The sequence below is a fragment of the Rutilus rutilus genome, assembly GCF_951802725.1.
Source record: "Rutilus rutilus genome assembly, chromosome: 2".
NCBI classification, from domain to species: Eukaryota; Metazoa; Chordata; class Actinopteri; order Cypriniformes; family Leuciscidae; genus Rutilus; species Rutilus rutilus.
Window position 1 is genome coordinate 50,192,855 of NC_140210.1, and position 72,089 is coordinate 50,264,943.

At 39.0% G+C, this 72,089-nt stretch overlaps 3 protein-coding genes across 3 annotated transcripts; 2 read left to right on the top strand and 1 right to left on the bottom strand.

Moving 5' to 3' along the window:
* Positions 1-840: 840 nt before the first annotated feature.
* Positions 841-2,343, top strand: LOC311279545 (GTPase IMAP family member 4-like; the record flags this gene model as incomplete). The annotated part of the gene is made up of 2 exons (XM_084391128.1): positions 841-903; positions 1,865-2,343. Exons 1-2 carry the CDS (start codon positions 885-887, stop codon positions 2,341-2,343), a joined length of 498 nt encoding a protein of 165 aa, XP_084247254.1. The 5' UTR covers positions 841-884.
* Positions 2,344-14,514: 12,171 nt separating this feature from the next.
* On the bottom strand, positions 14,515-16,295 carry LOC311279551 (uncharacterized protein; the record flags this gene model as incomplete). The annotated part of the gene is made up of 2 exons (XM_084391139.1): positions 15,694-16,295; positions 14,515-15,257 (listed from the first exon to the last, which is right to left on the bottom strand). Coding segments are annotated over exons 1-2 (951 nt in total), but the record flags the coding sequence as incomplete, so codon positions are not given.
* Positions 16,296-25,522: 9,227 nt separating this feature from the next.
* On the top strand, positions 25,523-50,554 carry LOC311279561 (uncharacterized protein; the record flags this gene model as incomplete). The annotated part of the gene is made up of 8 exons (XM_084391150.1): positions 25,523-25,631; positions 28,364-28,600; positions 36,287-36,408; positions 46,118-46,127; positions 47,307-47,543; positions 48,420-48,541; positions 50,177-50,280; positions 50,419-50,554. 8 exons carry the CDS (start codon positions 25,523-25,525, stop codon positions 50,552-50,554), a joined length of 1,077 nt encoding a protein of 358 aa, XP_084247276.1.
* Positions 50,555-72,089: the final 21,535 nt, after the last annotated feature.

The window sequence follows — 72,089 nt, forward strand, 5'->3', positions numbered from 1 at the left end:
TGTAATATAAGTTTTAGGTGTCCCCAGAATGTGTCTGTGAAGTTTTAGCTCAAAACACCCCACAGATCATTCATTATACCATGTTGTAAATGCCCACATTTGAATGGAAGGGAAAACATGCTGTTTTCATGCATGTATCTTTGAATGCAAATGAGCTGCTGTTGCTGCCCAATTTTACATAATAGGTCCCCTTTAATTTAGTTAACTTTAACTAATAAGTGAACGACTAAAATGCATGAAAAGTTTTCCTTTTTTAATTGAAAACGGTGTTGTGTAAACGGCCCCTCATTGACTCCATCATGCTAACCTGAGTAATAGCTTATGTGCACTGACAGCAGGACTTTGTGTATGAAATCCCTCACTAGAGGTCGCTATAGTATTTTGTGTTGTTTTTTATTTGAAGTTTGGCTTCTCTTGTTCTTTGCTCATGGTTCTGATCGTCAAGTGTTTGTTTTTACTATTTCAATGCCAGCAATTACAGAAAATATGTATTTATACAAAAGCAAATAATAAAAAAAAGATCATTACCACTTTTATATTAAGTTTTTATTTTTTTAATTTTTTTAAATGCTGATATAACTTTAATTAAAAAACGTGGGAATGATAAAACACACTGACAGATAATGCTGTCATTTTTACCATAGAAATAAAACAAAGAATAACATGATATAAAGCTCATCTTTATACAGTCTTCTCTCTGTTCAGGGTCCTGCAGGCCAAAACCACACTGCTGCATAATGTCTAATATACAGCCAATGAATGACACTGAGATGATATTCAAAGGGGCAAAGTTCAGTTTAGACACTTCTAGATTCTCTTATTCAGATCGACAGTCAGACAAAAACAGAAAGACTCTGAATGACATAAAAACTGCAAGAGACATAATGGAATCAGAACATGAAGGTCAGTGTAAATTAATTAACATAACATGATACAGCCAGTTTAAATCAATACTCAGAACTGAATTATATGCTGGGATTTTTGTTTGTGGTATTGACAAAACTGAAACGTAAAACAGGGAGTAAAAACTGAATTAAATCTTTACTAGGATAAGTTGGTCATATTACAAAGCTTCTGATTTACAGCTGATTTAAAGCTGTTTCATCATGCATTAGTTTCAACAGAATCGTTGTCTTATGTAAAATTCTATTTGGTTGTTATAAAAATGAGACGTGACGGAGAGCACATCTGCAGACTGACAGTTTTCAGTCTCTTATATCATGATCTGAGACAGGAGTTTGATACGCTGTCACTGCTCCTGCAGATTTTAGTCTCAACTCTGATTAAAACTCATTGTCTGTGATTTTCAAGTAATAATAAAAACTGGTTCAGGTATTTGGAAGGTGGCCTTACAAGGAAGAAGATTATTCCTGTTGATTCACTTTATTGTGTGTCATTCAAACTATCTATTTTAGGCTATATAAGTTAAAGGTTTACTGACAGCTGACTCTTTATGTTAATGGCTCCAAGGTTAATAAGATGCTGGATCAGCACAGATACATTTGTGATGTGACATTCAAAGCTCTAAATCTTGTGCCAATGAATAAATAAACATATTTCAAAATGAAACATTGGGACCTGATTAGTTTTTGTCAAAGTGATTAATGACATCAGAAGCTGAGGAACACAGGCCTGCATCAGTATCTGGTTCAACAGGAGTGAACCCCGGTGTGGTCTATCTTTCATTAAAACACTGAAATGTTTTAATAGGCCAATAATAATGCCAGTACATCCAAACAGCATCTGTTTAAAGTGTTTATGTTAATCTGCCTGTGTTTATGTTAATAATGGGTGAAAAAGAATATCACAAAACAAACATTCACATCAACAATATCTCAAGCTAATGACATGAACTGTTTAACAGGTGGTTTACATGATCTGAGGATTGTGTTACTGGGAGTCTCTGGAGCTGGAAAGAGTTCAACAGGAAATGCAATACTGGGTCGAGAGGCATTTAAAGAGAGCAGAACCAGAGAGAGTGAGATACAGAGAGGAAGAGTAGAAGACAGAAACATCTCCATCATCGACACTCCAGGATTCTTCAACACTCAACTGACTGATGAAGAGATGAAGAAGCAGATGATGAAGAGTCTGGATCTCTCTGATCCTGGTCCTCACATCTTCCTGCTCATCATAAACCTGGAGAACTTTGAAGAGGACAAGAGGAATGTAGTGGAGGAAATTCAGGAGAACTTTGGAGATCAAGTGTTTAAGTTCACTCTGGTTCTGTTTACTGGAAGAGAAAACATGTCAAAGAGAGAATGGATGCTCTTTATACTTGTCAAGAGCTGGTCAGTCACTGCAGAGATAATTATCATGGGATCAACAGTAAAAATGAGATGAATAAAACTCACATCATAAAGCTTTTAGAGAAGATTGATGAATTCATTAAGCAGAATAATCACCAGCATTACAATAGTGGGATTTTCTCAGTGTCTCGAACAAAGAGCATAAGAATATGGGAAAAACAAGAGGAAAAACAGACATCCAAAAGAAAAGAGGAAGAAATGAAACAAAAGCAAACTAAAACAGCATTTCCCAGCCAGCACAGCCATGTGGGGCCCAAATGGGTTTGACCTGGGCTATCTAACTGGGACCCAGCCAGTTTTGTCCTCGGTTTCCATGTAGGCCCCACATGGGTTTGCCCAGATGAAATGAACACTGCACTGTTAAAAATTTATTGTAATTTTACAGGAAATTCCTGGCAACTAATTGCAGTAAATTTACAGCAAGTAATATACAGGATTTTTATTGTTTACTTTTACAATAAAGTACTGTATTTATACAGCAGTTGTACTGTGATTATAGTAGCATTATTACAGTAAAATGCTGTAATTTATTACAATTTACTGTATATTTACTGCAACTCAGTTGCCAGGAATTTCCTGTAATTTCACAGGACAGAATTACAATTTAATATTGTAATTCAATATACTGTATATATCCTGTTATTTGTGAATATTTAGATTAAAAAAATCCAGTATTTTTCCATATTAGCAAATAAAAAAAACACAACAATAGTATCTTTTCTGTTTTTATTAACAAACTGTGCATCAGCACATATTACAAAACTCCAATTTGTTTTTTCAAACACAAACAAATAAAGTTTCACTGAAGCTCACTTCTAGATGTCCAGACAGCCTATCATCAGGGGGAACATAGTGCTATGGAACAAAGGTGTCCAGCCAGACTTGAACTGGGAAAGTTGTTCATGGTACTAGCCCATCAACTCAAAGTCCAGGAGTTTTCTAAGCAAGGTGCAAACAGGTGCGTTAAGCCCGTGCCTCTTCTCTGCTTTGCTGCCCGTCTGTGAGTTGATTCCACAAAAAGCTCTGAAACAGAGAGAGAGGGAAAAAAATTAAAAGTTTTCAAATCTTTTAAATTATGACAAATACTGTGTAAAAAACCCAGTAACCTATTCCTACTTGCTCATAAAAGAAAATAACTCTGTTTTTAATATTCACAACTTTTAGAATTACATTGGCTTTTACATTTATTTTCTTAAATATATATAATGTCATTGTATGCATGCATGTATGTACTGTATATTGTATGTCGCTTTGTACAAAAGCATCCGCTAAATCCCTTAACCATACTTCAAAAAAAATGTAATGAATTAATGGAACATGTAATGTTAAACTGCTGTCCGTCAGACTCTTCTGTTTACACATTACTGTCCTGCAGGGGAATACCAACTCTACACTGTAAAAAATTTGGAGTAGGAATTACTTGAAAAAAGCTTGCTAATTTTTTTCACTCAGAAAATGCTAGTAAATTTACAACGTTTGCCAAGTAAAACCTAAACATATTTATCAGTAGCTTTAATTAGAAATCTTTAAGTTAAATTTACTTGGAATATGTAATTAAGTAAACTTTACTTAACCTAGTTAAGTGAAAGTAACAAAGATAATAAGTCATTTAACTTGGCTAGTAAAAGGTCGATTAACATCAATTCAGTTGAAATTTCCTTTGCATTACATTTCACTCAAACAATAATATTGAATTATACCAATCATTTATAGTATGTGCTTTACTTAGATTATCTAAGTAATTTATACTACATCATGTCAGATGTTAAGTCTCATGTAAATGCAAATACAGTACCTCAATACTTGGTAGACAATACACAATGACGGTAACATTTGATGGATCATTTTTGTGTTTGAATGTGTCATTTTGAGCAGAAAATTTACTTGAAATGTCACAAAATGGCAAATTACTAATCCTGAAAACAAAAGCAATGATAAAACAGTGTAAATACAGCTAGAAAACAGTGAAAAATGAACCTCATTAATTATTCAAGGTCCAGTGCATGATGGGAACCCCAGTATCAGAAAAGTTGAGTAATTTTTACTTAATTTTATTGAGTAGATATGTACGCTTTCATTTCTACTCGCTTGAATTAAGTACTGATATGGAATTTACTTAGTTTTTTTAATTATTGCCTGGACTAACTTTTTCATGTAAATTACATTGGTTTTTTTCAGTAGTATTTACTTAACCAAAAAATCATTTTTTACAGTGTAGGTAGAACAGACACTTAACAGCAATAGCTGGGTCTCCATCCAACTTTTTTAATGCACAGTTTAACCATTTGAAAGAAATTGTATTAACAGAAACTGTTAAAATTCACATAAAATATTCTAATGTGAATAAAAACTTCTGTGTGGTATGAATCAATATTTCATTGATGGGTAATGTTTGTATTCTCATAAATTTGCATTTGTTGCAATTTTATCAGGTGTTTCAAGTTGCCCTGACAACCTTACGTTTTGATCCCACAGCTGTTCACGACTCCTCCCTAGGTGTGTCCATTTCTAATTTGCATAATAGAGTTGATGGAAAAGCTCTCCAATTAGAGGGATTTTAATGCCAAATTTTTACAAATGCATTTAAAGGGATACTCCACTTTTTTTTGGAAATAGGCTCATTTTACAGCTCCCCCAGAATTAAACAGTTGAGTTTTACCGTTTTCGAATCCATTCAGCCGATCTCCGGCTGAATCAATAATCAAGAAACTTTGCTGCCGTACACAGTAAAATCCCCAGTGTTAAATCAACACTGCTCAGAGTACATATGGTCCCACTCTACAGAGTGTTAAAATTAACACTGAAGCAGTGTTGAAGTTAATGAGATAATTAAGTTAACACTGAAGCAGTGTTGAAGTTAATGAGATAATTAAGTGATTAATTAAGTGATTGGCCATTAGTGGTGACACCTGATGTTAATAAGCAGAATCATTGACGGAAAGAGAAAAAACAATAACAGAAAAAAGAGAAACACAAGAACTGCAACTGACTTCGAGTCATTACACATTGTTGCATTTATTATTACCAGTTTGACTTTATTTCTGTCATACATCGACAAAAGTTCTTGAGATTCAACAGAAGTTTAGATGGTAATGTTTTATGGAAGTTTTCTTAACCCTTAAAGACCTAGAACATTTTTGGGGCGCCTGACTCACCTGTACTTTTCTTTGTTTTTCTAACCCATTCTAGCAGCAAGCATCAAGTGCCATATATCATTTTAAACAGGAGAACCTAAAGTTTCCAGCTAGCTCATTTAAAGTCCCAGTTTTACATTTCTTTTGTCAGAGAATTTATGAAATTAACAGGATTTTAAGAAAAACGGCAGCAAAAAATGTGGTGTTTTCAGTGTGAACTCAAACAGAACTTTCTGAAGTTTTGTTTTTTTCTTTTAGAAAGTTAGACTTGGTTGTTTTAGACTTCCAGATGAAATTTTGTCTACATGTAACAATCCCTCAGCAAGTTATAGCCATTTATTATAATATTATTCTAGGCGTTTTTGAGTAAAAACAGGTGTATTACATTTACTGACAATGTAGATGTGTCCAAATAAGTTCAGGAGGTAAAGTAAATAGAAAAGTTGTTATATTACAACAGAACACTGAAGCAAACATTTTTCTTCAGAAAATTATATTATAATTTGAACATGAACAACAAATGCAAACAATATAACAAGTAGTGACAACTGTGCAATATAAATACTAACAATACAATATACAGAGTGTAAATGAAGAAATGGTTCAAATAATCTTCACAAACTAAATACAAAAAGAAATAAACAGTGCAAATGAAGAAATGGTTCATTGAGGGTAATATACTGAGTGCTAATGAACAAATAGTGCAAATAATCTTCACAAACTAAATACAAATAGATAAATAAACAGTGCAAATGATTCAAACAATCTTCTGAATCGGAAGGTTCCACCAGATCTAAAGACTCGTTTAAAAAATCAATTCTAACACATCCTCCGATTTGTACTGCTGTTTTTTTTTTACATACTCATGCTCTTTCGTGTTTTATGCTCTTTCATGTTTTGTGCTCTTTCGTGTTTTGCGCTATGGTCAAAAACTTTGCATCCGTTAGTTTTCATGCGTAGTTTTCAATGCATTGCGTTTGTTAAAAATGTATAAAGAAACGTGATTGGTTGTTAAAATCACCAATCACTATGTTTGTTGGTTGAGTTGATGACCGTTTGGACGAATCTGGGCATGGGGGTGGGACTAAGCATCAACAATCGTTCCTGTTTGGCTCAGAGAAAGAAACCACATGTGTTTCCTTGACGAATCACTGCTGCAGATTTTGATGACGCAATCACCGGCACTACGCAGCCTATGAATGACCAATAGAGACAACCGTGATAACACGGGAAAGCTGTGAATCTCATCTTTACGGTGCATTTTAAAGCATACAGATTGGATTAGCGACTCAAAAGTTATTAAACATTTTAGAACGATAGTTATTTTATGCCGCGGGCGGCCGTATCGGTCTTTAAGGGTTAAGTTACCATTATGGTGGTCAGTGTTTTCTTTAGTTGGGCTCTTGACTCTTTTCATTTTGTTTATATTAGTTTTTCTCTGACTGTTCCAACATTGTGTTTATAAAGCACATTTGTTATTGCAAGAGAAAACATGACCTGCTCACAATATGTTTTGATGATAAGGACATTATCATCATGTAGTGTCCTGATTCACTGATGTCATTCAGAGTCTAAATCTTTGACTATATTCTTGATGTCTCGTTTTAGTATTGGTAATTGTAGCTCTGAGATTCTACAGCAATATGAAAAATTTTGAAAGTACTTTGTGCAAAGAAGTTATTGTGTTTAAACACGTAGACATCAAGAATCAGCATATGAATCTCAACAATGGTGACAATAAACAAACTAGTGACAAACAGATCAACTCTGAACATCACAAAACAAGCTACTAAAGTCAGAACAAAACAATAGCAAAATAAAAGCAAACAATGAAAATTACAGGACAATTCAGCTGCATAATTTATTCATGCTGCAATGCATGATGTGAGCCATTGATGCGTTCTGATTGGTGGCTCCCATCATGCACTGCAACATTAAGCATTTGTTTGATTGTCACCATTGTTGAGATTCATATGTAGATTATTGATGTCTGTGTGTGATTTTAAAAATTTTCAGATCATTAAAACATTGTTGGAAGTAACTACTGTAGTGAAAAAAATTATAAAACGTGGATAATCAGTTTATAATGATGGGTGCCATCATTGAATCAAGTCACTAGTAAATTCATCATCAAATCATAACCAGGGCTGCATTTCCAAAAGCATCTTAAGCCTTACTTGAATTGCAGACCAACTGCAACAAATGGTCTGTACGATCAAATTAGGCTTGCAATGCTTTCAGGAAACACAGCCCAGGTCATAGTTTCTTTTGCCACAACACATATGCTTTATAAACACAGAGTTGGAGCAGCCAGAAAAATACTAATGTTAAAAAGGAAAGGGTCAAGAGCCCAACTAAAGCAAACACTGACCACCATAATGGTGACATGAAACGAAACATTCCATAAAACATTACCATCTAAACTTCTGTTAAATCTAAATAAGACCGTGTGTAGATGTATGACAGAAATAAAGTCAAACTGGTAAAATAATAAGTGCAATAATGGCTCGAAGTCAGTAGTTCTTGTGTTTCTCTTTCCTTCAGTGAGTCTGCTTGTTATCATCAGGTGTCACCACTAATGGCCAATCATCACTTCATTAATCACTTAATTATCTCATTAACTTCAACACTGCTTCAGTGTTAACTTAATTATCTCATTAACTTCAACACTGCTTCAGTGTTAATTTTAACACTCTGTAGAGTGGGACCATATGTACTCTGAGCAGTGTTGATTTAACACTGGGGTTTTTACTGTGTACCATGGGTCCAGCAGGCGTAATGATATGATGCAGCGCCTGATAATAGTCCCCAGCTCGGTAGCCTATTATCAGGCGGCAGGCGCTGCGTCATATCATTACGCCTGCTGCACTCATGGTACGGCAGCAAAGTTTCTTGATTATTACGCAGGAATGAGAGTATAGTTCCTACTAGCCATATCAGCCTAGAAAATCGCAACTTTACATTTTCCGTCGGTCTTAGTACACGCTGTAACTACAGAAGAGTCAAGTTTTAAATAGGAAAAATATCGAAACTCTTTGGTCATTTTTTTGAGAGAGATGCTAATGATCTTGCCCGATTCAATGATCTATGCTAAGCTATGCTAAAAGTGGTACCGCCAGACCCGGAGTTCGGCTGAATGAATTCGAAAACGGTAAAACTCAACTGTTTAATTCTGGGGGAGTTGTAAAATGCGCCTATTCCCCCCCAAAAAAGTGGAGTATCCCTTTAAAAACTATTTTTTTTAATTGGATGGAAACCTGTCTATTGACATCAATGCATAAAATATATCATAGAGCCTAACAATACTGGACAAAAAGGTAATGAGAATGATGGATCTATTTTCTTTATTAGTGTGTAAACAGTTTAAACATACCTTTGTATAAATTCAAGAGTCCCTGAGGCGTCTTTAGGGTACTGCATGTTAAACACGTAGTAAGCAGCGAAGGTTGCAGCCACTCCATTTAAAAGACTGTTGTGGGGCCCCATCACAATAGTTCCTTCCATGGACATCATCCATTTGTCTGCGCTTAGTGTCTCTCCTGAAATACATTAACACAATATGATAACTAAAAGAGCACTGGAAATCACTCTACATAAACACACACACGCACAAGTTGCAGTGTTGGCATGACAGGCGAAATGGTTTCTGATAACTTAGACTAGGTTTTGTATGGATGCAATTGGCTCTTGTTGAATTACAATCTTTCCTTTCATTGACAAATATATCCATGTAACAACTATTGACAGGGCTTAAAGCAAGGAAACTTTCTGTGCCTGAAATGGTGCATTTCAGGGTGCAAAAAAAAAAAAAAAAAAAAATGTACCCCATTTAAATTTGGCAGCTATCCCCTTTGAAATAGACCCCTTGTGCAGTGATACACAGTTCTCAGTGCTCCTGGCTCAACTGGAATGCTCCCTGGAACCTCGCTATTTAAGCCTATCTAGCACCATCTGAGACGTGTTTTGGATCTCCTCTACAGTGTCAAAACGATGACCCAGTTTTCATTTTTGAAATCGTACGCATTTTCTACGTGCTGTGAGCATGTGCATTGTCATGGGAGCACGCTGGATATGCTTAGATACTCTTAAATAACACATGTTCCAGAGAGTGTTTCAACTGAAGCAGAAGCACTGGGAGCTGTGTATCACTGGACAAAGAGACTACTTGAAATGGGATAGTGGCCAAAATGAAATCAGGTATATTTTTGCTTTTTACATTCACAATCTTAATATCTTGATTTCACCACATAATATTTTTTTTTGAATAATTACAACGGACATGCGCCTGATTTCCGGCAGTGCCGGAAAACCTTAAAGGGTTCACCCGTAAATGAAAATTCTGTCAGTAATTACTCACCGTCATGTTGTTCCAGCCCCGTAAGACTTTCGTTCATCTTCGGAACACAAATTAAGATATTTTTGATGAAATCTGAGAGCTGTCTCACTCCTCCATAAGCTTCTTAAGGGATTGAAACTTGCTGGCCCAGAATAGTTATTAAAGACATCGTTAAAATAGTCCAAATGACTACAGTGGCTCAACCATATGTTTATCAAGCGACGAGAATACTTTTTGTGCGCAAAAAACAAACAAAACTAACGACTTTATTCCACTATTCATTATGTTCTCCGTGGGCCTGTGTGTGTTTACTTAGTAAAACTGCGCAGCGCGTCTGTGTTGCACGTCACCACGTCGGCTCACTATTGGCCAACGTTGATCATGTGTGTGATGCGTGTGACGTGCAACACAGACGCGCTGCGCAGTTTTACTAAGTAAACACACACAGGCCCACGGAGAACATAATGAATAGTGGAATAAAGTCGTTAGTTTTGTTTGTTTTTTGCGCACAAAAAGTATTCTCGTCGCTTGATAAACATAAGGTTGAGCCACTGTAGTCATTTGGACTATTTTAACGATGTCTTTAATAACTATTCTGGGCCAGCAAGTTTCGGTCACTTAGAAGCCTATGGAGGAGTGAGACAGCTCTCAGATTTCATCAAAATATCTTTATTTGTGTTCCGAAGATGAACGAAGGTCTTACGGGGCTGGAACAACATGACGGTGAGTAATTACTGACAGAATTTTCATTTTTGGGTGAACTATCCCTTTAAAGGGATACTCCACTTTTTTTGGAAATAGGCTAATTTTACAACTGCCCAGAGTTAAGGCCTCATTATGCTTCTGCGTCAACTCCAAGGCGTAGCTACGCCGTCACTCCTACGGCGTCGTGGCCATTTTATGCATTTCACCGCCAGAACGCTAGGGGGGTGTGTGGTTCGCGAATCTCTTTGCTAGTTTGTTTTGGTTTCCGTGCGCCGGTTCCGCTTTTTCATTTCCGACAATGGCGAGCGAAAGAGAGAGAGTGTTGTTGCAGCTGGAGCTAATCGACGTAAACAACAAATGATTTTATTGCAAATGTTTAAATCGCAGAAGAAAAAGAAGACATCAGCGAAGGTGGTCTGTACAACCAGTGCACGAAGACAGGGAAAGGATTGGCGAATTTGTGGCGGTATAGCGGGAGGGGGAAACCGGAAAAGCTACACTACGGAAATTATGTATAATCTGATCAATCACAGCCCTTGCGGTCTGTGTCGGCTTGACGCGTAGTTACATTTTTTTGGAGGTGCACGTCGAGCTACGGCGGAGGGGTCGGAGAGGTGTTCGCGGCGATGCAGAGGGGTCTGCGGGGGTACGCCGTCGATTCGACGCAGAAGCATAAAACAGGCTTTAAACAGTTTTACCGTTTTCAAATCCATTCAGCCTATCTCCGGGTTTGGCGGTACCACTTTTAGCATAGCTTAGTAGGGCTGCACGATATGAGGAAAAGCTGCGATGTGCGATAACTTTGTTTAATATTGCGATGACGATATGACTTGCGATAAATATTCAAATGTGAATGTTAGCTATACTGTTCCCATGTCTTAGTGCTTTAATAGGTTCTTTGCGTGATAGGTCAAATGTTTATTACCTGCCTGGTTCAGATTACACGATTTTAGCGCGATTTTGGCACGATCCGTTTGACGTAGGGTGTCGTGGAGATTCGTAAACGACAACGGGCGTCAGGACGCAAGATTCGTTCGTTTTATCTCGTATAGTGTGTCATAGTGGGCGACAACCTACGTCGCGTCTGCGATGCTTCACGACATCACGACAGAAAGACTAGCATGTTTCATTTTTTAATGGTCCTCCACGACGGGTTGAATATGTGAGCGAGAGTGAGTGTGCGCGAGTGAGTGAGAGTGCGAGCAACAGTTAGCAAATGTGTGTGTGTGTGTGTGCGCGCGCGAGTGAGTGAGTGAGGGACAGTGAGTGTGTGTGTGTTCGCGAGTGAGCGAGTGTGTGTGTGCGAGTGAGTGAGCGCAAGTGAGTGAGTGAGCGAGGGACAGTGAGTGTGTGTGTGTCTGTGCGCGTGTGAGCGAGTGAGTGAGCGAGGGACAGTGAGTGTGTGTGTGTGTGCGCAAGTGAGTGAATGAGCGCAAGTGAGTGAGTGAGCGAGCGAGCGAGCGAGGGACAGTGTGTGTGTGTGTGAGAGAGAGAGCGAGTGTGTGTGTGTGCGAGTGAATGTTGTGTGCGTGTGAATGTGTGCGTGTGACGGACGGCACGCGATGACTGGTCGGAAAGCAACGTGACATGTTTCTTGTCCATGACACGACAAGATTTTAGGAGTCAAAATCGTGTAATCTGACACCGTGACTATCATAACAGAAACAGACACAAAAATCTTGTAATCTGAACCAGGCGTTATTCATTGTGTCAGGCTGTCTGTTGCGATGTGTTTATCGCGCGAGTTCATATCGCGATGACGATGAAAATTCGATGTATTGTTCAGCCCTATAGCTTAGCATTAGCATCTCTCTCAAAAAAATGACCAAAGAGTTTTGATATTTTTCCTATTTAAAACTTGACTCTTCCGTAGTTACAGCGTGTACTAAGAACGACGGAAAATGTAAAGTTGTGATTTTCTAGGCTGATATGGCTAGGAACTATACTCTCATTCCTGCGTAATAATCAAGAAACTTTGCTGCCGTACCATGAGTGCAGCAGGCGTAATGATATGACGCAGCGCCTGAAAATAGGTCTAATAGGTTAGACAAACTTAGTCCCGGTCACGTTGGAAGTTACTGAGTTGGAGACTATTTTCAGGCGCTGCGTCATATCATTACGCCTGCTGCACTCATGGTACGGCAGCAAAGTTTCTTGATTATTACGCAGGAATGAGAGTATAGTTCCTAGCCATATCAGCCTAGAAAATCGCAACTTCACATTTTCCAGTCGTTCTTAGTACACGTTCTTAGCTGTAATATATACTATGGAAGTCAATGAGACCAGAAACTGTCTGGTTACTGATATTATTCTAAATATCTTCCTTTCTGTTCAGCAGAAGAAAGAAATTCATACAGGTTAGAAACAACATGAGGGTGAGTATATGATGACAGAATTTTCATTTTAAAGTGGAGTAAAATGAACCTGTAATAAACATTAAAAGAGTAGTTCACTTTAAAATGAAAATTACACAATTATTACTCACCCTCAAGCCATCCTAGGTGCAGGTGACATTCTTCTGTCAGACGAATACAATCGGAGTTATATTAATAAACACCCTGATGCTTCTGAGCTTTATAATGGCAGTGGATTGCAATCATCAGTTTCTAGCTCAAAAAATAGTGCATCTATCCATCATAAAAGTGTTCTACACGGCTCTGAGGGGTTAATAAAGGCCTTCTGAGCAAAGCAATTAGTTTGTAAAGTTTTAAATATGAATATTTTTCTTACACAAAGTAAAATAACTAGCTTTCGGCCAAACAAGCATAAGGATTTTACTCTAAATCGCAACTTATGCGAGTAATGCATACATTTACGCTACGCCATGACGCACTACACTACTTCCAATGTCATAGTTGTAAGTTGCACTTTAAATTCAAGTAGACTACATATGGCAACATGGCCAGAAGCTAGAATTTTACTTTGTGTTAATTATTGATTTTTTTTTTTTTTACACAAACTCTTCGCTTCAGAAGGCCTTTATTAACCCCTCAGAGCCGTGTGGAGTTTGTTTATGATGGATAGATGCACTTTTTTGAGCTTCAAACTGATGGTTGCAATTCACTGAAATTATAAAGCTCGGAAGTGTCAGGTTTTTTTTTTTTTTATATAACTCAGATTGTATTCGTCTGAAAGAAGAAAGTCATATACACCTAGGATGGGTTGAAGGCGAGTAAATCATGGGCTAATTTTCCTTTAAAAGTGAAAGCAAAATTAGGGAAAAATATACCTTGCACAATTAAGCAAGGTGTGCTGGGTAGAGTCTCTCTCGGGATGTCAGCAGCTGTGGCAGAGGGCTAGGGAATAAAAGAAATGTAAACATTACAAAATGTATTACCAATTACACAACAAATACCAATTACAAATCTATTATTATTTTAATATTCCATACAGTCTGCAAGCTAGCCCCATATAATTTGAGACAAACAAAATGGTCCACTCAACACAGAAGGAAAAAAAAAATGGCTAATGGTTTGAATATGTATGCTACGCAGTCTAAAACAATAAAACGATGTTAGCCAGTCATCAGATTAACAACTCCCTATAGCGGTTCAGACTGTCTATGGAATAGTTTAATAATTTGGAATATATAGTCTGTGTGGAGACTATATTGCCAACACAATGGTATTGCAGGAGCAATTTACAAAATAACTTTTGGAAGAGAGAACAAGTGTGTGTGTGTGTGTGTGTGTGTGTGTGTGTGTGTGTGTGTGTGTGTGTGTGTGTGTGTGTGTGTGTGTGTGTGTGTGTGTGTGCGCGCGAGAGTTATACTCACATCAGCCTTATGAAAGATGCCATTCTCTTTAAAGTGGGCAAGTAGGCAAAGTAGAATGCAGATGGCCTTGCTGCCATTCTGTTCTTCATATGCATCCAAGACTTCACCCACACCTGTTGTCTTGTGTTGTTTGAAGTACTCAAGCATAGTCTTGCTTCTTTGCTCAATGGCTGCTGGCAGCTTCTCCAGGATGGAAATACCAGTCAGCTCAGTGAAGTGAGAGGACAGGCCCTTCAGGGAAAACAGAAATGGCCAGTCGTCCTTGATTTTGGATATGCTGGGTGAAGGATCAGCATTGAGATCACGGCGCTGGAGAATGTAAGTATTTTCATGCCATCTCTGGAGCCCTCCTCTCTCCGCTCCTGCCATACCAACTTGGGCATACAGCTGCAGCATTTGCTTTTTCATTTCTTGCAAGCTTTCCTCTGTCTCCCCAGCTGGGAGTTCTTCGGGTTGCCACCGCACACAACCATATTGGTCCATGGGACCTCTTTCCTGGCTCCTCACTCCTGGAATAGAGGGCCTTTTCTGCCTGAGCCGTGCCATGGTGTTATTTCTATTTACATGCTCAATTCTAGTTTTGAGTTGCTGTAGTAGAGAAGCTGCAGCTACATTATCATCACCATTCACATCACCAAAACATTGGGGGTACTTCCGAACTATATCATTGGCGACCTGTGCACAGATCCCTCTTTTTGGGTTAGAATTGTGCTCTCTCATTTGATCAACAAGACTTCTGACCATTGATCTTCTCGCTGCTGGATTTGGTCTGGTTGAATTTGCGATAGCTGACTTTACCTCAGAAGGCATGTTCTCCCAGTTAATTTTAAAATTCACAGGCCATGGTGTGTGTGCTGATGGCAGACATCGTCCTCTGGCGTTGGATGTGCTGGGTGTACCTGGGTAACACAGGTTTGAGGAGGTTTGTGGACTTCCCAGAAGAGACCGTGCTGAGGAGGGATCTGGACTTCCTGGGGGAGACGGGGCTGAAGAGGAATCTGGATAAAATATTTTGATCATCAGAACCCTATGATCCAGACACACTAATGTTTTATTTTAACACCCACTATGATCTTTTCTACTTGAATCAAAAATATTTACATTGATTTATTTCAACATTTTCCATGCCGCTAGTCTGAACTTGCAGGAGAAAGTGAAATCTATGGTAGAATGGTAGCTACATTATGCTATTTCTAGCTAGTGACAAAACAAGTGAAAACTATTTTTTAAAGACAATATAAAATATACAAATTTTATGCAATTATTTACAAAGAATGGAGAAAATATCCTCAAAGACTGGCTGAACTTCACTTTGTCAATAAACATGTCCCTCTCCCACAATATTTCATTGAATAGGTAACATAACTTAACCAATTTTTGTTCTTTAAGTGTAACTGAATCTCCTTCTACTGGATATATTAACAGAACCATTACCTTTTGGTGTAAAGGCACAAATGAGCCTTCTGCACTGGATTGGACGGAGGTAGATCAGAAGATCATCTTCCTTCAAATAGTAGAGGTCCTCTCTGCTCTGCACACCAAGGCTCTCCAGGCCTGTCATCAAGGATGCCAAAGTATCTGGGGGGAGCCCTGGAAGAGCAGCCAGGACAGCCTTACTGATCTCCTCTGATGCAGCAATCATTGCATTAGTATGTTTCTGCAAAGGAGTGATGGAGAGAGATTATTGGCATATCACACATCTCATAGGCTGGCAAAGGATAATAATCAAGCAGATCATCATGCCTCACACAAACAAACTGCTCTTGGGCTGTCCCTAATACGCAATAGACACCAATGTCACTCAACTTCACAAACAAATATTTTTCTGAGATGAAAGACACAGAGCCATGGTGAACAATGATCAGCTCTATCTTGCCGACCTCCAATTCTTCTTCAGTTTTCCCCAACAAGATATACATGCCCTTTTTGTATGAAGTGCCCTTCACTGTCACCGCATGAGATGCTACTGTATCTTTAAATTCCAAATTCAAACCAACAACAGCTTCTCTGATATTGTCACTGTAGTCATTTACATAGAATGCTGTGCCCTTTTCAAATAGCACACTCGGCTGGAACATTGCGCCTGCACTCAAATAGGCTTGGAAGAGCTGGTGTCTCTCAGCAACGGTCTTACAGATGTTTTTGAAATTGTGTAACTTTCTAGCACATCTCTTGAAGAAAGAGTGCTTACTCTCAAACCTGAGAGTCCAAAGGCGAATTAGGGGGCCAAACTCGGCAATGAGCTGTGGATAATGAAGCAGATAGTGGTGTTTTGGCTTCAGGGGCTGATCAGGGAAGTGCTGCCTTCGAAAGTATATGTAATCCTCAATAAGTACCTTAAGATAAGCAACCTGATCTGTTGTGATTGCTGGTGCACAAATGAGTTCTACAATTTCTCTTAGCTGCAGCACAAGTTGCCAAACAGCATTGTTACATGGATCCTTAATCCTATCTCCCACCAGGACGGGTAGCAAACGAAGGAAACACCAGTTCTGGGCTGCATGTCCAGTAAGTTTATTGCTACCTGGTGAAACATCAGCTGGTTTGTCGTGGGCATCATTCCCCTGATACTTGAACTGATCTATACACCTGTTGAGATGTAGATAACTGAAATGTTTCTCCTCAACTAAATAACCAATAAACAAAGCAAGGTCACTCGATACAATGCCTTCAAACAGGTCATGTCCAAGACATGGGGGCAGCCCAGGCTGGCAAACATGAAAGAAGGATAGTTGGTTAAAAGGAGAATCTGACTTAATGCCGCACTCTGAATTTCTGCCACTGGTGCCCAATTCCTGCAGATGATACTGATAGGACTGTTCTGTTCGTGTGTTGCCACACGATAGTGGACAGTTCTGAAAAGTAGCTCTTTCTACATCACAGTATCTGCAGAAGTAATGGCTCTTACTGAAGTTCTCAACAAAACCGCCGATACTGTGAGACCCTAAATTGTCACCCGAGATAGCACACAGTCGACCTTTGACAATTTGCCCATCCCCTATCACAATACCAGTCTCCTCGAGAGCTTTCAGGTCTTTTATGAGAGGCTCAAATACCTTGTCTATCCCAAAATATTTAAAGGCCTGCTCGTTGCACAAGAGAACAAGTTGCATTTGATCTGTGGTGGATCTGTTATGAGGCAAAATATCTGTCAGAGTAAGATAAACTGCTACAATCTTATGTTTCTTTCTTGAAGAGCCAAGTGGATTGACAACTTCGAATGCATCCTGATAGAGTATCAGACCAAGCGAGGATGGCTCCATTTTAAGTAAAGGGTTGCACTGAGCTGCCTTCCCATCATTAATGTCCTGGAAAAGACCCTCTGATGATGTTCGGGACCGTGTTGCTGCATACTGTTCTTGAATAGACTTGCTTTTAAAAAGTGTAGCCAATGTTTCTTGAATAGGTACATACTGGGCAAACAATTCCCTACCTTTATCATTGTTACCTAAGAACAGAGGTACAGGCTCAACATAATTAAAATGTTTTTTAAAAGCGGTCTTTCTTTTCTGGTCCGTGCTCAAAGGCCCACTGTTACAGGCAGTGAGGAGGTCTTCTTTTCTGAGTTCCACCATAATGTTATTGATTGTGGCCTCTGGGACTCCAAGTAGAGTTAATTTGTCACTTAAGTTATTAAGCAAATCTGTCAGACTGATATCGTGGACATCTTGATATCCCTCAATAATAGTCTGTATTGTAGTAGCAGGCAACAGTAGTTTAGCCTGAAGTTTCAGATAGAAGAGTGTGATATTTTGCAGAAAGAGGGATTCATCAACAGCAAGTGTCTCTTCTGGCTCATCATCAGAATGATCAGAGGGTGCAGACGGAGTAAAAGATTCTGTGGCAACGCACCTTTCTACATTACAGGGATCTACATGTACAACACTCTCATTTTTGTGTTTCCTAGAAATATGAGATGCAAAACTCGACACAATAGTGAAATTGCTATCACATCCCCTAAATGGACATTGAACTTGTAATCCTTCTTGCAAGTGTGACCTCAAATGACGAACTAAAGATGAAGATTCACACCTTATAGCACAAAAATCACATTGTACAGGAGTATCACATAATGGTAGCTGACTATTCCTCAAAGGCCCGTTTGCTTTGTGGTCTCTGTACATGTGAGCTTTAAGAGCAGTAAGTTTAAAGTATGTTCTTGGGCATTCTGCCACACCACACTGATGTACGTAATTAGCGCTATTTTTATGCAGCTTAATGTGCTGAATAAACTTAAGCACTGTATCAAAAACACTTCCACACGTGCCAAATTTGCAATTAAACATTTTCAGAAAAGAAACCAATAGAGATTAAAGAGAAATGGTGGTCACACCACGTGTTGGTAAGAAAGGGTTATAGAACACCTAAAAATTAAATATGCGCCATGTATGTCAGACAAAAAGAGCAGTCAATGAAATAAACCTGACAGCACTCACTCAAATCGCAAATACATTTTCAGAAAAGACGATGAAAGAGAAGTGAATTCACACGGTTCCTATGTGAAACCTGCTGAGAGCATGGCGGGCTACATATCTGGCTTACAAAGACCACACCACATGTGGTCAGAAAGTGATCATCAAAAATTTATTCATGCATTTACATACGCAGTACAATTGAAAATGACAGCAACCCACCAGGGAAGACGGATGGTTTAGCTTATCCGTTTGCCAACTTAATTTTAATACTAGCCTGCTGATAATTTGCCGCCTTCTCCGAAAACAGAGAGCAGTGAAAGCCTTTCAACAGAACCCAGGCTCCGAAAAAAATATTTTATAACGATGCTGGTTGGTTTAAGTTGCGCACGCGCAGTTTATTTTAGAAACAGACAGCTTACATGACACATATGCTCTGCTCTTCCAACCTGGTTCGCCCAGCACAAAGTAAAGTTATAACATCTAAACATACCAGGTGCTATATTCAGCTTAGCTCACATTTATAGCTAAAGTTACAGAATTAAATGAAGATACCGGGATTGTCGTTTAATTAAAGCACATATTTCAACAGACGTTTGCTTGTGTTTATTCAGTGCCCGTAAAATCTACAAGCTACGTTTATGCTAGTGTGCAAACCACGACTTCAAGACAGCAAAACAAAAGTCGTAACGTTACAACAGCCTCTTCGGTAGCATGTGTAATAAATGCAATAACGTTAATAATCTGAACTAAGGAAGCTTAATTTAACAGGCTAACGTTAATGTTTAGTTTTACAGTCTGGGCTAATTGAGCCATCGTCGCTGTGGTGGTTTTCCATTAACGTTACAAGCTTAGCTCGCCTCGACTCGAGTCTACTCACCATGTCTGCTTTTCCATTGTTAATATATATATATATATATATATTGCCTTGTACCATTTTTTCTATGGATTGCGTAAAAAGACGCCACTTCAACGCGTTCAGTTCAGGTTGTTGTTGTTTTTTACCAGGAGTGAGCGAGTCGAGTCGGGCGAACGTCACTAAAGCTCTGCTAAAGCCAATGTCACTTAAATATACCTAACGAAACAATCAGAACTCACTCATATCACTGCTGGTATTAATATATACATATAAATATAGAAAATGTCATGTTTCTTACCTGAGGTGTGTTCCTTCTTCCAAAAATGTTGATTGATGACTGATGACGTTCTGTACGTTGTACCGTTGGCCGCGCGCAATTTCAAAATTCAAACAGCAGCGATCCCACAATGCTATGCGGTGGCTGTAAAATAATGCTTCTACAGTGTAGTTACAATAAAATTACAGGACTGTCCATAAATTTCCCATCATGCATTTGCATTTACAATAAAAACATGAATACAATATGTTGTTGTAAAATTTATTGTAAAAATTACATCAATTGCTAACAGTGTGCTTAGTGTGCACAGTACAGGCTGTTTAATGTAACACTGAATCAGTGTTGGAGGTAATGAGATAATTAAGTGATTGAATAATGATTGTGTATTATTGACGAACACCTGCTGTTAACAAGCAGAATCACTGAAGGAAAGAGAAACACAAGAACTACTTCCAGCCACAACCTTGGATGAAATCAACTGAAGATAAAATACATTACATCTCTCAAGATCTGATTAAACAACTCCACAAACAGCATTACCAGCTTCACTTATTACTAACCAGACTGACTTTATTTATGTCAGACGTCTACAGAAAATAATTAAGAAGAGGTTTAGATGTTGATTACTTATTTGAAAGTAATAGTTTGATTTGATGTTACCACTGTGGCGATCAGTGTGTGCTTTAGTCAGGCTCTTGACTTTTTAACATTAGTTTTTCTCAGGCAGCTGTGTCTGTTTGTTATGGCGAGAACAGCAAGAGAAAATATAATCAGACGCTGTAAGCTGTTTGATGATAAGAATATAATCATCATATATTGGCTCAACTCATTAATATTATGTGGAAGGTTTATACGGGTAGTATGTTATTAATTCTGGTTTATTGTTGTGATTCTACAGCAAGAAAATAATAGAATTTAATCAGAACATCAAATGATTTTTAACACACCATGTACATATTTTGGGCTCCTGTGAGTTTTACTCGCACACAGACATCAAGAATCAGCATATGAATCTCAACAATGGTGACATGCTTCATGGTGCAATGCATTCTGAGTGCATCATACAAAACTTATCCATGGCTCCCAGAATGCATTGCACCATTGAAGCATGTCACCATTGTTGAGATTCATATGCTGATTCTTGATGTCTGTGTGCGAGTAAAACTCACAGGAGCCCAAAATATGTACATGGTGTATTAAAAATGTTGTGTGCGTTTGGTGTTCTAATTAAATTCTATTATTCCCTTGCTGTAGAATCACAACAATAAAACAGAATTAATAACATACTACCCATATAAACCTCCCACATAATATCAATGAGTTAAGCCAATATATGATGATTATATTCTTATCATCAAACAGCGTCTGATTATATTTTCTCTTGCTGTTCTCGCCATAACAAACAGACACAGCTGCCAGAGAAAAACTAATGTTAAAAAGTCAAGAGCCTGACTAAAGCACACACTGATCGCCACAGTGGTAACATCAAATCAAACTATTACTTTCAAATAAGTAATCAACATCTAAACCTCTTCTTAATTATTTTCTGTAGATGTCTGACATAAATAAAGTCAGTCTGGTTAGTAATAAGTGAAGCTGGTAATGCTGTTTGTGGAGTTGTTTAATCAGATCTTGAGAGATGTAATGTATTTTATCTTCAGTTGATTTCATCCAAGGTTGTGGCTGGAAGTAGTTCTTGTGTTTCTCTTTCCTTCAGTGATTCTGCTTGTTAACAGCAGGTGTTCTTCACTAATACAAAATCATTTTTCAATCACTTAATTATCTCATTACCTCCAACACTGATTAAGTGTTACATTAAACAGCCTGTAGTGTGCACACTAAGCAGTTCATTTCATTTCATCTCATTCAGTTCATTTCATCTGGGCAAATCCATGTGGGGCCTACATGGAAAGTGGGTGCAAAACTGGCTGGGTCCCAGTTAGATATCCCAGGTCAAACCCATTTGGGCCCCACATGGCTCTGCTGGCTGGGCTCTGATGTGTTTATGACTATTATTCTGATAATGAGTGTCTGTGAAACTTCTTTTGAGTTGTAATGCTTTCACTTTTAATAAAATGGTCAATAGCCATTAGTATTATAGTAAACTGTATTTTTGTTTTTATTTCCTATTTCATTCGTGTGTATCTGCTTTATAGCACTATGGCTATATTTGCTCCAGTCCAGCAGGGGCAGCAGAGAGCAGGTTTATCAGACTGAAGTGATCAGAGAGGAACAGAAACATCAGCTTCAGGTAGGGCTGGGCGATTTAAATCGCGATATTGTTATGCGCATCTCGTCAGTAAAGCCGGTTCCTTGATTTAGTAGTAAATCACCATCACCTGCTTTCAGATGGAGCGGCATTTAGGGCTAAGGAGATAATTAAGCGATTAATTTAGTGATGATTGAGCATTATTGAAGACACCTGATGTTAACAAGCAGAATCACTGAAGAAGAAAAGCACAAATTGTAAGTTACCATTAAGGTGATGGGTGTTTGCTTCAGTTGGGCTCTAGACCAGTTTACTGTTATATTTACTGTTGTTTGTCTGCTGTTATTGATTTATAACAGTTAAATGAACAAAGTAAAATGTTATCTTATAGTGTTGGTTATGTTTTGACATAATCATACTGTGATCTGAAAAGTGAAACATATTAAGATAGTTTGGTTTAACTTGTTAGCAGCAGTTTTGTGATTCTTCAGCCTATGATTATCAGGACTTTACTTATAATTCAAAATATTTAATAATCATTGCTCTAATCAAAGAGACGTTCAGACATCAATAATCAGCCTGTGAATCTCAACAATGGTGACAATAACAAAGCATGTTGCAGTGGCTGCCACCAATCACAACTCATTAATGGCTCCCATCATGCATTGCGGTATGAATAAATTATGATCTGAATTGTCTATGTAATTTACTTTTCCTCATTGAATATTCTGCTCCTCACCATTGTTGAGATGCATAGACTGAATCTTGACATCTGTGTGTGCCTAAAAGAATGATTTTTTTTTTAAACAAGTTTTAAGAAATCCTTTATATCAAAAATTCTGGCCATTTATTCAGATTCACAGTTATGCTGTAACCAACAACATAAATTGAAGTTAGAAAGAAGGATCTTAATGAACTCAGTGATCAAGTTCAAATGATGATTGTCATAATATAACCAACAAAGATCACTCTTTTTTCTTTGTTCAACTGGCAGCTTTAACTCAGATACAACCGTCAATAGTGATGTTACGTTCGTGAACGAATCGTTCTTTTTGAACGAATCCTTTAGGTGAACGAATCGTTCTCGTTCACGTAATCAATTGACTCATATTTCTCGTTCACTGAAATCCCTCCCTCCACAGCAGCGCGGCGCTATTAGCAGCGCATGCGCAGCTCAGTGAACCGGTGTTTTCAACCTGTCAAAGAATGAACCTCGAGCCAATAGCCTTCGAGTATGAGATGTGACGGAGCATGTGATTTGTTGGATGTAGTGAACGAATACGCCCTTCACTGACTGACTGACCGAGTTGCTTTTGAGTAGGTCTGAACGAGAGAGAGATCTTATCGTTTGTGTACGAGTTGAACGAACTGGTATGTCGTTCATGAACGAAAATAACCAGTTGTTTGAACGATAATGATGGCGAACCGATAGAGCTAGGCTTGTGTAGTTAGCATGTTTGCATCAAATAAACAAATTTACACTTTACCATTGTAATGAAAACAGGTTAATAACGCAATATATTGGTTAATATAACAAAGACAAATTAACATCATTTTTTACTTGGTTTGAGTTAAGGGGGGCGCACTTGACTGTTTACTTGATTTAAATTTACACTTCTCCTTACCTGCTTTTCTTATATTTTGGTTGTGTGTTTTAGTCTTAGTTTTGTGGTATTTTGCACTTTGAACAATTTAGGCTACTTGACTACTTGTGTTCATTTTGTATTATCAAAATGAATTCATTACGTTTTATTCATGTATGCACTTCTCTAAAAACTAAAACAAACCAAAAAAATATGACAGTATTATAGGTCTCATAACGTCAGCAAATAGCATTTCAGTTCGGGCTGTGAAGGGGCATGTATTTGGTTGGATCTACTGAACGAATTTGCCTATCACTGCTGAGATCGCTCTGTTTTGAGTCTGAAGGAGAGGGAGAGATCTCGTTCGTGAACGAATTGAACTGGTACTTTCGTTCGTGAATGAGAGTACTGGGTAGATCGGTCATTTAGCATGTGATTTAATCTCATTCAAAGCGCAGTTATAGGTGTGCACATATAATTGTTTATATTCATATTCAACATACAGAACATCAACGTTATTTAATATAATCCCAGATTTATGAATGTGTATGTCTGTAATTAAAATGTTAATATTATGCAAGAAAACCTTGGTTTGGTCTTCTGAACCACTTATTTAGACTTATGTAAATAAGGCACACATTTTAACAAAGCCAAATCACTTTTTTTTTTGTAACAAGTAAATACGTTCATTAAAACATAACATAAAATACATTCTTTTTCGCCACCTGCTGCAGTATATATCTAATATGAAGAAATTATCACTGAACGAATCAGTGAACGAGTCTTAACGAATCATTTTGGTGAACGAACTGAAAATGAACGAATCTCTGAAAAGAATCACACTTTCCACCACTAACCGTCAAACATAATCTAATGTACACAGGAAAGGGTCAGAGCCCAACTAAAGCAACTACCCATCACAATAATGGTAACTTACAATTTGCGATTTTCTCCTTCAGCGATTCTACTTGTTAACATCAGGTGTCTTCAATAATGCTCAATCATCACTAAATTAATCACTTAGTTATCTCATTAACTTTAACACTCTTGAGTGTGGACTCATACACTCCCAGGGGTGTTAATTTAACACTGGAGGTTTTGCTGTATACAAAGAGCCGTAGTTAACTGACAAGCTGAGCCATATCGCATTAATTATCGTTGGCGATACGTCCGCGATATTGATGTGATTTGGCTCAGCTTGTCAGTTAACTACGGCTCTTTGTAGTAAATGCCGCTTTATCTGAAAGCAGGTGATGGCGATTTACTACTAATCAAGGAACCGGCTTAACTGACGAGATGCGCATAACAATATCGCGATTTAAATCGCCCAGCCATAGCTTCAGGCACTTTCTGCTGTTTCCTGCATCATCAATACAAAGGTCCAGTTTAGCCTGTTTAAGTGTGTTTGAGTTTATTTGAGTGTTCACAGATTCCTGTTGTTGGCTTTTGAAGCTGATAACATGTGGTTGAATGTACAATACACAAACACAGTAGTATGAGTCTGCAGGGAGTTTTTAGGTTGGACTGCAAGTCTTTATTCTTGTTGAAGGCCGGTGTGATATGAAATCACTTCCTGTTTAGAGTTAGCAGCATAGAACACACACACACACACACACACACACACACACACACAAAACACTACTCATTCTGAAGATCACAGCTCATATGTGTAGACGTACTGTCCGACATACTGTAAGAGCAAATTATGAAATCAAAATATTGAATGCAGAGATATTAAGAATAGAACTGGAGCTTGAACACAGAGTTACTGTCAGGATGAAGGAGAAGATGAAAAGTACAGTAAGCAGAAAAAAGGCCAGTGTGAAATCACTTCCTGTTTAGGGTTAGCACTATTTTAAAAACACTCATCACTCTAAAGACCACAGCTCATCTGTGAAGACGTACTGTCAGACACAGCGAATAATGGATTCAGAGGACATTTATGAAAATGTTGAACGCAGAGATATTGAGGACACATTCGGACCTCGAACACAGAATCACAGCCAGGATGAAGGAAAAGATGGAAAGCGCAGTAAGCAGAAAACTACTTTAAAGCAGAGATGATGTCGCAGATGATGTTGTTAAAGGTGTCACTAAAGTTTCAGGAAATGACTGTTACCTACCATTTCAAATACTTTTCTAAGAACATGTGTTTGTGTTTCTGATTTTATATTTAACATATTATTTTATTAAATTATTTAAATATAAAATGTTTATTTTACTTTTTCAACATTCTTTGGATATTTTATAATTTGGTAATGTTTGTCTTATAAAAGAATATACTGTAAAACCTCTATCTACAGCATTATCTAAAGACAAGGTTATATTATCTAAAAAGGTTGATATTGAAACATATTTTCTAATGCATTTCCGGAGGAACTGCGAAGTGTGCTTGCTCGGGCGCGGTTCACTAACGTGAGCAGGAAGTGGATAAGGGTGCATTGAAGTTTGCTGGATCTGAGAATTTCAACAATAGTACTTTTTTCAAGATTGTGCAAAAAGGTGAAAAGTTATGTGCATTAAGAGACATGTCTGCAATGTAGACTGGTGCCAATGGCATTGTTTATGTGGCTTGGTTGTTGGTTTTGAAATATTTGGTTATACAGCAGAGAGTGGGAGTGTTTTGGGTGATGAAAAAGTATTGAAAAGAAGTTGACAGTCTTTATTTACTGTATCCAATAAGCCAATACAAAACTCCCCCAGCTGTTCTGTGGTTGAGTGTTCCCTTTGATTAGGAACAAATTTACTATCTCAAATTAAGGTCTACCGTAATTAGCGATGCTTTGATTGGTGCTGTCAAGATGGTTGTCATCACCTACACAGAATCGCTGATTTTTATAGCCTACCGTCAGTCCTCATATTGTAATTAAATGAAAAACGCTATCAGTTTCACTATTAGCTTACTCTAGCGATGCAGTCGCAACAACATGGATAACGCTGTTTGGCCTTGCCTAACTTTATATGACATATGCACCATATGCTAGAGTTACACATCCCGCTGCCATTTCAGGGCTTGAATTTCAGTGCGGGAATGTGGGGATTGCGCATAATTTAAACCATTCCCGCAAGGTTAGCTTTTATAGTGTGAGAAATTCCCGCACAAAAATATTCGCTTCATCTCAGAGCAAATGATTAAAAAATAAATTCACAGATGCGAGAAAAAAGATGTCAAACTGTCTTTTATTTTCTAATTTAATTCCTCAATCAGCGCTGGACCGGCATTCTCTGTCTTCCGCTGACCCTGGCCGTAGACAGATCATATGTTTCACGCTGTCAATGCAGTGGTCTGCGTTGCGCTGATCTTATTCACACTATCGAGTGTAGGTGCAGCATTCTAACATTGAGTCATAATGAGCTGTTTGTGAAGAAATGATCCGCTTCCAAATTATGTCATTTTAATCACGAAATTGAAACATTAAAAAACAATTTGCTCTTTATGGTATGCGAGTGATAGAGCGCGGCAGCAACGAACCAACTGATCAGCTTGCAGCGTAACAACATTGAATGTTTGGCCTTACAGCTGATCATAGCCTTTTCATCTCCATAAATATATCTAGTAGTAAAGCTAATGCAAGGGCTAGAAATCTATTAATCTTTTGCTGATATTTCCTTGTCATCATGGTGAGCGCAGTTCATGGTTGCATAGCAACGACAGACGCCACGGGTGCGCTCGCGCTTTCCACTTGTTTTTACACATCTAGAACGACGTTGTTGATTGTTTGAGCATGTGACTGCGCGTTTCTCCTTGTTTTCTATTGTTATGCACAGCATATTTCCCGCGCGCACAAACTCAGCCACAGACAATGAATTGTTCGGTTAGCGAAGAAGAGCATGATCATGATGATGTATTTTGTATAAAGTTTTTTTTTTTTTGTTATTAACTGTCTTGAGAACTGGAAATGCACAATTCATGCATACAAATCTGTAGATATTAATAAATGAAGATGATTAAATTAGACCGATGCATCAAAAGTTATCCCCCCCCCCATAATCTTTAGATCCCCCCGTGACCCATGTAAGCGGTGGAATTCCCTCCCAGTTTAAAAAACGAAATTCAGGCCCCTGCATTTATTTAGACAAACCTAGTTAAAACGAATGCAGTCTATACACTGACTTGGCAGCTATGTGAAATGTAATACAACATTGCCACCTACTGTCTAAATGCATTAACATTAAAAGTGTGAGATGAAACTCTTTTGCATTGACATAAGTAAATGTGTTTGTCAATTAGCCTGAAATAAAAAATACAAATAAAAAATCCAATCTTGTGCATCCTCACATTGGAGTCCCGAGTTCATGTACAAAGTTTGGTTTCGATACGTGACAGAGTTCCTGAGATATGGACGACTTCCTGTTTGGCGACTACGCCGCCGATTTCGTTTGGCTGTGACGGGCAAATGCTTCCCGAAAATCAAAAATCCTTCTAGTAACTTTTGTGAGGCTTGGTCCAAGGATCATGTACGTCCAGTTTCGTGAAGTTCGGACCAAATTTGTGACCTGTGAAAATTTAGTTTCGCTTTCTGTTCAATCCAATATGGCGGATGAAGGACATGGACTCGTGATGTCATCTTCGCGAGCAACTTACACCGGTACTGACCGGACGTTTTAAAGTTGGAACGGTGTCTCTGTCTCAAAGGGCCTAGGTGCAGGAGCTGGCCAAAATTGAACTCCCGGGAATAATAATAAGAAGAAGACTTAAGAAGAACAATAAGTGTGCTGCAAGGGTATTCACTGATGTGTGTGTGTTTTGTCTCTGTTTGTCAGGAGGAAGCAGGTGTTTGGTGTTGATGACAGTGTGTCTCGGGCTCATTTGTGTTCTTCTGCTGGTCTTCATCACACTGTACATCACCATCACAGCAGAGAGAGACCTGTTAAAGAGTTACAAGAACACAGTTGAAGAGTTCAATCACACTATCAACAGCTTGAGTCAGAAGAAACTGGAGTTAGAAAGCAAAGTCATGGATTTGAGTGAAAAACTGAAGAAAGAAACATCTAAACAAGGTCAGTGTGAATCTATGAAAGCCTGTTTCTGCCACAGCTGAGTAAAATGTAATGAGTAATATGATTCTGAAAGAACGTTTCTCATAATTTTGACTAAAGCCTGGTTCACACGGGACGATTTTAAAATTGTCGGCCTATTTTCCAAACCTGAGAGACCCCACACACGGCGATAAAAAATCACGGTTTTAACAGTTTTGGTCGTACAGTGTGTGGTGCGCAGCCACACGGCTAAATCAACACATCACACACAAACCGATTTGACTCCCGAGCATTCCCAGGTCAGACGGGAAATCTCGAAAAATCCCTCGAGATCAAACGTGACTTCAGAGTAAACAATCATGGCGGATGAAGAGGATGCAGTAGCGATAGTTTGTAGTTTGTTTTTAACCGAAAAAAAATGTTATCAAAAGAAAAGGCGATGGTCAAAGAAGATGCCGGCTGTTTTGATTTTGTTTCCCGGTGCTTCCTCGTCACCTCGCTTTCTGATTGGCTACATGCCACAGTCCACAGGCTGCGTGCTCGTTTGTCCCCGGGGGACACCACACACGAGGAGAAATCGGGCCAAAAAAATCCAACATGTTGGATATCCCTGATTTGAGATCGGAGCGGTCCAGACGTCCTGCCGAGCAGACGAGAGCAGTCTTAACACACCACACATGGCAGGAATATCTGATCAGATTATTTTATGATAATCGTAGCATCCTTAAGATTGTCGGAAGGGGTGAATCGGGGCTAAAATCGGCCTAATTATCCTGCCGTGTGAACCAGGCTTTAGTATGGCATTATATTAAGAAGGTTCTTCATAAAAGTAAGAGAGAGAAGGGCACAACCTAACACTTTTTTTTTTTGGCTTTCCACTTGGGGTTCAGAGTGTCTTTTTTCCACACATTTCCAATATTTTCACACATCTGGTCCAAATATTTGGTTTTGTTTCATTAATACAATGTATGATTTTTTATTATTCATTTACCCTGAAAAAAAAAAATTCTAAGTGAAATGTGACAACATGCCCCAATGAACATATTGCAAAACAACTACACAGCACAGTTCAAAACAATGTGAAATCAAACCAATTTAAATAATTATGAAATTGTTGCAGTAATGAATAATTTAAGTAATAAGTTCAGTCGTTGTGATAGAAAGATTGCTTGCTCTTAACTCTTAAGAGATCTGTTTGAGAAAAATGGTCGGCGGTCCCGGCTCATGGTCTAAAAGGGTTGTCCTTATTCTCTTAATGAGTAATGGGTGTTTTGGGCGTAACATGAAATAAACCAACCAGAGTCTCATCCCCCATTCCCTTTAAATGCCAGTTGCACTCGCACCATGGTGGATTCGCTATTTACATGAAAGAATTTGATAGTGGAAAGACTGAATGCTTCTCCAGAGCGCAAACGGATCTGCTTGTGCACAAGGTTAAAGCTGTGTGTGTGTGTGTGAGGTTAAAGCGCGCAAGCAGACTATCTACGGGACAAGCCGGATTCCTATGGGGCGCCGTTTGTAAAGCTGCTCACGCTGAAAATAACAGCAACATTTTGTCACATTTATTTATTTTATAATGAGACTTATTTAGCATACCACATATATACTCCAGCACTAACTGCTGTTGCTGCTGCCAGAGCTGCACCTCCTGCTGCTCCTATTATTGCTGTTTTCCCAACAGTTAATGCAGCTGCTCCCACTGTAGCTGCTAGTCCTGCTCCTGCCACTGCTTCTGTTGTATGGGGCGCCATTTGTAAAGCGGCTCACGCTGAAAATAACAGCAATATTTTGTCACATTTAGCTTCAAACAATGTTTAAAAAACTGGTATGAATTTTTGACGGTCACTTTTTAGCACATTTACAACAATATTTGTCAACTTAGAGATATTTAAAAATAGTTAAATCTAAATATTAAATGTTACACCTAAATGTTAAATGTTAAATCTAAATGTTAAATGTTAAATGTTAAACCTAAATGCTAAATCTAATGTTAAATCTAAATGTTAAATCTAACTCTTGGACATGGATTATCGTGATAATAACTACCTAAAATAATAAACACGTTTGGAGAAACTGTAGCAAGCGAACATGACAGAGAGTGATGACAGAGTGATGACATGACATTCAGTCAAAGTGAGCCCCCTCCTGGCTGGCTATTATGGCTACAGGTCATAAGTCCTAGCCTAGAAATCTAGACGCACCCTAGCGGCAGCAAAATGTATTTTGCAGCCAGGGTAGTCTAGCAACTCTCCATAGACCTTTTTGCTGCAAAAACCTAAATTGGGTCAGGCCAATCACGTCGTGTATAGAGTCGGTGGGGCGGGCTTAACAAAATGACGACAGAGTTGCGACGGTTAGGGAACCTTGAAAACAAAGAATGGAGGCTGCTGCTGGAGAACAGCGGCCTTTTGAATCGGCTTTGGCAAAAGCAAAGAACGGCACTTCAGTCATTTTTAAAAAAGGAAGATGTGTTCGGAGTTTTGCCGACTGGATACGGAAAAAGTTGAATATACCGATCAGAGCCATAGAGAGATTCTCTATGGCTCTGATACCGATTAGCTCCGCTTGTTGCTCTGATTGGTTGTAGCGCTGTCCTATTGCGTGCAGAGGGATTTTGAGAGACAACCGTTTATCCCGCCCCTCGGATGAAGCCGTGTCTATGGAGAGTTGCCAGACCTAACATCTTGATGTAGGTCTGGCTTGCCAGGCTACATAAGTCCCGCACTTTTCATAAAAGTGGCACTAGCCTACTCTTCAAATACAGTTTTTCCAAACGTGTTTGTTATTTTAGGTAGTTATTATCACGATAATCCATGTCCAAGAGACCATTTCCTCGGATGAGATGGTTTTTATTCATTATTTGACACTAAACCATGCTATAAACACACACTGACCTCCTTAAGCTTTTATTTTGGCACTTCCGGTTACCGGCATTTTGAATTTGCATTTTAGTTAAAGTCCCTGTAAAGGCAATTCTACAAAAAAATTCTAAACACATTATAAGTGCTAGAAATGTATTGCTAAAACATGTTACAAAGACTGAGAACTGTGAAGTACTAAATTGTGGAGTTAGACCGTTTAACAGTTTTTCACCCTTGCTGTGAGCCAGATTTTTTGGGCGGGGCTAAAACGGGGGCTTGATGACGCACTGCGACCCCCTGAGCTTGATTGGGCCCCTACTTGATGACGCACGGAGTCACTAAGCCTATCGCTCAATCGCGAGTTACTATCAGACAGCCTACAGTTTGCTAGCTACTATGCCCACGGCTCTGGCTATGCCTTCGTCATGTAAATGCGAATTCCCTGGATGCAATCACTTAGAAAACAGATCGGTGTCCTTATTTAAATTTCCGAAAAATGATCATATCAAGAGGAGGTGGATTTATCTTGTGAAGAGCTAACGTTACCTTGATGGAGAGCTGATGATCACCACCACACCCGCCTCTGTAGAGATCAGGATAGTTTACTTTCGTTGGAGACAACTGGAATTCACTGATAATCCGCTGTTACTGGTGAATGGGGCCGAACTGACTATCTCCCGCTGTCCGCTTCGGCCTTCATCCTCCCGTCGCGCCGACCTGCACGAGCTGTGCGCGAGTCATATTTCCCGCGAGTGGGCGTGGTTTCAGCGCAGCCAGCGGACACGCCCCCAGCGTTTGAGAGCTGAGACTACTGCTCATTTTTTCGAGATTTTGATAGCTTATTTTATTTACTTGGCGGCTTTTTTAATCATTGAAATTGGGCTGGGTGGCTAATAACACATTTTTCGGTGGTATGACAAACTCAGAACACATACTTAATTTTGACTTTACAGGGACTTTAAATATTTAGTTTCACCCGAAACATTTAGATTCAACATTTAGATTTAGATTTAGATTTAGATTTAACACTTAGATTTAGATTTAACATTTAACATTTAGGTGTAACATTTAATATTTAGATTTAACTATTTAAAATATCTCTAAGTTGACAAATATTGTTGTAAATGTGCTAAAAATTGACAGTCAAAAATTCATACCAGTTTTTTAAACATTGTTTGAATCTAAATGTGACAAAATGTTGCTGTTATTTTCAGCGTGAGCCTCTTTATAAACAGCGCCCCATAGATTCCACCATATCTTTATGTACACAATAAGTAATCCTTTAATTTTTCATATTTAAAAATGTGTCCCGCCTATAGGCACACATTACACTCTCAGAAAATAAAGTACATAATTGTACCTTTAGGGGTACAGTGGCTTGTCACTGGGAAAAGCAAAAAGAAAGTAAAACAACAGTGAAGGCAGTGACGCGGTGGGCGCCATAATGTAATGTAATGTGAATGTAGCGGTGGCACATTCTATGCTAATTTCACCCTCACGCTCTGTCAAGGTGATATCGCGAGACAGCTTCTCACTCGACGAGAAAGCTCATCACATTTTAATCTCGCGAGATCTCGTTGTACAAGATCTTGTCACACACCTAGTTCCCAGCAAACACATTTACATTGTGGCAACGTCTCTGGCACGTTGCATTTCTGCTATGGCAACGTCGCTGTCTACATGCTCGCAACATTGTAACAACGTACACAGCAAAATCCCCAGAGTTAAATTAACTCTGCTCAGAGAACATTTGGTCCCTCTCTACAGAGAGTTAAAATAACTCTGAATCAGAGTTAAAGTTAATGAGATACTTAAGTGATTAATTAAGTGATGATTGGGCATTAATGATGAACACCTGCTGTCAACAAGCAGAATCACTGAATGAAAGAGATTCAATAAGAACAGAGAAAAAGAGAAACAGCATTACCAGCTTCACTTATTACTAACCAGACTGACTTTATTTCTGTCAGACGTCTACAGAAGTTCTTATTGAGAATTAACAGAGGTTTAGATGTTGATGATTTATTGAAAATGTTTGGTCACCATTGTGGTGACCAGTGTTTCCTTTAGTTGGGCAGTTTGACTCTTGGCTTTTTTTGCGAGTTTGTGGTTTTTGTAACAGTTTTACCATAACACGTAAATTGTTGCAAAGAAAGCCAGAAGCAAAAGTGATCAGGTGATCTAGTTTTCAACAATAAAAACTAGAATAATGTCATCACTGTCCCAAGTGGTTATTTGATGTTAATAGATTATATTCATCAACAATACTCTCTTGCCACAGGTTGGACATTCAATTTTATTTTTATTTTTTTTAAATACATAATGGGGATTTTTTTTTTTTTTTTTTTTTAAGACACAGACGTCAAGAATCAGCTTATGAATCTCAAGAATGGTGACATGTTTCATGCCGCAATGCATCCTGGGAGCCATGAGTTTTATACTATTATGGCTCCCAGCATGCATTGTGACATGAAGCATGTCACCATTGTTAAGATTCATATGCTGATTATTGATGTCTATGTCTTAAAAAAAAAAAAAATCCCCATAATGTATTTTAAAATCCAAAGAAACTCTGATCTGTGACAAGAGAGAATTGTTAACGAATATAATCTATTAACTTCAAATAACCACATTTGGACAGTGATGAGATAAGTGCCTTAACCTACTTTTTGTTGTCAAAAACATTATCACCTTATCATCTTTGTCTCTAGCTTTCTTTGTAACAAATTACGTGTTTTGATAAAAACTGTTACAAAAACCATAAATTCACAAAAAAAGCCAAGAGTCAAACTGCCCAACTAAAGGAAACCCTCATCACCACAATGGTGACCAAACTTTTTCAATAAATCATCAACATCTAGACTTCTATTAATTCTCAATAAAACTTTTGTAGACGTCTGACAGAAATAAAGTCAGTCTGGGGTGCGTTTCCCAAAAGCATCGTTGGCCAACTATGATCGCAATTCCCATTGAACCTATAGGTAACGACGGAACTTGTGACCATAGTTGGCTTTGGGAAACGCACCCCAGGTTAGTAATAAGTGAAGCTGGTAATGTTGTTTGTGGAGTTGTTTAATCCTCCTCTGCTGAGATCTTCACAGATTTAATGTCTTTTGTCTTCAGTTGATTTAATCTAAGGCTGTGGCTGGAAGTCAGTTTTAGTTCTTGTGTTTCTCTTTTTCTCTGTTCTTATTGAATCTCTTTCATTCAGTGATTCTGCTTGTTGACAGCAGGTGTTCATCATTAATGCCCAATCATCACTTAATTAATCACTTAAGTATCTCATTAACTTTAACTCTGATTCAGAGTTATTTTAACTCTCTGTAGAGAGGGACCAAATGTTCTCTGAACAGAGTTAATTTAACTCTGGGGATTTTGCTGTGTAGAATTGTAAGAGGTGACAGGGCTGTGGCAACGTTGTTGCGTGACATTCAGCAACTGAGAGATGACGTTCTGACAACATTTTTATATGGTGCATTTTGTTAGATAATTATATACTTTTTATCGTTTATTGTTTATCTATATTATTATTTAATGGGGTTATCAACACCTGCAAGTGTAGCCTACACTTTGAAGAGTAAAAATGACAGGTTTGGTTTAATTCAACTTTATTAAAACTGCATATAATCAAATTGCACTTCCAAAAGTCATACATTTGTAAAAAAAAAAAAAAAAAAAGAAAAAAAAAAAAGGCTATAATAAATAAAACATAAAAACCAAAGGCAAATCAGAACATTTAATGAACAAAACCGGGTCTGTATGGCAGACAGTAACCGAAAGCAGGCGTCACCGGGGAAACATCCACAAATCCAGAGGAGCAAAGAAACGAATGAGAATAAATAGCGGGAAAATTAAACGAAAAACTAAACAGTGCGAGCGATGCTACATTAATCACATAAGAAATAAAGTTGTAGGTTGTGTTTGATAGCTGAGGTAGGCTAAACGCAATACTCACCTATCCTTGCTCGATGATGAACGACAATGAGCCCAACAACAGGTGGTTGGAATTTAAAAGGCTGATTTTCCCGCTTCAGGGCAGTGACGAGTACATTATGTAGTCCAGTGGTTGTCCAGACACCCTATGCACAACCTTAAGCAATGGCCCTGAATGGTGGTTTAATGTCAACATTGTGAAAACGCTGTAACAACCTTTACCACACAACGTAGTTATAGCAACCTTTTGGCCATGTTGATAAAACGTTGTTAGAAGGTTGGCTACGTTGTGCCAGCGTTCTGTGTTTGCTGGGTTTATACCAAGTGGCAACATTCTAATATGAAAAATGAAGCCTACCCGGGAGTGCGGAAAACTGCAATACATAGAAAATCCGCTAGGGGCAGGTCCCAAAAGGGAGCAAATGTCCATAGACCCCCATGTTAAAATGTCCGTTTTCACAGCATAAATTCATGTTTTTACAGGTTGGTGCCATGGACTTTTATTGTATTTTTCGATAGGTTCCGAGTGCCTGACGACTGTGAGGGGCGTGAATTTTTTTCTAACTCGTTAGTTTAGATCGTATTTAGATATAAAATGTATGACAAATAAGGGCGTGGTTAACTTTGATTGACAGCTGATAACGAGCATAGGCTGCGCCGAGTGGAATTCCTGAAATTTGACGTCTCGGCCATGATCTGACACAACACACCATACCACAAGATTTTCCAAGATGGCGCCGCCCATACCCCCCATAAACGGCCTCAAAACCGTTCTTCAGAAAGTCTATGGGTGACGTCACAGACGCTTTGTCCATATTTTTTACAGTCTATGGTTTATACACACAGCTCTCACTGGCCTACGTCTGCTACATTAGCTGTGTATACACTTTTAAGAAGTTTGTGTTTCTATCAGGATTTCTGTGGGGTCCAGATGGCTTGTTCATATCTAGTGAGTTAAAGAGCTGGTCTGAGAGCAGGCAGTTCTGCAGAGATCGAGGAGCTGATCTGGTCATTATCAACACTGAAGAGAAACAGGTGAGTTTGTGTGAGTGCCCTAGTGGGAAAAAAGTATACTTTATTGTATTTGAAATATATTCCCTTTTTCAATAGTACATTGCAAATATACTAACAAAAAGGGTACTGTCTTAAATATTAAAAGTATATTAGCATCATGCTTTTGTCACGTTTTGGGTGTTTGTTTCTTGTTCCTGTCTTTTGTCTGTCATGTGATCCCCTGGTTTTAGTCTTGTGATCCTGCCATGTGTTCTCTTGTCTGTTGTGTCATGTTGTAATTGGTTCATTGATAATTGTTCACAGGTGTCCCTTGTCTTGTCATTAGTATTGTGTGTATTATATGGTGCGTTCAAGTCCTCCTGGGAAGTTCGTACGTACGAGGTGGGAAGTCGTGCTTATAATGGCATGTGCGTTCAAGTCACTTTCGTCGGAGCAAAATGGCGGAGTACTTTCTCTTAATTAATTACACAAAAATACAGTATGGTTCTTAAACTCTTGTTCTAGAAAATGAAGAACAAAGAAATGTGCATCAGGTGTACTTTGTATTTTTATGTTTTTAATTAATTTATGAAGCCACTGCCAACACATCGTTACATGTTGCATTGTTATATTATAATACTATCATATTCTGTGTTGGCGATTAGAAAAGCCTGACAATATCACAGCTAAATACCTTTACGTATTGTGTATTCCGCCATGTTAATCACTGACACGCCCCCAACTCGTAAAGTTCGGAGCTTAGAGAAAATCCCGAGCTCCCCACTGGTATTTACGACATTGTGTTGGCGTTCAAGTGCGTTCAACTCGTAAATACGATCTATACGAGATGACTTGAACGCACCATAAGCCCTCTTGTTTGCCCTGTGTCTTTGCCGAGGGTTGTTTGTTCTATGCCCCGGCTCTGGTGTCTTGTTTTTGAAGTTTTAGTTTAGAGTTTCCATGCCTCGTCATGCATTTGTTTTATGTTAAATGTTTTTTTTTGTAAATAAATTGCGTTGTTGAATACTTTTCTTTCGTCGAAGCAAGAAACCAGGAGACGTTTGGGATCACGTTCAAGAAGTTAGTCTTTATTGAGGACTTCGCGTTGATGTGGCTGCAGTTCTTCCAAAACAGTCTGACTGAGTTCTATACAGTATAGTTTTTATACATTTACAAGGAGGAGGGACTTTTGGAGGTGGAGACAAGTCAAACAAAGCAGAGGGATGATTTGATTCAATAAAGAATCAGCATAACACTTTCATTCAAATGATCCAATCAGCCTGATAGTATCACCCATACCTTCACATGATCATAGCTTAACTTGGGGTCATGACACTATTCAGGAGGTGTATACAGATACAAAGGTTAATGTCCGATGACTGGGTTGCTTAATCTTCTTTGAACTATCATCATCTATGCCTCACATGAACATAAATTAAACATATTCCCACATTTCCCCCTTTGAGAGTTCTAATAACTCTCACAAAAAACAAATTTAGATACTTAAAAGTTAATTGTTGTAACTTGAAAAAGTTACAGGCATATAGCAAGTTCAATCTTGTAACGTGTGTGATAGTTACAGGCACATAGCATATGTTCTGTGTTGATTTTCTGTAATTGCATGTTGACACAGAAACAAACATGCAATTAGGGTCCGTGAAGTTCTTACGGGTAATATTCTTTTATGGTTGGACCAGTCATTTTCTCGTGCGAGGCGTTTTTGAATGAAACACTTGATACTGTGGACGCATACGTAGAATGCCAGTAGAAGAAATAACAGCAGAATTGCTATTTCTCTAATCCACAGCCAGGGTTTACCAATCAAGTTTCTGAACCATGAAGAATTGTCTTCAGTCATCTGGTGTAATTTTGTTGAAAGATCAAGGATGTCTTGTTGGATTTTGTTCAAGTTCTCGGTTGGATCCATTAACCCGGTGCAGCACTCAGGGCCGATAATGGTGCAGGCTCCCCCTTGCGTTGCAAGAATGTAATCCAAGGCTACTCTGTTCTGAAAGATCATGATCTTGTGCGAAGCGAGAGTGTTTGTGATGTTGCCCAGGGCCAAAACCGTATCATTGGCCAATTTCTGTACAGAATCTGACAGGCTTCTGACTTGATCGAGAGCCTGCATGACCCCATACGATGGGATTAAGGCTCCAAGAGTTCTTGACCACCACGTTTGAACACAAGTGAGTCCTGGAATGCAGCCATCTTTGTTGATAGAAGGAGCTGAATCATGTAACTGTGGAGATAGTGTGTGCCACCCATGGGATTTCTGGCAATCTTGATCATGTTGCTGGATGACTGAAGTTCCCGTAGAAGAGTCTCTGCGTTGTGTATTTTTCTTCTGTGTTGGTTGTAGTCTCTGCAGTTGGTCTAGTTGTTTTCTGGAGGTTGGGTCTTCATATGCAGGTGTGTAGGTCAGTGCATATGGTTCTCAGGATAACCGTCAAGTGGTATCTGCTAGGGGTGACCCCGAATAGTCGAAGATTCGATGCTTCGATAGGAGGAGCCTGATTCGACTACCGATCTGTCGAATCTTCGCAGAGGTGTTATGAAACAAGGATCATGCCACTTTGGCTATATGAGGGCGCTCAATGTCTGATTTCACATATAACTAACTTTTCTGTTAATACGTTAATATTCACCCTATTATGATAATGCTGTATATAAAAATGTGCAAAGAAAAAAGCTTTTAATAAATATTTTTTAACGTGCATGAATAAATCCAAACACCCCGTGACAGATTTAAGTTTCACTTTCAATCCGTGACCGACAGAGGAGCGTCTTTGCGGCAAGGATTTAAATCTTCAACAATGTCTGGGATAAGAAATTCTAAAGTGTGGATGTACATCATCAGAAAGGATATTCTCCAAGGCTGGATTTAGCATCAGGAAAACCATGATCGCACATCTGCCGGCCAACGTTAACACGTTTCACGCATCTGCACTCAAAAAAAAAATTTGGTCTAAAAATAAGATTTATGTATTTTAATTGCATAACAAATTCCCATGCATTTGGATTACATAGTTTTAACATAAACCAATCAATAATCTGAATGTGATTCATATGTTTAAGTCATATCTAAATGAAACAGATAAGATTTATGTAATTGTATTAATAAACTGAATGTGATTTATATTTGTCAGTCGTATGTAAATGAAACAGGTAAGATTTATGTAATAGTACACAGAAAAACGCCCATGTTAAATTAACACTGCTCAGTGTTCATATGTGTGCACACTACAGAGTTAAAGCGGTGTTGAAGTTAATGAGATAATTAAGTGATGATTGAGCATTAATTATGAACACCTGCTGTTAACAAGCAGAATCACTGAAGGAAAGAGAAGCACAAGAACTACAACTGACTTCAGCCACAGCCTCAGATGAAATCAACTGAAGAGAAAAGAAGACATTAAATCTGTGAAGATCTCAGCAGAGGAGGATTAAACAACTCCACAAACAGCATTACCAGCTTCACTTATTACTAACCAGACTGACTTTATTTCATTTCCGTTTGAATGAAATCAATAGTTGTATTTTAAAGTCACCATGATGGTGGTTAGCATTTGCTTTAGTTGGGCTCTTGACCCTTGACTCTTTAATATAACATTTTCTCTGGCTGCTATAATTATGTGTTTATGAAACACATTTGTTACAGCAAAAAAGCCAAGAGAAAATGAGATGAAGTGATGTTGGCTGTTTATTGATGAAGGTGAAATCATCATATTGTGTGGCCTGAATCACTTAACTTTTTCAGTGTCTAATGCTTTGATTATTGGGGTTATGTGATTTTGTTTTATTTATTATAGTAGCTGTGTGACCTGACAGCATTAGATCCAACAGTTAATCAAATAATATAAAGAATTTTAAAAACATTTAGTGCTTTAAACTTTCTCTTCTACATTATTACTTAGACATCAAGAATCAGTGTATGACTCTCAACAATGGTGACAATCAATGAAATGCTTCATACTGCAGTGCATGCTGGGTACCACCAATCAAAACTCACCCATATCTCCCAGCATGCATTGCGGCATTAATAAATTATGCATCAGGATTTTTTGTATCTTTTGTCACCATTGTTGAGATTCATATGCTGTTTCTTGATGTCTGTGTGAGTCTAAGAATTGCCATAGATGAAAGGTTTTTGTGCACTAACTATAAAAAAAAAGTATATTGTTTGATAAACAACACTGTTAGATTTCATGCTGTAAAATCAAATGGCTTCTGTTATGAATAAAACAATATTAAAAAGCATTAGACACTGAACAAGATCAGCTAATGAGGCAATTACATGATGATGACTTTGTCGTCATCATCATCATCAATAAACAGCCAACATCACCTGATCTCTTTTTTTCTTGGCTTTTTTGCTGCAATAAACGTGTTTTATAAACACATAATTATAGCAGCCAGAGAAAATGTTATATTAAAGAGTCAAGGGTCAAGAGCCCAACTAAAGCAAACGCTAACCACCATCATGGTGACTTTAAAATACAACTATTGATTTCATTCAAACGGAAATGAAATAAAGTCAGTCTGGTTAGTAATAAGTGAAGCTGGTAATGCTGTTTGTGGAGTTGTTTAATCCTCCTCTGCTGAGATCTTCACAGATTTAATGTCTTCTTTTCTCTTCAGTTGATTTCATCTAAGACTGTGGCTGAAGTCAGTTGTAGTTCTTGTGTTTCTCTTTCCTTCAGTGATTCTGCTTGTTAACAGCAGGTGTTCATAATTAATGCTCAATCATCACTTAATTATCTCATTAACTTCAACACCGCTTTAACTCTGTAGTGTGCACACATATGAACACTGAGCTCATTAACTGAGTGTTAATTTAATGGTTAACTTTTAAGGAATTAATTTGATTAATTATTACTCAATTATAATTTGTTCAATTTAAGGCGAGACACGGCAGGCAAAAACATCGTTTTTTTTTTTACTGGTCAATTTTGAGATTTGGGGATATTTGTCTTCAATAGCATGTCTTCTTTCAGACTTGTGTTGAAAAAAAGTCCGAAATACACATTTAGGTCTTTATTTTATTACACTTTGTCTGTTTGCGTCTGTAGATTTCTCATAAATTCAACAAAAGTTTGCGTTCTTAATCAACGTGCTGCTCCGCGATCTCTGCCGTCAGCCTGTCATCAGAAGCACCATTAGGCAGCTCTCTCTCTTGTGTACAATCCTGTCGGATCCAAATATGGTCATTTCCTTTCTATCAGCAACCAATCGTGAAAGTAAAAGGGCTGAATGCGCAATCTCATTGGCTGATGAAAAATCTTTAAAGCCCGTTTTCTCAAAATGACTTTTCTCTCATACTCCAAGTCCGAAATCTCCACTTCAGCAGCACCTATATACACCAAACTTTCCAGACTTGTACCTAGTTATATTATGAAGACATTTACAGAGGGATTTGTAAATATATTATTCCTAGCCTGATTTATATAACATTTTATTCCAAAAAACATGGCGAAAATCATTTTTTTAAGGCTATTGACAGTATTTTCTGATTTACAGGATAACAAAAGTAGATATCCATAAATCCCTCTGTAATTTTTTTCCCATCTAATATATGAACACAATGAAAAAATAATTTTTAACCTGGCTTTATCCAATACTCAGATATCGTTTTTTAAAATATATGCAAATTAGTGCATATTTGATTAGATATTGCCTGATTTGCATATTTAAACATTAAATTACAGAAAACTTGTAATACATTTTTTTCTCATCTTAATGTAGGTAATCAACTGGGAAAGTTTCATGGTGATATCTGCTAGTTAAACATTTTACCCTATTCACCTGTAGTGTCTCGCCTTAATTACTTTTACAATTAATTACTAATTGAAATAGCCCGAGTAAAGATTACAAGCACTTTCTGTGTGGAAAAAGTTGCCTAGCTTTTTTTAAGTAAATGTCACTCCACATTTTTTTCAGTGTACTGATAAATGCTTAGTTAGTATAGTTCACTTACACAAGAGTTCTAGTAACTAAAAAATAACTGAGAGTACTTGATAATTTACTTTAGATTTACTCTTGACTTAGTATAGCTTGTTGTGTTTTCATGCTGAATGTTGAAGTATGTGTGCGAGTTTAGCATGGTCAATTGGTATTTGTGGATTTCTCATCAGCTTTTAACTGTATTTCCTGAGGTACATTAGCAGAAACCCTGGCAAAATAATTTTCATTAGACTGTAGGTTGCTTACATGAGTGATTGATGTCCTTAGCTTTAGAATCTCACATGTTAAGTTAGGAGGGTCTCTTTCAGATAAAATCACCTCAAGGATGTCATATCTCCATTATTATTTATTTTATATACTAATTCCTGTTCTAGTTCTTTTAAAAATAGATTTATTTTCAATTATGCAGATGATACTGCTTTAGTGAGCCTTCTATGTGATGGGGAGGAAGAGCATGGACCTGTTTTGGACTTCTTTTTAAACTGGTGTAAGAAATCAAATCTCCTCTTAAATGCCTCCAAAACTAAGGATATGGTTATTGATTTTAGAGTGAGAGTGCAGGATATAACCCATCCTGCATTAATTAAAGGGATAGTTCACTTTGAAATTAATTTTTGATATGTTTTAGCTTACCTCAAGGGCATCCAAGATGTAGGTGTCTTTGTTTCCGCAGTAGTTTCAATTTTGATATTTTTAGGTCAAACCGTTCTTGTCTGTCAGTCAAATAATGCATGTCGATGGTCACTGGCTCAAAACACAAGCACAAAGTCCAAATTAAAACAATTCCCCATCGTCCAAATTAAACAATTCCCCATCGGCCAAATGAAACAATTCCCCATCATAAGTACACATTGATGGCCTAAGACACGAAACGAGCGGTTTGTGTGAGAAAACGAACAGTATTTATATCGTTGTTATCTCTTGAAAACAGCACACGTCCAAATGATCTGACGGCGCGGGCGGATATAGATATATACATAGATGTCGCCTTGGCTACTGCAGTTCATTGGAACGAAACCGTAGCCAAGCGACATCTAGTGTATATATCTATACCCGCCCGCTGGCGGGTATTGATGTATACACTAGATGTCGCCTTCGCTACTGCAGTTCATTGGAACAAAACCGTAGCCAAGGCGACATCTATGTATATCTATACCCGCCCGCGCCGTCAGATCATTTGGACGTGTGCTGTTTTCAAGAGATAACAACGATATAAATACTGTTCGTTTTCTCACACAAACCGCTCGTTTCGTGTCTTAGGCCATCAATGTTTACTTATGATGGGGAATTGTTTCATTTGGACGTGGGGAATTGTTTTAATTTGGACTCTGTGCTTGTGTTTTGAGACAGTGACCATAGACCTGCATTATATGACTGACAGACAAGAACGGTTTGACCTAAAAATATCAAAATTGAAACTACTGCGGAAACAAAGACACCTACATCTTGGATGCCCTTGAGGTAAGCTAAAACATATCAAAAATTAATTTCAAAGTGAACTATCCCTTTAAAGGGGAACAAATTCAATTAGTAACAAATTATAAATACTTTGACATATTGGATCATAAACTCAAATGGGATGTGTGGACTGATTATGTACAGTAAGTAAGAAGACACAACAGAGGTTGTGTTTCTTAAATAAATTACCATCTTTTAATACCCATAGCAGAGTGCTTGTGATGTTTCATGGGGCCTTTATTGAAAACGTTATGACATTCTGTTTGAGTTGCTGGTATGGTAATGCTTATGGTAATTGAAAATTGAAATTGAGATGCTCAGAAGAAATCACTAAGAAAAGTAGTAACAATGACAAGCAAACTGTTGGGAATTAACTTCATTTACATCACTTTGAATGATACAAGGCATCCCTTATCTTATGCTTTTGAATTATTGCCATCTGGCCGACGGTACTGTGTTCCCGATGCACGAAAAACCGGTCCAAACTATCTTTTATCCCCCAAGCAATTTGAAATTGTTCTTCTAGTGTTGATTGATGGGCAGCTGGTCTGGGTATTGTTTGTATATGCCAACCGTTTTTTTTTTTTTTTTTTTTTTTAATGTCTGTGTGAGCTTGCTGCAAACTACTATACGGGGATAAATAAACTTACTTGTACTTCTAAGATATTGTCATAAATATAGAGTGATCTTATCAACCAATTAAAAGTTTCACAACATGTATATGACATAAGTGTTAGCAATAACATTTAAAAAGGCATGAAAAATAGACTTTTTAATGATATAGTTTTAAAAGCAACCGCAGTACTTATCTTACCTGTGATTTCCTGTTGCATCGCTGCATGAATAGAAAGAGAATTACAATAATATAAAATACTTTCCAATGCCCAACAAAATGGGACACTGATCATCATAATGGTGAGTGGTGACACACAAAAAAAAAAAAAAAACATTTTAGGACTTTAGGAGAATGAGTCTATTAAGACTTGTTTTTGTTGTTGTTGTTTTTGCTTGACACAATAGTACTCAAACCAATCTATTAATCTTAATTAGGGTTTTCTGAGTAAACAAGGCATAGTATGTGAATAGTGCATATCACTAGATTTGTACAATTCAGTTAAGACATTAATGACATTTAACTAAAAAGTGTTAGTTAGAATCACTGTTGGATTTTACCGTGCACGATTACTGTCTTTTAAAACTGTCAGTTTATTTTTTTATGTATTAACTGCTATCATAAGAAAATCTGCACTTTGCATCTTCTGTGGAAATGTTTTGCTCCAACACTAGCAGCTCAATATTAATACGACCTTATTCTAGATATCATCATGTGTCTCATTTGTTGGTCTGAAGTGTTGATGTGAAAATCACAGTAAAGTGCAGATGTGTTCCAGCCAGCGCATCCATGTGCATCAACAGCTAAACCTCTGTTCATTCTCAATAAGAACTTATGCAGAGGTCTGACTGAAATAAAGTGTTTTGAACTGCTTTTGAACTACTTTCTGTTTTAATAAAATGGTCAATTGTCATTATTATCACAGCATTTTTGTTTTTATATCATATTTCATTCTTGTGCATCTGTTTGTTGCACTATGGCTATATTTGCTTCAGTCCAGCAGGGGCAGCAGAGAGCAGGTTTATCAGACTGAAGTGATCAGAGAGGAACAGAAACATCAGATTCAGGCACTTTCTGCTGTTTCTGCATCATCAATTCAAAGGTCCAGTTTGGCCTGTTTAAGGATGTTTGAGTTTATTTGAGTGCTCACAGATTCCTCTTGTTGGCTTTTGAAGCTGATAACATGTGGTTGAATATACAATACACAAACACAGTAGTATGGGTCTGCAGGGAGTTTTTAAGTTGGACTGCAAGTTTTTATTCAGTGTGATATGAAACCACTTCTTGTTTAGAGTTAGCAGCATAGAACACACACACACACACCCCCACACACACACACAAATAATTGAAATTGAAATATTGAATGCATAGATATTACAAACACAACTGGACCTTGAACACAGAGTAACTGTCAGGATGAAGGAGAAGCAAGAGCAAAAGTGAAAGCACAAAAAATGTATAGAGAGAAGAGTTTGTTTTGCTAAACATCTTTGGTTGTGGTGTTTGTGGAAGAGTTGTGTCTTCAGCTAATTTTAGAGGTTTACTTACTTTTTCAATATGTTTGTATTCAGATATTTTACTGTATGTTTGTCTTGTAAAAGAATATACGCTATAGAACTGTCTGTAGAATTATCTAAAGAAAAATGTTGATTTTAAATGTTAAATCTAATAATATAGAATGAATTGTTCTTTGTGTGTTTTGTGTCTGTTTGTCAGGAGGAAGCAGGTGTTTGGTGTTGAAGACAGTGTGTCTCGGGCTCATTTGTGTTCTTCTGCTGGTCTTCATCACACTGTTCTTGAATGTTTCTTGATAATAGTCTACATAAAAATCACAAACAACACTTAAAAAAAATGTTTTGTCAGTTCAACTTAGAAAATGTATGTAGTAACAATACCTCCAGCAAGGTAAAATTACTTAATACGTTTTATATTTTTTAGTTTTATACGATGAAAGTCTTTTTCCACCTTGATGTAAATACACTCAAACTAATTATTCACTGTCCTTGGAGAAATGTGAATATGAATATCCTGTTATTTCACGCTTGTGTTTAATAACAGGAAGTCCTCATCGCACAATCTCTATTTCCCATAATCCTTTCTGTTCCTGAACACGACAGTAACGTAAATCATCATTCACTTCCAGTTTATGTTCATCAACACACAGGTCCAGTTTGGCCTGTTTTAGGGTGTTTGAGTCAGTTTAGGTGCTCACAGATTCCTCTTGTAGGACGCAGATGCTAACTTGATCACAGGGAAAACTCCACAATGCTCTGACTATATGAGGATGAATATGCAATATGTGTTCAATCATACAGTAGTGTATGCATACAGAGAGTTTTAGAGTGAGAATGAAATCCAGAGATTTATCTGTGTCTGATCTAATAAAAACCACTTCCTGTGTTGGTACTATTTAAAAACACGGCACACATCTTAAAGACCACACCTCATCTGTGAACACATACTGTAAGACTGTAAGACTGTGAGTTTGAGCTAATAATGGAATCAGGGACCTTTTATGTAAGCAGAAATATTAATAACAGATCGAGACCTCCAACTCAGAGTCGCAACAACGATGAAGGAAAAGATCGAAAGCAAAGTAAGCAGAAAGTTTCCTTTGACGCAGAGACGGTGTCACTAATGTTTGAGCGGATGAGAAATGTTACGTACAGTTTCAATCATAGTTTTCTGTGAAAAAAAACTGTCATTGTTTCTGATTTTATATGAAATGTTCCATATTTTACCGTATAGGAATTCCAGATGTTTGTCATTATAAAAGAACATAAAATATAACTACCGTTTATCTAAAAACAATGCTGGGTTACTAACAAAGGTTTATTTGAAACATATTTTCTAATAATATGAAGGTTATACACTGATATGTGTGTGTTTTGTCTCTGTTTGTCAGGAGGAAGCAGGTGTTTGGTGGTGATGACAGTGTGTCTCGGGCTCATTTGTGTTCTTCTGCTGGTCTTCATCACACTGTACATCAACATGACAGCAGAGAGAGACCTGTTAAAGAGTTACAAGAACACAGTTGAAGAGTTCAATCACACTATCAACAGCTTGAGTCAGAAGAAACTGGAGTTAGAAAGCAAAGTCACGGATTTGAGTGAAGAACTGAAGAAAGAAAGATCTAAACAAGGTCAGTGTGAATCTATGAAAGCCTGTTTCTGCCACAGCTGAGTAAAGTGTAATGAGTAATATGATTCTGAAAGAACTTTTCTCATAATTTTGACGTTGTCCTTATTCTCTTAATGAGTAATGGGTGTTTTGGGCGTAACATGAAATAAACCAAACAGAGTCTCATCCCCCATTCCCTTTAAATGCCAGTTGCACTCGCACCATGGCGGATTCGCTATTTACATGACGGAATTTGACAGTGGAAAGACTGAATGCTTCTCCAGAGCGCAAACGGATATGCTTGTGCGCGAGGTTAAAGCTGTGTGTGTGTGTGTGTGTGTGTGTGTGTGTGTGAGAGAGGTTAAAGTGCGCGATGAGACCATCTATGGGACAAGCCAGATTCCACCATATCTTTATGTACACAATAATAATCTTTTACATTGTAATCCTTTAATTTTTCATATTTAAAAATGTTTGTGTGATGCTGCGCATCAATAAGCATGTTTGAGTGTACGAGCGTTGTGGACCCGCCTATAGGCGCACATTACACTCTCAGAAAATAAAGTACATAATTGTACCTTTAGGGGTACAGTGGCTTGTCACTGGGAAAAGTAAAAAGAAAGTAAAACAACAGTGGAGGCGGTGACGCGGTGGGCACTGTAATGTAATGTAATGTGAATGTAGCGGTGGCATATTCCATGCTAATTTCACCCTCACGCTCCGTCATGGTGATATCGCGAGACAGCTTTTCACTCGACGAGAATGCTCATCACATTTTAATCTCGCGAGATCTCGTTGTACAAGATCTCATCACACACCTAGTTTATACACACAGCTCTCACTGGCCTACGTCTGCTACATTAGCTGTGTATACACTTTTCAGAAGTTTGTGTTTCAGGATTTCTGTGGGGTCCAGATGGCTTGTTCATATCCAGTGAGTTGAAGAGCTGGTCTGAGAGCAGGAAGTTCTGCAGAGATCGAGGAGCTGATCTGGTCATTATCAACACTGAAGAGAAACAGGTGAGATTGTGTGAGTGCCCTAGTGGGAAAAAAAAAGTATACTTTATTGTATTTGAAATATATTCCCTTTTTCAATAGTACATTGCAAATATACAAACAAAAAGTGTACTGTCTTAAATATTAAAAGTATATTAGCATCATGCTTTTGTCACGTTTTGGGTGTTTGTTTCTTGTTCCTGTCTTTTGTCTGTCATTTGTCTGTCATTATTGATAATTGTTCACAGGTGTCCCTTGTCTTTTTCATTAGTATTGTGTGTATTTAAGCCCTCTTGTTTGCCCCCTGTCTGTGCCGAGGGTTGTTTGTTCTATGCCCTGGCTCTGGTGTCTTGTTTTCAAAGTCCTTGTTCGTGGTCCTGTTTTAGTTTAGAGTTTCCATGCCTCGTCATGCTTTTGTTTTATGTTTAATTTTTAAGGACTACAACAAACGGCTGGTAGAGACTACACAACATTCATCCCGGGTTAGTGACATCAACCCCACATATTTAAATAAACCCCGCCCCCGGAACACGATTTATAGATTATCAAGACAGAATATGCTAATCAATGACTAGAAGATGACTACACATCAGCTACATAAATTCATCAACTAACCATTCAGAAATGTCCTGTTGCTTCTACATGTTGTCACTTCTTCTTGAGTCTCTCCATCATTGTCTGACTCCGGTTTGAACATAAAAGGCTTTTGAAATTTCCAGTGCATGTGTGTGTGAGGTAAAAGGACACAAGCTGTTGAAGCTCCGCCCCCTGTGCTGGGAGCAGCAGCTCATTTGCATTTAAAGGAACAGACACAAAACGGTGCGTTTTTGCTCACCCTCAAAATGTGACAACTTTAACAAGCTATATACAAATATCTGTGGGGTATTTTGAGCTAAAACTTCACAAACACACTCTGAGGACATCGAAGACTTATTTTACATCTTGTGAAAAGGCATTATACCACCCCTTTAACACACTTTTGCTGGTGGTTCCCATATAAACACAGAGCGTGTTAAATTCAACACCAGGGATTTTACTGTGCATAGCCTCGTGGGCAGTGCGCTGACATGTGCTTCGTGAGACCCGAGCGGACCTTTCCTGATCCCGTCCCTCCTCTCTCTCTCTCTCTCTCTCTCTCTCTATCCCACCTCACTTCCTGTCTAGCTACTGTCCTATCCTAATAAAAGGCGAACATGCCAAAAAAACAACAACACATTTTTAAATAAAAATAAACAAATATATATAAATACACTTATGGTATATTGCTTGTATGTCGAAGACACTCATAAAGAATTTGTAATGTACTTGTAACATAAATAAAGTACACTTTAATATCACTAATCAAGCATGTAATTAGTCCCTCCACAGCCATATACTTAAAGTGTACAAAGTATACTTGAAGGTAGTCCAATTTAGTACACTAAATACACTTAAAGTTATGCTTTACTACAATTGAATTAAAACTAAAATACTTAGTACAAAATTAGTTGTTTCAAAATAGTACACTTTTTGACTAATCATTAACTAATCATTAACACACTTGAAGTATAATGATAATTAATCTGGCTGCAAGTATACTTGGTATTTATTTATTTTTTCACCAGGGTGTCTGTTAGTTAATGAGAGGAATCACACTTACTGCTGTTTTTATTCACACAGAAACACATATCTTTATTCATCAAAGATAGTGTGTGGATTGGTTTGTCTGATTCTGAGACTGAGGGGATCATGAAATGGGTGGATAATTCACCACTGAAACAAGGGTAAGTCATACAGCACTCACAGAAAATCATGTATATTTATTTATTTTAGTCTTTTTATTGTTATTTTAAAATTAAGACCATACCTCCAGATTGACTGAACATTTGTGAATAATGGAAAATCTGACACATTTCATTCAGGTTTTGGTCCGAAGGTCAGCCGAATAGCAATGGTGGAGATGAGGACTGTATTGTACAGGATCCTGCAGACCCCAGCCTGAACAACTGGCATGATTACCCATGCTCAGATAGGAAACAATGTGTTTGTGAGAAATAGGTTTCATCCATTCCTGTCATGCTTTTACTTCTATTATCTTATTGAATCAATTTTATTTTAATCACATAATTAATTATTACACTGTTAAATCTAATTAGTTAGACTTACTTAAAAAAACACACACAAAAAAAAAAAAAACATGTAAAATGATTGTCTTAAAAACTGAGTTAAGTGAAAGAGGAATAGTATTTTGTACTGATAAATGCTTAGTTAGTATAGTTCACTTACACAAGAGTTCTAGTAACTAAACAGTACTTGATAATTTACTTTAGATTTACTCTTGACTTAGTATAGCTACCATTGTTGTGTTTTCATGCTGAATGTTGAAGTATGTGTGCGAGTCAAGCATAGTCAATTGGTATTTGTGGATTTCTCATCAGTTTTTAACTGTATTTCCCCAAGTACGTTAGCAGAAACCCTGGCAAAATAATTTTCATTAGACTGTAGGTTGCTTACATGAGTGATTGATGTCCTTAGCTTTAGAATCTCACATGTTAAGTTAGGAGGGTCTCTTTCAGATAAAATCACCTCAAGGATGTCTTATCTCCATTATTATTCATTTTATATACTAATTCCTGTTGTAGTTCTTTGAAAAAAATTATTTATTTTCAATTATGCAGATGATACTGCTTTAGTGAGCCTTCTATGCGATGGGGAGGAAGAGCATGGACCTGTTTTGGACTTCTTTTTAAACTGGTGTAAGAAATCAAATCTCCTCTTAAATGCCTCCAAAACTAAGGGTATGGTTATTGATTTTAGATTTAGTGCAGGATATAACCCATCCTGCATTAAATAAAGGGGTACAAATTCAATTAGTAACAAATTATAAATACTTTGACATAGTTTTGGATGATAAACTCAAATGGGATGTGTGGACTGATTATGTAAGAAAGAAGATACAACAGAGGTTGTGTTTCTTAAATAAATTACTATCTTTTACTGGCCATAGCAGAGTGCTTGTGATGGGGCCTTTCATGGGGCCTTTATTGAAAGCGTTATGACATTCTGTTTGAGTTGCTGGTATGGTAATGCTTCAGATGCTCAGAAGAAATCACTAAGAAAAGTAGTAACAATGACAAGCAAACTGTTGGGAATTAAGTTATAGAGAGTATACTGTATATAAAGAGAGATTGCTGCATAAAGTTGACATCATTTTGAATGATACGAGGCATCCCTTATCGTATGCTTTTGAACTATTGCCCTCTGGCCAACGGTACTGTGTTCCCGACGCACGAAAAACCGGTCCAAACTATCTTTTATCCCCCAAGCAATTAGAATTTTAAATTCTTCTTCTAGTGTTGATTGATGTTCAGCTGGTCTGGGTATCCTAAAATAGATTTATTTGCTTTAAATTATTGCCAACTGTTTTTTGTTGTTGTTGTTGTTGTTGTTTTTATGTCTGTGTGAGCTTGCTGCAAACTACTTTCCCTACGGGGATAAATAAACTTCTATTTCTAAGATATTGTCATAAATGTAGAGTGATCATATCAACCAATTAAAAGTTTCACAACATGTTTATGACATACAGTAAGTGTTAGCAATAACATTTAAAAATGCATGAAACAGACTTTTTAATGATTTAGTTAGAAGTTAGGTCACCTTTTAAAAGCAACCTTAGTACTTATCTTCCTTACCTGTGATTTCTTGTTGCATCGCTGCATCAATAGGAAGAGAATTACAATAATGTAAATTAAGTTCCAAGCGCCCAACAAAAGGGAACACTGATCATCATAATGGTGAGTTCAGACAAAACCATTTTAGGAGGAAATGAGTGAAAACTCTATTAAGAATTATTATTAGTATTATTATTATTTAATTTTTTTTATATATATTTTTTTTTTGCTTGACAAAATGGTACTCAAACCAATCTATTAATTTTAATTAGGGTTTTCTGAGTAAACAAGGCATAGTATATGAATAGTGTATATCACTAAATTTGTACAATTAAGTTAAGACATTAAGTAAAGTTAACTAAAAAGTGTTAGTTAGAATCACTGTTGGATTTTACAGTGCACGATTCCTCTCTTTTAAAACTGTCAGTTTATTTTCTCATGTATTAACTGCTATCATAAGAAATTCTGCACTTTGCATCTTCTGTGGAAATGTTTTGCTCCAACACTAGCAGCTCAATATTAATACGACCTTATTCTAGATATCATCATGTGTCTCATGTGTCTCATTTGTTGGTCTGAAGTGCTGATGTGAAAATCACAGTAAAGTACAGATGTGTTCCAGCCAGCGCATCCATGTGCATCAACAGCTAAACCTCTGTTCATTCTCAATAAGAACTTATGCAGAGGTCTGACTGAAATAAAGTGTTTTGAACTGCTTTTGAACTACTTTCTGTTTGAATAAAATCATCAATTGTCATTATTATCACAGCATTTTTGTTTTTATTTCATATTTCATTCTTGTGCATCTGTTTATTGTACTATGGCTATATTTGCTCCAGTCCAGCAGGGGCAGCAGAGAGCAGGTTTATCAGACTGAAGTGATCAGAGAGGAACAGAAACATCAGATTCAGGCACTTTCTGCTGTGTCCTGCATCATCAATACAAAGGTCCAGTTTGGCCTGTTTAAGTGTTTTTGAGTTTATTTGAGTGTTCACAGATTCCTCTTGTTGGCTTTTGAAGCTGATAACATGTGGTTGAATATACAATACACAAACACAGTAGTATGGGTCTGCAGGGAGTTTATAAGTTGGACTGCAAGTTTTTATTCAGTGTGATATGAAACCACGTCTTGTTTAGCGTTAGCAGCATAGAACACACACACACACACACACACACACACAAAAAAAAAAAAAAAAAAAATTTAAGCTGAAATTTAACACAGAAGCAAGAGCAAAAGTGAAAGTGCAAAAAATTTATAGAGAGAAGAGTTTGTTTTGCTAAACATCTTTGGTTGTGGTGTTTGTGGAAGAGTTGTGTCTCCAGCTAATTTTAGAGGTTTACTTACTTTTTCGATATGTTTATATTCAGATTTGTTACCATATGTTTGTCTTGTAAAATAATATACTCCATAGAACTGTCTGTAGAATTTTCTAAAGAAAAATGTAGATTAAAATGTTGATTTTAAATGTTAAATCTAATAATATAGAACGAATTGTTCTTAATTTGTGTGTTTTGTCTCTGTCAGGAGGCAGCAGGTGTTTGGTGTTGAAGACAAGGGGCCCTATCTTGCACCCAGCACAATTGACTTTGTACACCGACGCATGTTTCATTCCTATTTTGCACCCGCGCAAAGCGCGCTTTTCCCTCCACAGAAGCACGTCGCTAAACTAGGGAATGAACTTGCGCTCCCTGGGCGGTTCAGCGCAAAAAAAGGAGGCGTGTTCCGGCGCAAACGTTCCCTGCTGCTATTTTACTGTTCCATAAAACAATTGCGCCACTGGCCAGAAAAAACCTAGTCTAAAGTCAGTGGCGCGTTGCGCGTTGTTCATTATGCTATTTTAAGGGCGCATGCTTGACCATAATGTATAGAGTGCACAACGCTCATACACTGTGATTCTCTAATCTACACAGAAGCAGCAGTTTTCATTTTTGCAAATCATATTATTACAAACGATAGATAGATAGATAGATAGATAGATAGATAGATAGATAGATAGATAGATAGATAGATAGATAGATAGATAGATAGATAGATAGATAGATAGACAATTTATTATAAATATAATAATTTATTATAAAAGCATACATCTAGCTTACACATTTACCCACATTATTATATGCCTGTTTAACCGAAGCTAATTTGGGTGTGTTTCTCCCATCCCCAATGTCACTTCTCTCTCTTTTACGGCCGTGACGAGAGCGTTGGTCTCCTCGGCTGTGAACCGCTCTTGGCGTGCGCCTGGCAAATCCGCCGTTATAATAGCAATACGCCAAGGAAAAAGTGCGTCTGCTCTTAAAGGGAATGTGAGATGATGCTCTGATTGGTTTATTTTACGTTACGCCCAAACCACACCTATGAATAATGAAGCTACTTCAGACCAACCCATTTTAGATTTGCGCCCGGCGCAAGAGTCATTTATCCCGCCGGGAAAATAGCAACAGCGCCGAGACCCGCCCACAAAGTTACTTGCGCTTTGCGCTTTGACGCTTGCGTTTCAGATCATTAAAATAGGGCCCAGTGTGTCTCGGGCTCATTTGTGTTCTTCTGCTGGTCTTCATCACACTGCTCTTGAATGTTTCTTGATAAATAGTCTACATAAAAATCACAAACAACACTTAAAAAAAATATTTTGTCAGTTCAACTAAGAAAATGTACTTCATGTAGTAACATCTACAATAACTGTTTTGTTGAAATTAAATAAATGATTTAAAATGACTGATTATTACTGAATTCAACCAACCTGAAAAACAAGGTTTTACTGAAGCATAACTGTCTGTATATAACCTGAATTCTCCAGCAAGGTAAAATTACTTAATAAGTTTGATATAATCTTTTTTAGTTTTATATGATGAAAAGTCTTTTTCCACTTTGGTGTAAATACACTAAAAAAATATAATAATTCACTGTCCTTGGAGAAATGTAGGATCTTCTAAGCTTCTACCATTCAGATTTGAACTCAAAGTTAAAGGGTTATTTATTTACTTGTTTAATTTATTTATTTATTTAGTGAAAATGGTAGAACAGTGACATCTACTGATAATATGTGAATATCCTGACAACCCACTTGTGTTTAATAACAGGAAGTCCTCATCCCACAATCTCTATTTCCCATCATCCTCTCTGTTCCTGAACACGACAGCGATGTTAATCATCATTCCCTTCCAGTTTATGGTCATCGACACACAGGTCCAGTTTGGCCTGTTTTAGGGTGTTTGACTCAGTTTAGGTGATCACAGATTCCTCTTGTTGGATGTTGTAGAAGCTAACTTGATCACAGGGAAAACTCCACAATGCTTTGACTATATGAGGATGAATATGCAATATGTGTTCAATCATACAGTAGTGTAAGCATACAGAGAGTTTCAGAGTGAGAATGAAATCCAGAGATTTATCTGTGTCTGATCTAATAAAAACCACTTCCTGTGTTGGTACTATTTAAAAACACGGCACACATCTTAAAGGGGTCATATAATGCCATTTTTGTACAAGCTAATATGATTCTTTAGGGTCTAAATTAAAAGTTTGTAATATACTTTAATTAAAAATTCTCATTAGTATTGTAAGAAAACACTAATTTTACCTAGTCAAAAACAGCTGTTTTCAGCACGCCGTTTGAGTGCATACGTCTTTAAATGATAATGAGCTTTGCTCACCCCGCCCTCTGTTCTGTCCGCACACCGTTTGTAACACAATAACACAATAACCACAACGCGTTGTTTATTATAAACATGGGATTATGAATTATATTGAGAACGTCATACATAGAAAACATGCCGTAATGTACCCTGAGTGTAAAAATTAATTGTGAAGCGTGCAGCAAGTGATTTGCAAAGATTAATATAAAGATTAATATAAAGGTTAATAAAACATTACACTCACTTCTTCTTCTGGAGGTGCAGCAGGAACACGAATAGTTGGTACTACCAATCCTTTTTTCAGGAGCAGCTTCTTAGTAAAACCAGCTTTATACTGCAGCCTGGTGAAATGATTTGGGCAAACTGAATGCATTGATCGTGGGGAATTCCCTTCGAAAACAAATTCAACCACTGCGTCTTCAGCGGTTCGGATTTAGGAACATCAAAATGGCTGCTGTGTTCGTTATTACACCCAAGAACACGACAATCGCATAGACGCCATTCTACTGCTCTATTCTAGTGCTCCAGCTATCAGCAATGAAAACGCGCCGGTTGTCGCGGTCTTTGGTGTTTTAAGCCCCCAACGGCACCTTCCAGGCAGCGAGGGGATGGGTAGGTTTAAGGTTGAGGGTAGGGTTAGCTGCCTCTAAGGAGCCATTGGGGGCTTAAAACACCATCGAGTGGTTGTCGCGAGCTATGATTGACAGCTCACTCACGAGGGCTCGAGGGCGGGTCTGTGTTGAAACGCTGCTGTCACTCAACCATTGTGGGAGGGGCGTCAATATTGTGACGTCACAAAATCGAACAGCTTGATTCAGGAGATGGGGAAACAAATAAGCACTGGATGGATTTTTATCATTTTATGATGGTTGTGTACAGGCACTGCCAACACACATTTCAGTACAATCAACTTGTAAAAGTGCATGTACCATTATATGACCCCTTTAAAGACCACACCTCATCTGTGAACACCTACTGTAAGACTGTAAGACTGTGAGTTTGAGCTAATATTGGAATCAGGGACCTTTTTATGTAAGCAGAAATATTAATAACAGATCCAGACCTTCAACACAGAGTCACAGCAACGATGAAGGAAAAGATCGAAAGCAAAGTAAGCAGAAAGTTTCGTTTGACGCAGAGATGGTGTCACTAATGTTTGAGCGGATGAGAAATGTTACGTACAGTTTCAATCATAGTTTTCTGTGAAAAAAAACTGTCATTGTTTCTGATTTAATATGAAATGTGCCATATTTTACCGTATAGGAATTCCAGATGTTTGTCATTATAAAATAACATAAAATATAACTACCGTTTATCTAAAAACAATGTTGGGTTACAAACAAAGGTTGATTTGAAACATATTTTCTAATAATATGAAGGGAATGCACTGATATGTGTGTGTTTTGTCTCTGTTTGTCAGGAGGAAGCAGGTGTTTGGTGTTGATGACAGTGTGTCTCGGGCTCATTTGTGTTCTTCTGCTGGTCTTCATCACACTGCAGCACATTAACATCACAGCAGAGAGAGACCTGTTAAAGAGTTACAAGAACACAGTTGAAGAGTTCAATCACACTATCAACAGCTTACAGGACAATTACACTGATCTAATGACTGAAAAAGACCAACTGGAGAACAACTTCAACTCTTTGAGTCAGAAGAAACTGGAGTTAGAGACTGAACTAAGGAAGTTATCTACACAAGGTTTGTGCAAATGGATTTATATGTTTATTTGCACTTTACAACACAAATAATGAGCAACGTTTTTCCTGTTTGTTGAAAGGAAATGACACGTTTTTCATATCCAATGAGCGGAAGAACTGGTCTGAGAGCAGGAAGTTCTGCAGAGATCGAGGAGCTGATCTGATCATTATCAACACTGAAGAGAAGCAGGTGAGTTTGTGTGAGTGTCTGTTAATCAATGAGAGGAATCACACTTACTCCTGTTTTTATTCACACACAGAGGCACATAACTTCAACCTAGTCAAGGAGAGAGTGTGGATTGGTTTGTCTGACTCTGAGACTGAGGGGATCATGAAATGGGTGGATAATTCAGCACTGAATCAACGGTAAGTGTCAGTGATAAAACACTCTTAAATCCTTTTAATTCTCATTCAATTCTGGAAATGTTAAGGTTTACACCTTTAAACCTATTTCTGGGAGTGCATTCTCGAGACACCAGGCACTGATTTGTGCGGATGGGCGGCCGGAGCGCATTAAGGATTTTCGTGTCAGAACGGTGTTGTGTTAGCGGCCCCTAAGTTAAAGGACAAGTTCGGTATTTTACACTTAAAGCCCTGTTTACAGATCGTTTCTGATGAAATAGAACGGTTAAGATACAATTTTGGACAAATGCTGCTGTCCCGAGAATTTTAGGTTTCTTTCACCCCCCCCCCCCCCCAGAATGGTTGCATAGGTGCACAGAACAATCCTTCCTAAAACGCATTCACTAGTTCACACTTACAAATAAGTCAGATAGAATAAATGCGTATTTGGCGTGCTGTCCGAGGAGAGGGCTCCGGGCTCGGTATTCGGCCCGAACCCAGAGTACTCCCCCCGTATTCCTGGCTGTAAAGATTGAGCCAAGAGTGAGGAGTCGTGGTGGTGGAGGGATGCTGGAAAACTGTCAAGGAATATTAGGTGAGTTGACAGGGTGGATATATATATACTTCTTGTCATGCTGATTAGGGTAGACATAATTGTTTGATGACGAGTAGATTGGATTGATTATTTGAACGTGCTCCTCCCGAACTTTGTTTATAAAACATCATTTAAACTTTTGTTTACAAAAGTGGTTAATGACCACTTACGAGTGGTCAGGGGTGTTCACTGATATGCTCATACAAAAATCGCTGCAAAAGATGCTTACCAACAGGTGTTTTACCATTCGATGTAAAACTGTGGACCTATTTTTCCAAACGTCTCACACCCGTACATTCTTCCGTTAAGAGCTTAAATAATAGACACTCCAGCCCAGTTGGTGGCGATAATGCACCTTTGCAAGCAAACCACTGGCATTTCATTGTTTGTGATCCGCCGTAAAAAAAAAAAGAAGAAGAAGAAGAAGAAGAAGAAGAAGAAGTTCAGTTTCCGGTGGCGGAGTAATACCGTGCCTCACAGCACGTCCAATACAATAAGTCAATGGAGTTGGACAAAAACTACGATAAAACCTGTTGGAAAGCATCTTTGGCAGCGATTTTTGTATGAGCATATCAGTGAACACCCCTGACCACTCGGTGAGTTTCACGTCTTTGTAAACAAAAGTTTCATGTGTTTTAGGAAGGATTGTTCTGTGCACCTATGCAGCCATTCTGGAGGGGGGGGGGGGGGGGGGGGGGGGGTATGGGGGGAGTGAAAGAAACCTAAAATTCTCAGGACAGCAGCATTTGTCCAAAATTTAATCTTAACCGTTCTATTTCATCAGAAACGATCTGTAAACAGGGCTTTAAGTGTAAAATACAGAACTTGTCCTTTAATAACTAATGATCTTCGCAACGGAAGTGAATCAATCAATCAAAACTAACTTTAGCTGGACAATAACTTTATCTTAGAGCTGCTGTAAAGCTTAAACAATCTGTAACAGTAATTTCCTATTATCACTGTAAAGCTGCTTTGAAACAATCCATATTGTTAAAAGCGCTATATAAATGAAGGTGACTTGACTTGGGGACTTAAAGGTCCCATGACATGAAATTTTCACTTTCTGAGGTTTTTTAACATTAATATGAGTTCCCCTAGCCTGTATATGGTCCCCAAGTTTCTAGAAATTTGAATCGGTGTAAATCGAGCTTTTGCTATCTTTCTCTGCCTTTGAGAAAATGGAGGCTCAATCAGGCTGATCTTGAATCTCCTCCTTATGACGTCATAAGGAGAAATGTTACCTCCCCTTTCTCTGCTTTGCCCGCCCAGAGAATATTTCCCGACCATGAGAAAATGAGCTAGGAAGTAGGAACGCGCGCGCGCGATTTTAGTTTGTCCACGAGAGATATCATGGCTTTTGAGCGAGCGAATAATTGCTCAATAACTGGATGTACAAATGAACACCGAAGCCTTCATCCAAGCCCCAGAAGAACCAGTGGATTAATTTCATTTTCTCTGGAAATGCGCCGACACAACTTCCCAAAGTTTTGCATGTCTGCGGCAAACATTTCACCGACGAGTCGACGACTGTTCCCTCAACTTGGGTCAATACAGAGCTGGGCTTGCTGAACGTCTGAAACTAAAGTCTGGATCAGTACCAACTCTCTTTGGCTCAGCTACACACCTCGGACAAGCAAGTCAACTAATGATATATAAGTGTGTTGCTTGTTTACTGTTTATGGTTAACTTTACCTAGCTTGTTACACGTACAATGTGGACACACACACTGTAAAGCGAGTGTTGTACACTTCTTTGTTATTTGGATAACCGTTTTCCTGTTGGTTATATGGTGCGCGCGATATCCGCATTTCAAGATCGCAGAGCTTGATGTAAATTACAGACGTTACAGATCTCTGTACTAGAACATCTAGGCACAATAAACAGTTTTCCCCCATGCTATATATATATATATATATTACTTTTAATATATATGAAATATAAATTATGTAAACAAATAAATTATGTAATATCATTTTGTCGTTTCATAAATCTAATTTTAAGTATTATTGTTGTTCACTAAAGTACCGTATCCAGACAATATTTTAAACTAACCATTCGGAAACGTCCTGCTGGTGCCGCTGAGTTGCAACTTCTTCATCCGTTGCTTCTCCATCTGGATCCGATTCTGGGTCGAACTGAAATGCTTGAACGACTGCGTGTCTTCGTGCCATTGCAATACATCCAACGTAAACATGCATGGTACCGTTGCTCAATAGTATGTTCCTGCAAGATGGTCAAGGCCACACCCAGCCTCCACCTTGCGCCGCCTTTCTACTCCTCATTAACATTTAAAGCTACAGACACCGAAACGGCCCGTCTAAAGGAAGCTCATTCTGGGACTGGCTTGTAGTGGCTATAATTCTGCACCAAGGCTGAACTTTTGGAAAAAGATTTCAGATACAGTACTAGGGACCACTAATGCCTATATTAAAGCCTACAAAAAGTAGCATGTCATGGGACCTTTAAAATGTCCTGTTCTCTTACGAGAGATACTCTCGTACTGCGTAGAATACGCTAGGGGGAAATCCTTTTCCACGAGAATACTGAAGCCAAAAAATTATCCTTTAATTTTGTATTAATGTAAAACGCGTTGCGGCAGCATACAGACATAGGCGAGGCAGCTCGCGCGCCTATTGGCTGGTCTGCTGGCAACTGCTTAAGCCTATCGAGCGAGACCTAGAGTGACGTCAGACCCAATGAGGGCGTCACGTCCCGCCGAGACGGGCGTGGCTTAGGTCTATAAATACCGCTCGCAGGCATTATTTCTCTGATTTTTCATCCTTCAGCGAAGTAACTCACATCGCTGGATCCGAGAAGAAGCCGCGCTGTTGAAGAAGCACCTCAGCGGGACGAGTCGACGAAGCTGCTGGCCGCGCCGCCTTCATCGCCTTCCTGCTGCGCTATCCAGCGCCCATATCCTTTACTGCACTGTGTGTGTGTGTTCGCCGGCGCGACTCACACTGTCTAAAAGAGCTGCGTCTTTTTCAAGATGCCTGCTTGTGGCTCGTGCAAAGCCACACTCAGCGACGGGGACCGCCATGTCATCTGCGCTTCCTGCCTGGGTCAAGAACATGCATGAAAGAGAGCAAGCATTGAGGCGGAGCTCATGCGCGTGCTCACTCAGGCCACGGCGAGCCTCGGCCTCGAGTGGATTACGCCTGAGCAGCCTGCTCACAACCGGCTGGACGGCTACTTCCTGCCTGGGGAGCGCGTTTCACCTGCATCCAAGCCAGCGCCCTTTCTTCCTGAGCTTCATGAAGAAGTCGCTAAGTCTTGGGGCTCCCCTTTTTCGGCCAGGACACGATCCTCTGTCTCTTTGGCGTTCTCCGCTGTCGACGATGCAAAGAACAGAGGCTACCACTCCCTACCGCCGGTCGAAGAGGCTATTGCAGCGCACTTATGCCCGCCCTCTGCTGGACGGCGTGCTAAGATGGCGCTGCCCTCAAAAGCCTGCCGCACGACGTCAGCCCTGCTCCGCCGCGCTTTCTCCGCCGCCGGGCAGGCCGCGTCAGCGTTGCACACCATGGCCACGCTCCAGATATACCAGGCCGATCTCCTCCGCCAGCTGGACGAGAGAGGACCTGACGCAATCTGCGTGCCGGACTTGAGGAGCGCTACAGACTTCGCTCTTCGCGCCACCAAGTCAGCAGCACAGGCCATTGGACGGAGCATGGCCTCGCTCACCGTGTCTGAGAGACATCTGTGGCTTACGCTCTCTGACATGACTGAGTCAGAGCGCACCGCGTTCCTCGACGCGCCGCTTTCCCCTGCCGGCCTCTTCGGAACCTCGGTCAAAGACTTCGCTGATAGGTTCGCTGAGATACAGAAAGCGACCCAGGCCATGAGGCACTTCCTCCCGAAGCGCTCCAGTTCTGCAGCAAGCCGTGCGAAACCGTCTGCTCAGAGCTCACAGCCTAAGCCTCCGCCCACCGCCTCCTCTTCACAACGCCGCCAAACCCAGAGCTCGAGACCGCGCTCTCGCTCATCCGGCCGCCGCCCCGCCCCGCGTGGCCCGTGGCAGAAGATTGCGTTGAAGCCAGAGGCCCCGAAATCGTCCTAGCACGCCTAGGAAAGCGACGGTGTCCAAGTCCCGCTGCGGCCGGACTTCCACCAAAGCTTGCCGCTCGTCCAGTTCCAGGAAATGTGACTGGTCCAGCGTATTTAGCAGCCAACAAGCCGGTTCCATTACCCGCTTGCCTGCACACAAAAGCCGTTTTTACGGCTACCCAGATAAATCCCTTAAAGAGTGAATTTTCTGGTGTCCCGGCCACGGCCGACGGTGTTTCATGTGTAGAAAAAATGCCCACTACTCAGTGCCCATTCCTACACACAAGCACAGCCCTTCACACAGGGCCCGCGCACATAAAATCGACTCAGATCGATTGCGCTTCAAATGTAGCAAAAGTGCCCACTACCCAGTGCCCACAAACGCTACTTCCCACATGTCTCACGGTCCCTGTAAATACAGGACCAGTATGCATATGCTCTGTTCACGCGAGCAATGCTGTAAAGGTGGTGTATGTGCCCGCTGCTCTGCGCCCACGCCCACACACAGACATGAAACTAGCCCAGCCCTCCTCCTCTCAGCTAAATTCTGCCCGCTGTTATCAGCGCGCCCCCTGCCTTAGATGTCATGAGCGCGACGCTTATGTCTCAGCACACAAAAGCCGCTGTATCGCGAGCCGATCAGAGCGTGCTTCGCATCCAGCCCCTAGCTACTCGCGCACCTGCGTGGGAAAAGCTTCCCGGGGTTTCGAGATGGGTGCTGAACATCATAAAAGAAGGCTATTCGCTGCAGTTTCGCCGACGCCCTCGCCGCTTCATGGCGCGCGTCGAGACCACGGTAGAATCGAAAGTAGCTCATCTACTTCGAGCCGAGATTTTGAAACTGTTGAGCAAAGGGGCTATAGAACCCCTATCTCAAGCTCAAAGCGAAGGGGGGCTTTACAGCAGATACTTCCTAGTGCCCAAAAAAGACGGGGGTCTCAGACCCATACTAGATCTGCGGCAGCTGAACAGAGCGCTTATGAAGCGCCAGTTCAGGATGCTCACAACCAGAAAAATCCTCGCGCACGTCCGCCAGGGGGACTGGTTTGTGTCAATAGATCTAAAGGACGCGTATTTTCAAATACAGATAGCGTCACGTCACAGGCTATTTTTGAGATTCGCCTTCGAGGGCCAGGCATATCAGTACACAGTCCTGCCTTTCGGCTTGTCCCTGGCACCCCGTACATTTATGAAGTGCATGGACGCAGCGCTCGCACCCCTCAGATTACGGGGCATACGAGTGCTGAACTATCTGGACGACTGGCTGATTCTAGCCCAATCTTTTCCCCAGACAGATTATATCTTTTCTGGGAATAGAGCTGAACTCGCTGCTAATGACAGCACGCCTGTCATCTCAGCGCACACTGGACAGTCGGCGCGCAGCCGGCTCGTTCCGCTGCGGCGCGATAGTCCCTCTCAAAGCCTTTCAAAGGATGCTCGGTCTGATGGCCTCAGCATCTTCAGTTCTCCAGTTGGGCCTTCTGCGCATGCGCCCACTGCAGTTCTGGCTCAGAAAGAGAGTACCACGCACAGCGTGGGCCTCCGGTCAGCTTCGCGTCAAGGTCAATCAAGCATGCATTGCAGCTTTGAAACCTTGGGAGGCAAAAGACTGGTACCAATCAGGTGTAAGCCTGGGGACTTCCTCGAGAGTGATGGTGGTGTCCACGGACGCATCCACCTCGGGATGGGGAGCGCTGCTCGAGGGCAGACCGCTTTTTGGCCAATGGTCAAAGCAGGAGAAGCTCTTACATATCAACTGCCTCGAAATGTTGGCAGTGAGCAAAGCGCTCACGCGCTTTTGTCCCCTCATAAAGGGACACCACGTGCTAATACGTTCAGACAACGTCTCAGTGGTGTCCTACATAAATTGCCAGGGCGGCCTCAGGTCCCTGACTCTGTACAGGCTAACCAGGCGCCTCCTGATATGGGCCCGCAGCAACCTGCTCTCGCTGAGAGCAGCGCACGTGCCAGGGCTCCTAAATATAGGACCAGACAGACTGCCCAGGAACCACGTTCCGACAGGAGAATGGTCTTTGCACCCACAGACAGTCCAGCTGCTGTGGAAGAAATTCGGCAGAGCGGAAGTAGACCTGTTCGCGTCTCAAGAAAACGCTCACTGTCCAGAATTTTTCTCGAAGAGCAAGGACGCGCTGACCCACGAGTGGCCTCGCCGTCCTCTCTACGCTTTTCCCCCCGTCTCCCTCCTGACTCAGGTGGTAGAACGGGTCAGGGAAGAAGGATGCTCAGTGCTGCTTGTAGCCCCACTTTGGATGAGCCAACCTTGGTTCCCAATTGTGATGCAGTTAGCGAGCACCGCCCCGTGGCCAGTGCCTCTGAGGAGGGATCTCCTCTCTCAAGCCAACGGCTCGATTTGGCATCCTCACCCAGAGCTGTGGTCCCTCCATGTGTGGGCCATCAACGGGTACCCGCTGACCTCCCACAGGGAGTGTTAAACACTATCACACAGGCCAGAGCTCCGTCTACGCGACGTCTCTATGCCTCAAAATGGTCAGTGTTCTCTAACTGGTGCACAGCTCGTGGTGTGTCACCCCTGCATTGCGGTGTGACGGAGGTTCTCTCCTTCCTACAGGAGCTGTTGGATAAGGGCAGGTCCCCTTCCACGCTCAAAGTCTATGTAGCGTCCATAGCAGTGTTCTCTTCGACCACGCTCGGCCAGTCTATTGGAAGGAACGATTTAGTCATTCGCTTCCTTCGAGGAGCTAAGAGACTGAATCCTCCCAGACCTCCCACAGTCCCTATATGGGACCTTTCTACTAGGGCTGGGCTATTTAAATCGCGATATTGTTATGCGCATCTCATCAGTAATGCCGGTTCCTTGATTAGTAGTAAATCGCCATCACCTGCTTTCAGATGAAGCGGCATTTACTACAAAGAGCCGTAGTTAACTGACAAGCTGAGCCAAATCACATCAATATCGCGGACATATCGCCAGCGATATTTAATGCGATATGGCTCAGCTTGTCAGTTAACTACGGCTCTTTGTATACAGCAAAACCTCCAGTGTTAAATTAACACCCCTGGGAGTGTATGAGTCCACACTCAAGAGTGTTTACGTTAATGAGATAACTAAGTGATTAATTTAGTGATGATTGAGCATTATTGAAGACACCTGATGTTAACAAGTAGAATCGCTGAAGGAGAAAATCGCAAATTGTAAGTTACCATTATTGTGATGGGTAGTTGCTTTAGTTGGGCTCTGACCCTTTAATGTGTACTTTAGATTTTGTTTGGTGGTTGTATCTGAGTTAAAACTGCCAGTTGAACAAAGAAAAAAAAAGTGATTTTTGTTGGTTATATTATGACAATCATCAGTTGAACTTGATCACTGAGCTCATTAAGATCCTTCTTTCTGACTTCGATTTATGTTGTTGGTTACAGCATTACTGTGAATCTGAATAAATGGCCAGAATTTTTGATATAAAGGATTTCTTAAAACTTGTTTAAAAAAAAAAAATCATTCTTTTAGGCACACACAGATGTCAAGATTCAGTCTATGCATCTCAACAATGGTGAGGAGCAGAATATTCAATGAGGAAAAGTAAATTACATAGACAATTCAGATCATAATTTATTCATACCGCAATGCATGATGGGAGCCATTAATGAGTTGTGATTGGTGGCAGCCACTGCAACATGCTTTATTATTGTCACCACCATTGTTGAGATTCACAGGCTGATTATTGATGTCTGGACGTCTTTTTGATTAGAGCAATGTTTATTAAATATTTTGAATTATAAGTAAAGTCCTGATAATCATAGGCTGAAGAATCACAAAACTGCTGCTAACAAGTTAAACCAAACTATCTTAATATGTTTCACTTTTCAGATCACAGTATGATTATGTCAAAACATAACCAACACTATAAGATAACATTTTACTTTGTTCATTTAACTGTTATAAATCAATAACAGCAGACAAACATCAGTAAACATATAATGGTCTAGAGCCCAACTAAAGCAAACACCCATCACCTTAATGGTAACTTACAATTTGTGCTTTTCTTCTTCAGTGATTCTGCTTGTTAACAACAGGTGTCTTCAATAATGCTCAATCATCACTAAATTAATCACTTAATTATCTCCTCAGCCCTAAATGCCGCTTCATCTGAAAGCAGGTGATGGTGATTTACTACTAAATCAAGGAACCAGCTTTACTGACGAGATGCGCATAACAATATCGCGATTTAAATCGCCCAGCCCTACTTTCTACGGTACTGGAAGCCATGAAAGGTCATCCATTTGAGCCCTTGCAGGAGATTGATCTTAAACACCTGTCTTTCAAGACGGCGTTTCTTCTGGCTCTCGCTTCAGTGAAGCGCATAGGGGACTTACACGCGCTCTCAGTAAGCGCGACGTGCATGGAATTTGGGCCGAATGACTCTAGAGTTATACTCAAACCTAAGCACGGTTATGTTCCTAAATCCCTCAATACACCGTTCAGAGCACAGGTCATCTCCCTGTCTGCTCTGCCGGTCACTGAAGGAAATATGGACGAAAGCTCCCTTTGCCCAGTCAGGGCGTTAAGAGCTTATGTGTCTCGCTCGTCTGTTTTCAGACAGACGGAGCAGCTCTTTGTTTCATTCAGCGGGCGTTCTAAGGGACTAGCCGCTTCGAAACAGACCCTATCCAGATGGGTAGTGGACGCAATAGCGCTAGCTTACACAACCAAGGGCATGCAGTGCCCGCTGGGTGTCAAAGCGCACTCCACGAGAAGCATGGCTTCATCGTGGGTATGGTCAAGTGGGATTGCCTTGCAAGATATTTGTATGGCGGCAGGCTGGGCCTCTCCGTCTACATTTATAAGGTTTTACAACCTAGAGGTTCCCGCACTACAGGCCAGACTACTGTCGGTCTAGTATGGCCAAAATCTCATAACTGGCGCTGTCAGTTATGCAGCTATTGAGTATTGCAATCCTTGCTCTATGCTGCTATAAGGAAGATAGTGGCTAACCCCCCTCTCTTCCAGGATTCCCTGTGAGTCCCCTGGGTGATTATGTACTGTATGAACTCCGGGCTGTCGCCCTTGAGTCTATGGTATCAGATCCCAGCACGCACGGCGTTTTACAGTAGGTTCCCCTAGCGTATTCTACGCAGTACGAGAGTATCTCTCGTAAGAGAACGTACTCGGTTACTAACGTAACCTCGGCTCTCTCTAGAGAGAGGAACGAGTACTGCGTATCCTGCCGTGCCTGCACGCGCTCTGGTTGCTTCGACTATGAAAAACCAGAGAAATAATGCCTGCGAGTGGTATTTATAGACCTAAGCCACGCCCGTCTCGGCGGGACGTGACGCAGAGGGCGCGAAGCGCCCTCATTGGGTCTGACGTCACTCTAGGTCTCGCTCGATAGGCTTAAGCAGTTGCCAGCAGACCAGCCAATAGGCGCGCGAGCTGCTTCGCCTATGTCTGTATGCTGCCGCAACGCGTTTTACATTAATACAAAATTAAGGATAATTTTTTGGCTTCAGTATTCTCGTGGAAAAGGATTTTTCCCTAGCGTATTCTACGCAGTACTCGTTCCTCTCTCTAGAGAGAACCGAGGTTACGTTAGTAACCTAGTACGTTTTGAACTACTGCTTGATTTAAACCAACACAGACATCAAGATTCAGCGTATGAATCTCAACAACGGTGACAATCAACACAATAATCAGATAAAACTCTGAACATCACGCAAAGCTGCAACAAAAACAACATCAAAAATAAAAGCAGATATAATAATAAAAGAAAATACCAGAGCCCGTCTACGGAGAGCCTGCCCACTCCCGCTCTATTGTACCGAATTTTGGTTGTATTACCACCAGAGTTCCACTGGGGGCGATCGCCATGAGTGCAAAATGAATGGGAGTCAATGGGGCTAGACAGCTAAATGTGTCTCTTGCCGTTGAGAAATCTCAGATCTGATTGTAGATTTTGCAAGTTCAACATGGGTTTTAGGTCGAAAGTTGAATGAACGAGTACTTATGTCCTTTCGATTTCTTACAGGTTGAGTTGTTGTTGCCCATAACACGCTAGCATTCTGCTAATGAACGCTGATTGGTCAGTGAAGGACTGATTACGACCAGAGACCGTATCAAGACGCTTGATGGCATCGTGTCATCCGCAGCGGGACCAGAAACAAACAAAACAAAAACTCTTCTAGCACGTGTATTTACCTGTGTCAGCTGTGTTGTCGATGCCTCGAGAGAAAAGAAAGTGCAGAGCGCGAACGCACCAGAGTTAGTGAAGGATTGCCGTTAAGCAGTATCTCTGGTCGTACATGTGTATGACGTCATTGACACTTTAAAAGACTTTTTAAAGCAAATAAGTGACTCAAAAAAATCTAACACCCAGCAATGTGTAATTTATTTGCATCTCCTTTCGAGTACAACATTCAAATTACTAGACAAAATTATATCCTGAGAAAAGTGGATTTTTCCACTTTCCACAGATACAGCAGTTCAAACAGTTATTGTACACAATGTTTTAAAAATTCTTCTGATTATCATAGCAATGATGGATCACATGCTGTAGAATCATAGGGCTACTACAATCAATAATGTAAAATTAATAATACAAATAATCAAAGACAAGAGCTCAGTGAATCAAACATGGTGATTGCCATCACTGATACACAACCCAACATCACATGATTTATTTTCTCTCTGATTTCCTAGCCATAATCAACATGTCTTATAAACACAGAGTTACAGCAAGCAGAGAAAAACTATTGTCAGAGAGTCAAGGGTCAAGAGCCCAACTAAAGCAGTCACTGATCTCCATCATGGTGACTTCAAATGAAACAATAAATCATCAACATCTAAACCTCTGTTAATTCTCAAACAGAACTGTAGACGTCTGACAGAAATAAAGTCAGTCTGGTTAGTAATAAGTGGAGCTGGTAATGCTGTTTGTGGAGTTGTTTAATCCTCCTCTGCTGAGATCTTCACAGATTTAATGTTTTTTTTTATCTTCAGTTGATTTCATCTGAGGCTGTGGCTGAAGCAGGCTTGTGCAAAATTCAGAATTTGAGAATTGGCCTCCATTCAATTCATGAATTTGAATTTGAATTGAATTTACTCCGCCCCACAGGACATTGAATTGAATTTGAATTGGAATGACAGGAAGTTGAATTAAATTCATGGCAATTCAAAGAAATTCCACTCAGTCACACAACAGAAAGAATGTGTTGAGTCTCACATGCATTCAGTGTTAGGAAGGTTATTTTGGAAATGTTTTTGCTTATTACTGTTATTAGTTACCCATTATAAATGTGGTTTGGATTACTTTATTTGGATAACTTCATCAATGCAAAGCAATTTCGTTTTAAGTTGATTAGTACACTCTTAAAACGGATGTGTTAAAAACAACACAACCTGTGTTATATCTTAACACACCTGTGTGTCTAGTTAAGGACAACACATTTTGTGTTACTTTTAACTCAACCAGTGTGTTATTGTTCTTAACACAGGGAGTGTGTTGAAACCTTTTACACACTAATGTGTTATAGTTACACAACTTGTGTCAGATATGTGTCACATGTGACTGTAGTCGGTGTGTATTTGCCAGAGTGCCTGTGTTTTTACAACTGAGTGTCTGGATGAACACTGAAACGTATTGTTAACTTGTGTTTATGGAGTCCAGTGACGTTTAATAAAGAGTTTATTTGAACATTTGGATGGTTTAGACATCATGAATCTACATAGACAAGCTCTTATTGAGAATTAACTGAGGTTTAGATGTTGATGTTTCATTGAATGTTTTATTTGAAGTCACCAGAATCGTGATTAATGGCTCCTTTATTTGAGCTCTTGACCCTTTACTCTTCTTTTAGTTTTTCTCTGGCTGCTTTAACTGTATTTTAATAAAATAGGCCTACATTTGTTATGGTGAGAGAAAATATGATCAGATGTTTCTTGATGATGTCATAATCAACAAGTGCTGATCTGATCAAGTCTTTGAGTATATGGATGGTGTGCATTTAATTTATTTATTTGCTAGTTATAACAATCTTGTGACACTACATCATGCTATCCATCATAATAAAAAATGTTTTCTAAAAATTTTAATCTGCAGCAGAAACTAGACAAATACAGACATCAAGAATCAGCGTATGAATCTCAACAATGGTGATAAACAAAAAGCTCCATGCCGCAATGCATGCTGGGAGTCATGGATGAGATTTGTACTATGGTGGCACCCAGCATGCATTGCGGCATGAAGCTTTATGTTTGTCACCATTGTTGAGATTCATACGCTGACTCTTGATGTCTGCTTGATACCATAGACTGTAAAGTCCTGTATGCACTGTACATTTAAAAACTAATTTTAAGCTAATTGTAATATGCTAATCCTTTTAAAAGTCATCTTTTAAATATTACATTAATCTTATAAATATTGAACTCTTGCTGAGCTTAACAACACTACATATCCATGGTGATAATATTATCATCTAAACATATTTTTCTCATGATTATTTCTGCTGTTTCAAATGTGTTAAAATAAATACACATTTACAGCAATCACAGAAAACGAATGTTAAAGAGTTAAAGGTCAAGAGCCCAAATAAAGCTGACACTAATCACGATTCTGGTGACTTTAAATGAAACATTCAATGAATCGTCAACACCAAAACCTATCAATTCTCAATAAGAGCTTCTGTAGAGTCTGACAGAAATAAAGTTAATCTGGTTATTAATAACACGTGAAAGCAGCATTTGAAAAAGACATTGAAAAAGAGGCATGATGTGATTGGCTGCCAAAAAACACCCGTTAATCTTTAAGTTTTCATGAATTAAGATTTAATTTATTTATTTGAATGTATTGCTTTATTTATTTTAGAGCATTTTATGGGATACCATATAAAATATACCTATAATTTTTTTTCATAAACACAAACTCTCCTCCATCCAGTGCTATTCTATCCAGAGTTACACTTGAACACACATTGTGTGTTAAAAATATACTCAACATGTGTCAAAATACCATCAACACATGCTGTGTGTTGTTTTTTAACACATCTCTTTTTAGAGTGTAACTAATTGAATTAAACATTTTACCTCAGTAATACAACTAAATACAATTACATTAATTTTGTAATTTATTAACAGAAATTTCATTTCACGTAACTATTTACTCCTCAAAAAAAATTTCCTCAAAAATACATTTTGTTCTAAAATAGATATTGATCAAATTCTTGAAATAAATTACCCCCTCAATGTTGTTTAATTCGTTTTTTTTTTTTTTACATTGCTTTTAACATTCATCGCTGGGGGAAAACATATCCTTTTAATGTAATCTGTACAAGTAGTTCAAACTAATATCATTTATAATGCAATCATATCTGACGTAAAGCTTCATTGTTAAACACTTCACTTAAAATATGTATATGAATTTCTTTGAATTTTTATTGAATTGCAATTCTGCTTCCTTTAATTCAAATTCGAATTGTAATTCTAGATCCTGTTTTTGACATCAATTCAAATTCAATTCAAATTCAAGAATTGAATTGGAATTAAGGAGTCATTCTCAATTCAATTCTGAATTGTGCACAAGCCTGCACAGCTGATGTTTTTTTTACCACACATTTAAATCCTGCTGAAGGTTGT